Genomic DNA, 72,089 nt, shown 5'->3' with positions numbered 1-72,089 from the left:
TATAAGTGAGAACATCAGGTATTTGGTATTCCATTTCTGTGTTAAGTCATTTTGGTTAATGGCCTCCAGTTGCATTCATGTTGCTGCAAAAGACATGATTTTGTTCTTTTCATAGCTACATAGTATTCCATAGTGGCTATGTATCACATATTTTTTTTTTTGAAGGTGAAATGTAAATGGAAAATTATTTGATCAACCTGTTTGTTAGATACTTCAGGAGCAACGATTTTTTCCAAATCAAACGTACAAAGTATAGGTATCACATATTTTTTATTCGAACCACCACTGATGGGCCTCTAGGTTGATTTTACATCTTTGCTATTGTGAATCTTACTGCAGTGAGCATATGAGTGCATGAGTTTTTTTAATAGAACAATTTATATTCCATGGAGTATATACCCAATAGTGGAATTGCTGCATTGAAGAGTAGTTCTGTTTTAAGATCTTTGAGATATCTCTAAGCTGCTGTCCACAGTGGCTAAACTCATTTCCATTCCCCTAACAGTGGATAAGCGTTCCCTTTCTCCTCAACCTCACCAGCAGCTGTTATTTTTTGACTTTTTAATAATACTCATTCTGACTGGTGTGAGATGGAATCTCATTGTAGTTTTGATTTGCATTTCTCTGATAATTAGTGATGTTCAGCATTTTTTATATGCTTCTAGTTTACTTGTATGTCTTCTTTTGAGAAGTGTCTGTTCATGCCTTTTGTCTATTTTTAAATGGGATTGTTTGGTTTCTGTTTATTGATTTGTTTAAGTTCCTTATAGATTATGGATATAAGACCTTTGTCAGATGCTTAGTTTGCAAATACTTTCTCCAATCATATAGGTTGCCAGCTTACTCTGTTCATTTATTTTGCTGTACAGAAGTTCTTTAGTTTAATTGCTTCTCACTTGTCTATCTTTGTTTTTGTTGGAATTGATTTTGAGAACTTAGTCATAAATTCTTTCCTGAGGCAATGTCTAAAATTCTGTTTCCTATGTTTTCTTCCAGGATTCTTATAGCCAGAGTCTTACATTTAATTTTTTAAATGCATTTTGAGTTAATTTTTACATATGGTGAAAGTTAGAGGTCTACTTTCATTCTTCTGCATTTGGCTAGCCAGTTATCTGAGGGCCATTTATTGAATGAGTCCTTTCCTCATTTCTTTTTTTTGTTGACTTGGCCAAAGCTCAGATGGCTGTAGAAGAGCAGCTTTACTCTGGGTTCTCTATTCTATTCCATTGGTATTATGTCAGTTTTTGTAACTGTACCATGCTGTTTTGGTTATTTTAGCTTTATAGTGCAGTTTGAAATTGGGTATATATGTGGCTTTATTTCTGTGTTCTCTGTTGTGTTCCATTGGTCTATACATACCAGTACCACACTGTATTAATTATTGTAGTCTTATATTATAGTTTGAAGTCAGATAGTATGATGTCTTTAACTGTTCTTTTTCATTAGGATTGCGTTGGCTACTAGGGCTTCTTTTTGATTCCATATGAATTTTAGAATACCTTTTTCTAGTTCTGTGAAAAATGACATTGTTAGCTTTATAGAAATTGTGTTGAATCTATAGATTGCTTTTGTCAGTATGGTCATTTTAATGATATTGATTTTTCCAATCCATGAGCAGGGAATATTTTTCTATTTGTTTGTGTCATCTATGATTTCTTTCAGCAGTGTTTTGCAGTTCTATTTTTGTAAACATCTTTTACCACTTTGGATAGATGTATTTCTAGGTATTGCATTTTCTTTGTAACTCTCATAAGTGGGATTTTATTCTTGATTTGGCTCTCAGCTTGAACATTATTTGTGTATAGAAATGCCACTGCTTTTTGTGTATTTATTTTGTATCCTGAACTTTTACTAAAGTTGTTTATTAGTTCTAGGAGCCTTTTGATGGAGTCTTTAGGGTCTTCTAGGTATAAAATTTTATCATCTGTAAAGAGAGATATTTGACTACTTTTTTTTTTCTAGTTAGATGACTTTTGTTTCTTTTTCTTGACTAATTCCTCTGATTAGGTCTTCCAATAGTACGTTGAATAGTAGTGATGAGAGTGGACATTTTTGTTTTGTTCCAATTTTCAACAGGAATCTTTCCAGTTTTTGCCCATTCAGAATGATGTTCGCTGAGGACTTATCATCAATGGCTTTTATTATTTTGTTGTATGTTCTTTCAATGCCTAGTTTCTTGAGGGTTTTTTTTTTTTCATAAAATAATATTGGATCTTATTAAAAGTTTCCTCTGAGTCTACTAAGATGCTCACTTAGTTTTTGTTTTAAATTCTGTTTGGTAATTGATTGATTTGTATGTGTTGAACCAAATTTCCATCCCAGAAATGAATCCTACTTGATAATGGTGAACTAACTTTTTGATACGCTGTTGCATTCAGTTGGTACTTTGTTAATTTTTCGTGTTCATGGTCAACAAGGATATTGACCTGTAGTTTTCATTTCTTGTTGTATCTATGCCAGGCATTGGTATGAATGTGATTCTGGCTTCATGGAATGCATTAGGGAAGAGTCACTCCTACTTCATTTTTTGAAATAGTTTTAGTAGAATTGGTACCAGCTCTTGTACATGTGCTAGAATTTGTCACTGAAAGCATCTGGTCTGGTTTTTGGCTGGTTGGTTTGTTTGGTTGATTGGCTGGTTAGTAGTTGTGTTTTTTTTTTATTACTGATCCAATTTTTGAGCTTCATCTTGATCTCTTCAATATTTCTCTTTCTTTTTAATTCAATCTAGAAGGTTGTGTATTTTCAGGAATATATCAATTGCCTCTAGAAATTCAAGTTTTTGTATATCGAGGTGTTCAGAATAGTCTCTGGGGATCTTTTATATTTCCAGTTGTGCTAATTTGGATCTTCTTTCTTTCTTTCTTTGTTAAACTAGCTAGTAGTCTCTCAATCTTATTTATCATTTCAGAGAACAAATTTTGGTTTTATTAATTTTTTGTATTTTTTTTGCCCTTTAATTTAATTCAGGTCTGCTCCGATTTAAGCTACTTCTTTTCTTTTGCTAATGTTGGGGTTAGTTTGCTCTTATTTTTTAGCTCCTTTCAGTGAGATATTATATCATTAATCTGAGAAACTTCTATCTTTTTGAGGTATATGTTTACTGCTTGAAGTTTCCTCTTAATACTGTTTTTGCTGCATCCCAGAGATTTTGGTATGTTGTATCTGCTTTTATTTCTTTCAAAGAAGTTTTGGGTTTTTGCCTTAAGTTTGTTGTTTGCCCAAATTTTACTCAGGAGCAAGTTGTTTACTTTATATGTAATCGTGTGATTTTGAGAGATCTTCTTGGTATTAGTTTCTGTTTGTGTTCCACTGTGGTCCGAGTGTATTATTTCTATGATTTTGATTTTTGAAATGTACTGAGACTTACTTTAAGACTGAGCATATAGTCAACCTTGAAAAATGTTCTGTGTGAAGATGAAAATAATGTACATTTTGTGGTTGATGGGTGAGGCATTCTGAGGATAGCTTCAATTAGTCATGTAGCAAGTTGAAATCCAGAATTTCTGTTATGTTTTTGCCTTGATAATTTGCCTAATAATATCAGTGTGGTGTTGAAGACTCCCACAATTCTTGTGTAGCTGTCAAAGTCTTTTCATAGGTTTAGAAGTACCTGTTCTATAAATCTGGTTGCTCCAATGTTGGGTGCCTATATATTTAGGATAGTTATATCTTGCTAAATTGATTTCTTTATAATTACCTAATGCTCTTCTTTGTTCCTTTTTATTATTGTTGGTTTAAAGTCTATTATATTTAATGTAAGATTAGTGACCTTTGCTTTTTTTGTTGTTTTCCATTTGTGTGGCAGTTCTCTTTTCAATCCTTTATTTGAGCCTGTCAGTGTTTTTCATACATGAAATGAATCTCTTGAAGATTGCAGAAGGATGGGTTTAATTTTTTTTTATTCTACTTGCCTTCTCTGTCTTTTGAGTGGGGCACTTAGAGCATTTACATTTAAGGTTAATATTGATATATGAGATTTTAATCCTATTGTGAAGTCGTTATCTGATTGCTTTGTATTTTCTATTGTGAGATTACTTTAAAGGAGCTGTGGATTAGGCACTTAAATTTGTTCTTGTAGTACCAGATAGTATTCTTTCATTTTCATATTTAGGCTTGTCTAGTGATAAAAAATTCCCTCAGCCCTTGCTTGTCTGAAAAACTTTTTATTTCTCCTTCATTTATGAATCTTAGTTTGGCAGAATATGAAATTCTGGCTTAGATTTTTTTTTTTTTTGGTCAGAATTCTGAAAATAGGACCCCAGTGTCTCCTGGTTTGCAAGATTTTTGCCAAGAGCCTGCTGTCAGCCTAATAGAGTTATCTTTGCATGTGCTCTGACCATTTTTTTTTCAAACTGCCTTTAAGATTTTTTTCCTTGGTATTGACTTTGGACATTCTTTTTCTGGCTTGTTTATCTTTTCTCCTGTTTCAGGAATTTCAATAATTCATAGGTTTACTTACTTTACATAATCCAATATTTCTTGAAGACTTCACTAATTTTAAAAAATTTTTCTTCTTTTTTTTTTGATATGACCAGGTTAGTTCAAAAGATTTGTTTCCAAACTCTGAAATTCTTTCTTCTCTTTGGCCTAGTCTGTTGATAGAGCTTTCATTTGTATTTTGAAGTGCATTGAGTTTTTAAATTCTAAAAACTCTGATTAATTTTTTAAATCTTTTTTTTGGAAGGTTTTTATTTTTTATTTTTGTCTTTAACAAATACAATTTAATAGGTCCAGGGATGTTGAAAGATGTTTTTCTCTTCTTTTGTTTTCTGGACTTTCTTTAGAAATTTATTTATGTTGATTTTTAACCTTTTCTTGGATCCCTTTGAGCTTCCTTGAAAATAAGGATTTGAATTCCTTATGTGTCATCTCTGAGTTTTCATTTTGGTTAGGGACTACTGCCAGAGAGCCAGTGTGATTCTACGGTGGTGTCACCACTTTCAGATTTTTCATAGTGCCAAAATTCCTTTAAAATAAGTTACTATCTGTTGTTTTAACTATATTTATTCATGACATCCATATGTTTTCTTGTTGAATTAGAAAGGTAAATTGCAATTCCAAGAGCCATAGACTGAAATTTATTTACTCAAATTCTGAGCTCTTTTCTGGACTTAAAAAATACTATATTTGTCTTCATGGAGTTAGTAGTCTAGTGGAGAGAAAAATACAAAAAATATTTACATGTTGGGGGATGATCATGCTACAGAGGAAAGACACAACTAGGTCAGGAAATAAGGGAAATGGGAGAGGGGTTATCATATTCTGTTATTTGCTATGGGAAGTCGCTGATAATGCAACATTGTGGAAGAGATAAAATGAAAGTGAATGAGTAAGCCTAGTGGTGTTCCAGGGGAGAGCATTCAGGTCGAAGGAAGTAATAGATGCAAAGAACCTGAGATTGGTGTGCAAGAGAACATCCAGGAAGCTAGCATACTTGGAAAACTTTGCACATCATTAAATTAAGGATCTTACCATGAGGATATTCAAGATTATCCAGGTAGGCATTAAGTGTAATCACAGGGACACTTAGGGAAGCAAGAACAATTTTGGCATCAAAAAAGAAAGCAATATGACAATTACAATATAATGCCATGATGCTCACTTTGATTGGGTAAGGAAAGTCCACAAGCCAAGGAATGCAAAGAATGTAGCTCTAGCAAATGAGCATGGCAAGGAAAGGGATCTTTCTCTAGAGCTGCTAGAGAGGGCCCAATCCTGCTAACACCTTGATTTCAGCCCAGTGAAACTCACTTTAGATTTCTGTCCCAGAAATCCAAGAGACTAAAGCTGTGGGGTTTTTTGTTTGTTTGTTTTAAACCATCAAGTTTTTGGTAATTTGTTACATCAGCCATAGGAAGCTAATATGGATGGGACCTTCTGTAGCATTTGAGGAGAGATTGGGGATAAATAGAAAGGAGAAAAATCACCATTTGCTAAGAGGAGGTGAATCATTCACAGGAGTGGAAAAAGGTGATGAAAAAGAGAGAGGAGAAATGCCTGGAGGGATGTTCTTTTGAGGCAACAGGGGAAGTGATCCTGGGTACCAGCAGAGGAATTGGCCCCAGGAAGAAGCAAGGCCAGCTCACTGACTTCCATGGAGAGAAGGAAGAGTATCTGAATTTAGATGCAGAAGTTTCTGAAAATAAAACCCAAAAAGACCATTTTGTACACTATTAGTTTTTAAGTAGTCAGCACATATATTGCCATTACTAAATTACATACATCATCATTAAAGCCAGAAATATTTTATTCATCCTTTAATGTTATTCAAATATGTTTTCATTATTTTCTCAGTAAACAGAGATGTAATGATTAAGATTCCAGCTCTGGCTCATAAAAATGTCAATGCTGCTTTGTTTTCTCCTGATATGAAATAATTTAAAAGTTAAAATTTTATTAATCAAAGAGGTTTTATTGCTTTTATTATTAACAATTTAAGGAGATTTCAATTATGTCTAACATTAGAAAATCTAGAACAGATACTATATGTATTCAGACAAAAACAGTTTTAACAGTGTTTTTTATCTAAACATTAAAAGACATTTAAAATTTTTAATATCTATAATAAGAAGACATACAGTCTAATTGTTCCAAAGTATTCTGAAATCAGTTTGCCTAAGCTTATTCCCAACACCACCACTATTAGAATTATGAACCCAGTCAGGTTCTTTAACCTTCAGTGTTCTCATGTAGAATGCACATAGTAATAGTACCTGAGTGACATAACTGAAAGAGTAATTTAGAAAAATGCCTGCATATGGTAGAGACAATAAGTGTTAGCTGTTGTTACTTTTGTTACCATTGTCTTTTCAACATTTATTTTTGAAGTACTTATATGTGAAGCGTTGACAAAAAGAGTCAAGCTCTGCAGAATATTTTTTTATTCTGAGCCAGATATGAATGACCATGGCCCATCACACAGCCCTCAGGAGGTCCTGAGAACATGTGCCCAAGGTAGTCAGGGCACCATTTGTTTTATATATTTAAGAGAGGCATGGGACATCAGTCAAATGCATTTAAGAAATATGTTGTTTTCCTTAGAAGCAAATTTTTTGGTGCTTCAAAAGAAGTAGCATTTGAATATAAATTTTCTCAGCAAGACAATTTTTACTTCTATAGAAGGGTGCATCTTGTGGATGGAGCAATGGCGAGAGCACAACTGAACAGGGAAAGGGAAGGAGTTCTTATCCCTGATGGAAGTTGCTTCTACTGCTGTGTCATTCTCCTCTCAGCTAGGGTTAGACCACACAGTCAAAGCTAATTCTGACTGGCTATTTTAAAAGAGCAAGGGTAGGAGTCAGAATGATGGGGTGAGCAGTTTTGGTGAGAAAGAGGTTATGGAACAGGTGATTAAAAGTGAATCAGGTCAGAACAGGTGACCAGAGGTGACTCAGGACAGGACAAGTGACCAGGGGTACAGATATAAACTATTGATTAGAGCTGGCAGGAAGGTTGTTTACTGAAACTAGAGGCAAGAAGAAGAGAGTGAGGAAGTTAAACTTTAAAATGGAGAACAAAGAACACAAAAAGTGAACATACTGGCATATTGATTTTTTGAAGAGAAATTTGGAACTTACTGTATTTAACACTTTGGTCCAGAAAGGTGGGACAACTCAAAGTGGGAAGCTGGAGGACTTCCAGGCTATAGATAAATTTAAATATTTTCTGGTTGACAGTTGAGTTTGTCTAAAGACCTGGAATGGATAGAAAGGAAATGTTCAGGTTAAGATAAAAGATGGTGAAGACCAAGGTTCTTTTGAAGTCTGATAGTGGCTGCCTTAGAATAGAGAATAGAAGACAAATGTTTCCTATTCAGACCTTTAAAAGGTACTCTTAGTGATTATCTTCAGAATTGGGAGGGCCTGGAAGAAAAAGATCTAGCTATGTTAATAGAGACAATTTACAGATGCAAAATATCCCCCACAAAGGACAGCTTTGCAGGGCCATTTCAAAATATGGCAAATAAATATTTTTTATGGCAAAATATTTTGACTTTCTTCTTTGTAATGCCAGAGTCAGATTGGAAAGCAAATCATGATACATAGGGTTCCATTAAACCCATCTGATGAGAATTTATGGTTTGTAGAGTATGACTACCCAGACCACTTAGGAATTTGGTCAAGATAAAACTATCATAGCTTAGCTCTCAGAGGTTCTGCTAGTGGTATGGTGAGAGTTATATTTTAAAAATGTATTGCATATAATTAAGATACGTGACATGATACCTTGATACACATTTATGTAGTGAAGTGATGACTAATCAAGAAAATTAACATATCCATCACCTCATTGTCACTTTCTTGTGTGTGTATATGTGTATGTGTAAAGACCACCTATAACCTATTCTCCTAGCAAATTGCCAGTGTGTAATAGAGTATTATTAACTATAGTGCTCACACGCTCTATTAGATCTATTGACTTATTCACCTGACAGATTGCAACTTTGTACATTTTCCTGCATACATCTTCCTTCGTAATACTCTTTCTATATACTCATTTTTTGTATTCCATATACAAGTGAGATCAATCAGTCTTTTTTCTGTCAGGCTTATTTCTCTTAGCATAATGTCTTCTAGTTTTACCCATGTTGCTACAAACGGCAGGATTTCCTCTCTTCAGGTTGCATAATTATCTATGTATCTATCTATATCATCAAATTCCATGGACATGCAGGTTGTTTTCATGTCCTGGATATTGTGAATAATGCTACAATGAAGATGAGAGTCTTTACAAGGTGGTAATATCATTTCCCTTGGGTATGTATGCAGAAGAAGAATTGCTGGGTCATATGACAGCTCTATTTGTGTTCTCTTCGGAAACTTCCATGCCGTTTTCCACAATGACTGCAGTAACCATCATGTCCACCAACGGTGTACAAAGGAGCTGCCTTTTCTCCACACCCTCAACATTTGTTATCTCCTCCCTTTTTAATAATAGCAATCCTAAAAGGTGTGAGGTAATATCCCATTATGTTTTTTGTTTCTTTGTAGAGATGGAATTTCACTATGTTACCTGAAATATTGCTGGTCTTGTATTCCTGGGCTCAAGCAATACTCCCGCCTTGGCCTCTCAAAGAGTGTACAATAATATTGTGGTGCTGTTTTTGTTCTTGTTGTTGTTTCGTAGACATGGGGTCTCCTTATATTGCCCAGACTAGTCTTAAACTCCTGTGCTTAAGCGAGCCTCTTGCCTCTGTCTCTCAAAGTGCAGGGATTACAGGCATAAGCCACTGCGCCTGACCTCTCCTACTTTTGATTTGCATTTCCCTGATGATTAGTAAGGTTGAGCATCTTCTCATATGCCTGAGGACCATTTTTATGTCTTCTCTGGATAAATATCTTTGCAAGTCATTTGCCCATTTATAAAAGGTTATTAGTCTTTTTGCTATTGAGTTGTAGAGTTATAATTCTTTAAGATACAGTTCTTCCATTTCCTACTCTACAGAGGACTGCTGTTAATGAAAGCAAAAGATGCATGCAAATCCTTGCAGAAAAAAACTGTCAATAACCAACACCAAATAGTAACATTCATTAAGAAATTGGAACCTGTCCTTGAAGGATGGTACAAGGGTCTGAATGTATATGCCATTCCTATATTTGTATTTTGCAACCTAATTATCAATATGATGGCATTAGACTGTGAAGCCATTGGTAGATGATTAGGTTGTGAGGTGGAACCTTCATGGTGGGATTACCGCATTTATAAAAGAGGCCCCAGGGAACTGCTTTGCCCCTTCCACTATGTAAAAATAGATGGACGGAGTCAACCATGAACCAGAATATGGGTCATCACTAACAACAGAATCTGCTGGTGCTTTGATCTTGGGTTTACATATAAAATTACTTCTACTGAGAAGATATTCTTATAGTTGAAAAATAAGAATATACAAATTTAATTTTTAAAACATGAGCTAAAGAATTGAACATAGAGTTTATTAAAGGAGATGTACCAATGTCAAATAAGAAGATGAATTATGGTTAACATTTATTTACCAGCATCTGCAAATTAAAACTATAATGGGATGCCATTTAAGACACATTAGAATGACTGCAATTGTAAATACTAAGAAAAATTAATGTAAAACAATGAGATTCTCATATAATACTGGAAGGAATGTAAACTAATACAACACTCTGGAAAACTCTTTACTTTTTATTACTTACTAACATATTTGCCATGCTTTTGCTAACCTATTGGCTTTTCTTTACTGGCATAAATTGTTATATTTTTATTTCAATTTATATAGTAGTTGTGAGCATGCTTTTTTACTGAAAATTCAAGTAATTCTAAATGTATAACAAAATGAAAAAAATATTTACCTAATTGCAATCAACTTGTTTCATCCAAGCATAGATATAAGATGTATTTTAAAGTAAAATAATTCTAAAAATTTGTATGTAATCTTAATTTTACATGACAAATTATTTAGCTATTAAACTCTTTCAGACTTCAATATGATATTTCTACTATATGTAAATATTTAAGTAAAAATAACCATTTTATATTACATGTAATACCTTCTGAGTATGTGAATATCCAGGTCTACATAACCATAGTTAGCTTGCTTTTTGACTGTTTCTGCAATATTATCACATTTCCTAATAATTTTTAAATAAAGTAACACTGTAGGTAGTTACAAAATGACAAGCAAATTCCTAGCTGTTTTTCAATGTTGTTTAGAACGATTTTTTTCTTTTAGATTTTCGATGGCCAAAACAACACTGTACATGTTTTAAAGATTTTGAACAAACTTAAATATGGGAATTAGTCATTTTCACATGAGTCCAGTTCCGTAACAGAAAAATAAAAAAAATTATTAAGAATATCATTCATTTTAGGGGAGTATACATACCTTAATCCTTACATTTTAACTCTTTATGTGAATATTACTGTTTGTAGAAATATAAATAGCTATATCTACATGCATATACATGGACTTATCTATATGAATATGTAAACACATATATCATAAACAACATGCATATGTCTATATTTACACAGTTAATAGGTATGCAACTTACCTTTACAAGGTTGGTCTTGTTTACAGATATAAAATATGGAAAGACTGTTTATATTGTGCTGCCATTTATTACTTCCAGAGAAAGGAATATCCCATCGCCTTGGGAGAAATATTCTGTCTTTATGACAGACCTCAGTTAGATGACATTTCTTAGCTATGAAAACATAAGCTTACTAAGCATCTACTTTCAGACATCATCTTTTGTGTTTGGAGAAAGGCTGATCTTTCTGGAGAAATCTATATTTACAGAAGACAAAAAAGAAGATTGATATAATATTCTATAATATTCTTAGGTTTAAAAGTCCAGTATTCAACAGCGAACATGTAGCATGGAAGAAAGTGATAGCACTGAGAGTCTGCTCAGCCTCTTTTCTTCTCTGTATTTAGGAAGCTGCAATGGACTCCTGTGAGCTCCACTTCCTGAACTCTGAACTCATGTATCGAACTGCCTACAGGATGTCTAAGAAGCATGTAACTCAATATATCCTAAACCAATTTTCTAATTTTCTTCCATACATGCTTTACTCACTACTTTCCTCATCTCTGTTGTTGCTGATAGCATTTTTTAACTTGCTTAGGCCAAATTCCTGAGGGTCAACTTTTACTCTTTTATCAAGCCTAATATCTAATCTGCCATGAAATCCTATTGGTAGTTCCTACAATATATTTAGTATCAGAACACTTGGAAATACTGCACTGTCTCACCCTACCCTAAAGCACCAGTATTTCTTGCCTGGGTTACCTCTGAGCAGAACTGCAATGTAAGCTTTAGAAACAGCCACCGCTCACTCAAAATTAAAGTAAAATTAAATAACACATCCACTAGTAAATTTTCTGTGGCGCCATATTTAACTCAGAGTAATAGCCAGAATTCTTTCAAATGGGTGTGTGTTTTCCCCTGGCTTGAACCCCTTACTTCTAAGGCCTTTAATACTCAACATCCTCTTCCTCGTCATTCTCTGAGACACTGGCCTTCTTCATGTTCATTCCAAAGATTAGGTATGCTTCTCTCTTAGGGCATTTGTTCAAGCTTATTTCAGTCCCTGGACTGGCTACACCAGATATTTCCTTGCTAACTGTGTGTCCTTCCTTCAGTTTAGGAGGAGGCGGCATCTTCTCTTTAAGATTACTTGAATCACCCTACTTAATACTGCAGTTTGCTGCTTTCTCCAGAATCGTCCCACATGCATACATTTCCAATCTGGTTTGTTCTACTGTACATTTTTTTCTTTTCCTTTTTCACATGTCACATGTTATTTTCTCACACACAATTTTATTTACCTATCAATTATGTTAATTAATATTAACATATTAATGCTCCCCCTTACAAATGTAAATAATGCTCCCCCTTACTAAAATGTGAGATTCCTGAGGGCAGGAATTTGACTGCTGTTTTCACAAATGTATTTGGAATTCCCTGTGCATGCCTTATATATAATAGGCGCTCTACAAGTATTTGCTAAACACATTAACAAATTACTCAGCCACAGAGGATCTCAGACAATTTGGTAAAAAATATTAAAAGAGATGTACCAGATTATCTGACAATAAAGTATGAGAATATTACATTTAGAAACTGAATTTAAATGAAGCAATTATGATTATATCTTAAATTAGTGAAGAGGACCATTTATATACTTACATTCAAAGTACAACAGTTATGGTACATGGGAACATCTGTAGCTAAAAGACTAAGAGTTTCTTTTGTATGGTGAATTTAAATTAATTTCTACAGGCACTATTTGAACATGTAGCTGTACCTTTGGCTCTCCTGCCATGTATCCTTCATTCCTATTCTAAATTTTGTATTAGGTTCACAGAACCCAAGCAACTAAAATGTACCTTCAAAGGAAGTATTAATGCATCAATAGCAGATAGACAAATACTATTGCTTCTAAAACAGTAAGAAAGTGTCTTATAAATATTATAAACCCCAGAGTTTTATATTTTTATTTGAAATTATTCTTCCATATTTTTAAGAATATAGACAATATACGAACATTTAACATTAATTACTATCTATCTATCCATCTGTTGTCTTTTATAAGTACAGTACATGTTAATTCTACAAATAATTAGTAAACATTGACTACATGGAAGACACTGTGTTGCATGCTAATTCTAAAAGGGAAAAAAATCATGAATCTTGTCCTTAAGCATTAATATAGAGAACATATTCATAAGTAGTTAATTGTATTATAATATTATAGATGAAATTATATCAGCTTATGTGGATTATTGTATACATGTGCAAACACGGAAAAATATCTTAAATAAGGAAGGCTTGCTGCATAACTAAAATGTCAGCATAGGGTCCTCGATGATGAGCAGATGTTAGATGACAAGATGTCATAAGTCTAGGTAAAATGGTGGTGGAGATGGACAGGCCATTACACAAAGAGCAAAAAAAATCTTTTCAAGAATTTGAAGACAAGAAAAAGCATGAAAGAGAGTGGGAACATCAAACTCTGTGGAAATGAGAATAGAAACTATTTAAGGCAGAAAATTATAAGAAAACCTGGTGGCAATTTGGAAATTAAAGGGTCAATTTGAATTATTAAATGATCTAAATAGTAAAAACTTTATGGTCCATCTCTGTATGTGTGTAAAATGTTTAAAAATTTTTAAAACATTAAGTAAATGTAAAAAGCCCAGTAAGAAATAGACCATTCTTATAATAACACATTTGGAGGGTTTTAAAAAATATATAAAACTACTTATTCTTGAAAATAATTTTTTTAAATTCTTGCATTCTGATGTCTTTAACATATGAGCAGCTTGGTATAATTCAAAACTGAAAATATGCCATCAAGAAAATTGTATGCCATGTTGACAGTTGGATGTAGCTCTGTGGTCTGTGGTTGACGGCAAACCACTGGCAGATTTTTTTTTTTTTTTTTGAGATGGAGTTTTGCTCTTGTAACCCAGGCTGGAGTGCAATGGCGCAACCTTGGCTTACTGAAACCTCCATCTCCTGGGTTTAAGTGATTCTCCTGCCTCATCCTCCCCAGTAACTGGGATTACAGGCGTCCACCATCAAACCTGGCTAATTTTTGTATTTTTAGTACAGACGGAATTTCACCATGTTGGCCAGGCTGGTGTCAAATTCTGACCTCAGGTAACCGCCAGCTTGGGCCTCCCAAAGTGTTGGGATTACAGGCATGAACTGCCAGTCATGGCCAACCATTGACAGATTTGAAAAACTGAATAGCAAAATCTTTCTTGTATTTTACAAAAATGACTCTCCTATCTGTGCAGAAGATTGAGATACCTGGAAACAGATAGGCTGGTTAATTTTCTGTTCTGGCTGGCTGCCAAAGTAAAATGGAGAAAATGTCTGAAAAATACTTTTCTAGTTAACATATCTAGGTCATCATGTCTAATTGGATTTAAAAGGGAAGAAGACACAGCAGTCTGTTTTCTAGTTTGAATGACTTAATTATTGTTGGGGTCAGTAGCTAATATTGTGTTGGAATGAATGTGATGAAGGTGATAAGAGCCATATTATGCATGCAGCAATTGAAGTGCTTGTAGGTATATGTTATTGCTATTAATTAGGGATTTATAAGCATATAAATTATTAGGGAAAGCTGGCAGTAAATGAAAGTACCCAAAGAGACTAGAGACATTCCAAAGCTATAAGAACAGTGGAAAAATAAAGAAGCTTCTGTATTATCAATATTGGGTAGGTGGATTCATGAGTTAATGACGCTTTGAAAAGCCATCTGTATTTAATATTTATAACCATAATGTGAATTATATAAAACTTTATTATTATTATTTAGAAGCCTAGTAAAATTATTTGCTAAAATTGAAAGATAGATGCCTAGGCTTTATTTCTAGTCATTTAAAAAAACATATAGTGTCTACTTCCTCCTAGAACTTTTGAAAGGCAGTATCTAATAATTCCAACTTTCTTTTATAATTCTTACCAATTTCTTTTTAATTTAGTGTTATAATGACACATTTTAGGAATATTATCTACATAAAATTTTATTTTCTGTGAGATACTTAATAAATATATCTGATTAAGTTACTCTAAGAATTTAGAGAAATATAGTCTGAGTAATAATATGGATTTGTAAGTGGGTAAATATGTGATCAAGAGTGGCCATTCAGCTATAAGGATGTGACTACAACATTCTGTACTACTTGATATATCTGTCAACTTTTTGAAAGAGAACAAATTAATTTACACTCCCACCAACAGTGTAAAAGTGTTCCTATTTCTCCACATCCTCTCCAGCATCTGTTGTCTCTAGATTTTTTAATGATCGCCATTTCACATGTACCCCAAAACCTAAAATGCAATAAAATAAATAAATGGAGAAAAAAAAAAAAAGAAAACAAATTACCCTTACCAAAATTTGGCACACAAAGTTGAAAAGAATAGAAAGTAATTCGTATTTTAAAACAAGATTTTGTAAAATTATATCAAATTGTTGAAATTATAGTCCAAATAGGGTAAAAAATAAATAAATAAAAGCTCCTGTACTCAGGTACATAAAGCCATTCATAAAATTAAGAATAGGCAAATTATGAATTAAAAGCAATTGTAGCAAGGAGCCAGGGCTGGAGGATTGTTTGAGTCAAGGAGTTTAAGAGTAGCCTGGGCAACATAGAGAGATCCCATCTCTACAAAAAATAAAAGTAAAATAGCTGGATGTGGTGGTGCACACGTGTGGTCCCAGTGACTTGAGAGGCTGAGGTGAAAGATTCTCTTGAGCCTAGGAGGTTGAGTCTGCAGTGAACCGTGATTGTGCCACTGCACTCCAGTCTGGGTGACAAAGTGAGACCCTCATCTCAACCCCTCCCCCGCCCCCGGGCACGTGCGCGCGCACGCGCGCGCGCGCGCGCACGCACACACACACACACACACACACACACACTCAACAAAGGAAAGGAAGTAAAGAAGAAAGAGAAAATAAAAGAAAATCCATAAGACCAGCCAAGTGAGGTGGCTCACCCTTGTAATCCCAGCACTTTGGGAGGCCAAAGTGGGTGGATCACAAAGTCAGGAGATCAAGACCACCCTGGTTAACAGGGTGAAACTTTACCTCTATTAAAAAAAAAAAAGAAAATTCATAAGACCAAATGGTTTTAGATTGTCTCTAAAATCAAGTTGAATCAATAGAATAATAGTTTATAAGACAAAGAAATATGTCAGATCTTATATTAAAAATAACATTTAAGAAGCTAGAAAAATAATAAAAGACTATCTAGAAGTAAGTAGAGAAGAAAATATAATAAAAGTAAAAAAATGTGAAAAATAAAGCAAAACATTGTAATGGAAAGCTGTATCACATAAAATAATTTATTTTGAAAATAATAACTGTGGTCAATGGTGTAAAGAAAATAGATAAATAACATGGATAAACTATTATATTAATAAATCTGGGTACATTGGTAAAGATTCGCTGGACTGTAGAAATATGAAAGTTATATGTATATATATATAACTACTTAATGTCAACATTGAAAACTTAGTTGGAAGGGACAAATAACTAGACAAATACACATATTACTCTCAAAATATAGGAATCACATATTTAAATCTTTTCAAGAAATTAAATCCATGTTGAAAAATATTCACCAAATGCAAATGCAAGATCCAGATAGTGCCATAGCTGTGTTCTCCTCTTCAACTAACAAGTTACTTACATAATAGAAACCTTCTTCTAGAGTGGGAAAATGGGAATATGAATCTCAACTCATTCTGTGAGACTAGATGAATCTTGGTATCAATACCAGACATCACTAGAAAAGTTACAGGACAATACTGTTTATAAATATAGAATAAAATCTTGGAGAATATTTGAGCAAATCAAACCCATCTGTGAATTTAAAATAAAGACAATATGTTGTGACCAAATAAGGTTTATACCAGAAGTGCAAAGATGGTTACATAGTCTAAACTCTATAAAAGTCATTCTATACTAAGATATTAATATATTTTATTTCAATGAACAGAGTTAAAGCCTTTTGTGAAAGTCTGCTGCCAATTATAAATTTAAAATAAAATCTTAAGTAATAGGAATAAGAGAATAACCTGATAAAGGATATCTATTCAAAACACAGTCAACATTATTTCTACTGGTAATCATTAAGCATTATCTCTATGAACAAGAAAAGGACAAGAAACTTAATATAGCCTATTCTATTTAACATTATCATGGATATTCCAGTCAGCACAATAACACACACACAAAAAATATCATGTAAGGATAAAAAAGATGGACTAAAATTATTACTATTTAAGAAGCTACAACTTCTACAATAAAAACTGCAAAACCTTATTTGATTATTAGAATTAAGAGAATTTGCATTTCTCTACTCCAAAAATAAGGTGAAAATATATATTTAAAGTAATAATATACTAACACAGTAAATAAGTTGAAGGTATCTAGGAATAATCTAGCAGTAAGCCTTATTCGTGTACAAGACGCTTGCAAAGAAAATTTCAAAAAATTACTGGAAGATATTATCAGAATCATTATTATAAACGCATTATTTTTCTAAAAATTAGCTCAGAGATTTAATAGAGTTTTAATCAACATGCCAGCAGGATTTTTGAGGAAATTGACAATATAATTTTAAATTTCATATGTAGATAAAGGAACTAAGAATGGTAAAGTCACCCTTAAAAGAAGAAATTTCCTCCAATTTATGAAGACATTTATAAAACTATAGTAATTAAGTCAGTGTGACATTAAACCAGAGATAAACTACATTAACCCAATGGGACACAAAGATAGTTGACAAAAAGCCCACATATTGTGGCCACATATGGCCATATCCTGTGTGGCCAAAGAAGCATCAATTCACTGCGGAAAAAGTGGTCTATGCAAGAAATGGTGTTGGATAACTTCCCATCTGAGGAGTCATTTTGAAATTACATCTTCACTAATGAATACACAAAATATCAATTCCAGAAGGATGAAGGATTTAAATGTTAAAGTATAATTAAGGCCAGGATAAAATACTCACATGCATTTGTTTTCCCAGGAGACACAAAATACATTATACCCCGGAGAAGACCGATTGCTTGAACAAACAAAAATTCAAAAAACTGTTTATTGAATAAATTGTCTAGAAAATGAAAAGACAATTCCCTAACTGGAACAAAGTATTTGAAAAAGCAATTGCTTTTCAAAACATACTCACAAGACTCAATAGGCAAAATATGAAAACTTACTATATACATGGACAAAAAACATTTATAGGCATTTTGAAGAAAAGAAACTTTTAAATTTGATTTTTATCTTTACATAAATTAAATATTTTCATGAAGCAAAACCCACACACCCTTGTTAATATAGTGGAAATGCATATTTGTACCACAATATAACATAATTTAACATTTACTATGTAGACAAAAATAAAATACCTGCCTATACCAAATTGTGGTAAAAATATGGATTGACAGGGCTTTGTACATTTTAGTGAGATGGAGAATTGCTAAAAATAATTTTGCAAAACAATTGGCTTTATCTTTTAAAATATGAACACTAAAACTTAGACATTCCACTTCCAAACCTACACACGTATGTCAGGAAACTTATGCTTAAATTTATTCATAGCAACAATCATTCATAATATCAAAAACTAGACACAACAAAAGTGTCTATAAACCCAAGGACACACAACTAAATTTGGCTACTTGATGTCATGTGGAAATTGGTGTACTATGGCCCATGAACCAAAGTTGTGCATCTTTCTATTTAGTAAAAAATTTTTATTGGAACACAATCATATCCTTAATTTTCTGTATCATCTATGGATGATTTTCCTGTATGACAGTAGAGTTAGTTAATTACCACAGATTATATGCACCACAGAGTCAAACATGCTAACTATCACTTCATTAACAGAAAAAGTTTGCTGATATCTGGCCTAAAGAAATATTATCTAGAAACAAAAATAAAATAATCAGGAAATAGCATGAATGAATCTCAGTGATGCAATGATAACAAGAGAATGATACAACACTTACATAAAGCTCTAACTTATGTGGCAAAAATAGGCTACATATATATTTTAGGAATACCTAAGTATATAATAAATTTATTTTTAAAATGCAATAAAATAATTAATGGATAAAAGTTTTGATAATTGGTTACTTTTGTTATGGTAAGAGACAGATGGACAGATAAGAGAACTTTCAATATTATAATTCCTCTTGGATAGCAAGTTCAAAACCATTTGTTTTATGTTTTACATTTATATCTTACACAGTCATTATATTGATGGTTTTATGTGTCCCGTTATCATATTTTTTATACCAATATAAAAATAGTCCTAGTAAAAGTGAGATGGGCATGTGCGTATCTGTGGGTCTATGAGCACATTCTTGTAGAAAATCATCAAGTGGAAACAGAAAGTTACAAATATCTAAGAAAAGAGACAGATGTATTCAAAAGAGTAAGCTATGTATGTGTATGTGTTTACATGTGATTACTGCCATTATTATTTACAGCTCAAATATATTTTAATAGCAATATGTAGTATTGGTTTGAATAGGGGTTTTGGAACAAGAATATGTGGATTTGAATTATGGATCACAACTTCCTAGCTCTTTAATCTTGGGCAAATTAGTCTTTCTATAAAATGAAGCTAATGAAGTACTTTATGGATTTATTGAGAGAATCACTGGAGGTAAGGCTTTCTAAAAACCTAAAACAGCTTTAATAAGAGCTTATTTATTCATTTTTAATACATATTATCCAGAAACTTTATGTTTGCATTTAAGACAACCTGAAATTATCATAATTTAAATAAACATATAGTAAGTTGGAAGCACTCTCTAAAGTGCATAAACTCTAAAATGGCCTACCGATTTAAACATTTTTGAGAAAAGCATGAAAATGATAAAATGGACTTGGCCATATGTATGACTCTAGTTGGATTTTTCTTAGTTATACATGAATTTACTTATTTTTTAAAAGACTGAACATTTTGCAATTAGGAAGAACATGACAATATTCTGAATTCTTTTGTTTTTCAGTTATTACAAATGATTTATACACAACAGTGAGAGTGATCTTGCTACATTCAAAATCTGAATGTCCCTTTCATGTTTAACACGTCTAGCTTCTCACAATTTAGCTGCATCACCTGGAATGCTAGGTACACCCTTTCAACACTGGTTCTGTTTGGCATACAAATGTTAATCAAAGGTCCCCAATTCAAACAGATGTAGTCCAGACTACCCAAAGTAAATAGTTAATAAAAGATATATTACATAAATGAGGAAGGAAACTAAGTTTCTGTACTTTAAACATTTTTAAGAGGTTGATTTTTCTCCTACGTTAACATATACATTCTACTTAATGTCCTAAATAACTTTTATAGAAATTTAAAAAAATATTTCAGATTTTGTTTTACTTTTTAATCTAGAAATTCTAAAATATTTTAATGTTATATATTTTATTATTTCATATTTTAATAGCATACAATTATAATTTGTTTTATCTTTTTAAATTTTTTTTCTAGTTTGCTAATAAAATGTGTCCCTTCTTGGCTGTATTTTTTTTTTCAAATGAGTTATTCCTGAGCCTTCTTTTTATATCTATATTTATTGGCTATTTAAATTTGTTTGTATGTGTATGTTCCTTAGGTTTCAATTAAGTATGATTTTATTTTTAAGACACTTCTCGAATTTATTAATGAGTAAGTAGAAAAGCCTTTATGTATTGTATTATCTGGCCATGTGTTACCAAGAAATATGAATTATAGTCATATTTTTATGGCTTATTTGTTTCTGGTATTTGAAAAGAATATACAATCAAATCTATTGCTGTTCCTATTTATGGTTTCTTCCTGTTTCATCAACCCTCAGAAATGCCTTCTCAATCCAAAATTGAAAAAAATATTATCATGTATTTTGTTCCTAGTCATTTATGACCGAAATTTTTTCATCTTGATGTTAAATTGATCTGCTGTAACATTAAGAACTCTCTGTAGGCTGTAAGAATTTTTGTTAATCTGCTTGTACTGGTGACTTCTGGTATAAAACAAATATTTTATATACATATATAAATCATTGTATTTATAATATATAACATTATATATATTTTATATGTATGTAAGTGTATGTGTATGTGAAACTATGACAATATTTCTAAATACATTTTTATTATTTTCTTGCTTTTTTCTATTTTTCTCTGTGTGATATTTAGAAAAAAAATTTAAATAGTGGTATTTGTGACTTCTCAAATAAAGAAAAACCCATATTTATACTTCATATTTATTATATAGGTTAAGTTGTCTAGCACAATATTAAAACAATTCTGGCCTTATTCTTAACTTCAGGCAAAACAAGTCTAATGTTTCCCTATTAATTGTGGTATAGGCTGATGGTTTAAATACACACACACACACACACACACACACACACACGTATGTGTATGTATAATTTTATATATATTATACTATAATACATAAAATTATACTAAAATGAATAATTATGTATTATTGTATGTATTATTATGTATTATAGTTTATATTTTTCTATTATGCTGTTTTGTCATTGGTTACTCCTGAATTGTTTAACTTAATTGAATATAAATTTTTATTTCACTAATTGTAATTTCATAAGCTTCTACACTGAGATGAAATAATTTCAAAGATGAAAACCTTTTTTACAGCTAAGTTAGGCTTGTTGCCACCTTTTAGGAACTCTATAAGTTCTAATGACCTTGCTCGGAACAAACCTCCCGTAAACCTCTCTCATTTTATAGATAAAGAAACGAAGCCCTAATAAAGTTAAGCAATTTGTCTACAGTTGACACAGCAGAATTGAAAAAGATATGTATCTCATTTAATTCTCCCATCCTTTTCATGTGTGATATATATATGACTGTAATTATTTACCCTCGTTTTGTGCTTTACTAAGGGGAATCTTACAGGAGTTAGCTGATGTGTCAAGGAGTTTGAATTGAGACATGGCTGAAACCCATGTTTCTAGAATGATACTCTGATGATGTTTTCACTTTTTGTAGCACAGAGTAGGCAGATTGACTGAGGGAGGTGTTCTTTCTTATTCCAGTGTTTAAATCTAAGCATATGACATTTGCCACTTTCTTCTAATCAAGTGTCTAAGAAGAATGAAACACCTGTAAGCATCTTTTCTTTCAACTTGACTACCACCTTTGCAGTGTGCAGTATGAGCTCCCTTTGCCCTGTAGGGAAATGTCAAGAATTCATAGCTGTTTTCAGATTCCTGTCACCTGTGTTAACCAGTAACTGAGGCATTGTCATCTCTTAAGCAATGTGGATCCCGCTTTTTCTAACAATATTACAATTGTCATTTTCCTGACAGACATCTTAGGAAATTCACATACTTGCCAAATTTTAGACAGAACTACTTTAAAACATGAGTATTGGAAAGAAGACTCATTCAAAAATACAGAAGTGGACAAAATGCCCTTCACATGTCTTAATAACAGCGATTTGGAATAGTTGTGTGTCTTGAGAAAATCATGGAGCCTGTCAGAAGGAGTAGCCAAAAATGCTAAAAACAGACTAATTCTTTTGGATCAGGAGAGCTTTCCTGTTCCTGCTTCAACAGCCTGGCAGGCATTTTAAATTGAGACTCAGGCATGTGACCTAGATTACTTCAACTCATGTTTATTTGACATTATTTGAGCATGCCTTACTCATGTTCACACATACAATGATAAATCCATTCAACAACCATATATTGCTAGTATTGTATGTATTGCTTATATGAGTTTGGGTCCAACAGATAATAACATTCTCAAGGAAGAAAATTAACAATTATTTAATAAAAGGAACAATTATATAAGTAGGGCTAGATTTAAGTATACCCACATGAGTTAGCAAAGGAATCCAGGTCATTTACATTAATAGCCCTGAAAATTACTAGCACCTAGCAAAACCTAGAACTACAAGAGGGTGGATCCTAAGAAAATAGCAGCGATAGTCTTCAGCTTGGCACAGAGAGAAACAATTACTCTCTTGCTGGTGCCTCCTATTTGCTGACTTCAACCGAAAGTCAGAAGGCAAAGTTTACTTATTGATTGATTCTATAAATCAATATCCAGAGGCACAGGTTAGCGTGAAGGAATATGGGGACTAGAATGCACAGGTAAGTGAAGAACCTCAGCATGTCTTCATCTCAGAAAGGAGATGCATTAATCCATTTTCACATTGTTATAAAGAAAGACCTGAGATTGGGTAGTTTATGAAGAAAAGAGGGTTATTGATTCACAGTTTCACAGGCTGTACAAGAAGCATGGCAGCATCTGCTTCTGGGAAGGCCTCAGGAAACTTAACAATATGGTGGAAGGTGAAGGAGAAGAAGCAGGCACATCTTACATGGCAGGAGCAGGAGGGAGAAAGAGAAGGTAGAGATGTTACATACTTTTAAACAACCAGATCTCATAAGTAACTCACTCACTATCGGGAGAAAAGCACCAAGGGGGTGGTGCTAACCCATTCATGAGAACTCCGTCCCATGATAAAATTACCTCTCACTGGCCTCACCTCCAACATGGAGATTTGGTAGGAACACAGATCAGAACCATATTAGGAGGTGAATGAATTCTTAGAGTGTAGACAAGTTGTCTAGCATGAAAGAATATGCAGTTGTTGAGCTAGGATTGAATCCATGATCTTCCAACATCAAGCTTTGTGTTCTTGCTCTTAGCCACTTCCTGTTGAAAGAAATTTATTCACTACACTTTTCCTTCTCAATAACACAAAATTTAATTTTAGCTGAACTCAGAAGAGTGCCAAAGCCCATCTCAGAGTGGCAACTTCTTATTGTAGCACTACAACATAGCATTGCTCTCTTTGCCCTTCAAACAACCAGTTCTCTTTCAAAGAACCTCAAATACACACACACATTTATATACTCATACTGAAGTACCCATGAAAAAACGTTTATAATGCTGAATCCTTAATGTATTCTTGAAATGCATAACTGACTTCAAACTGTACTACAAGGCTACAGTAACAAAAACAGCATAGTACTGGTACCAAAACAGAAATATAAATCAATGGAAAAAAACAGAGCCCTCAGAAGTAACACCACATATCTACAACCATCTGATCTTTGACAAACCTGAAAAAAACAAGCAATGGGGAAAGGATTCCCTATCTAATAAATGGTGTTGGGAAAACAGACTAGCCATATACAGAAAGCTGAAACTGGATGGCTTCCTTACATCTTATACAAAAATTAACTCAAGATGAATTATAGACTTAAACGTAAGACCAAATACTATATGTGGTATTTATGTGACTGGAATACAAAATGCTCAAGATGAAGATTGTCCTTGCACATAGGAATTATTTAGCTTTCTGCCCCCTTTTTATCCAAACATGGCCATAAGAAGGCAACAGAGATAGGTAATATGAAGTTGTTTAACTTACAAATTTATCTCATTAATATTAATCACGGTTTCTTAGAATTAGAATTTCTTATTGACTGTCAGGGGTAGTAGTGAAGCTTCTGGAACGGTCTCAGTCTAAAGTAGTGATCAAGCATTAGCTAGAAGACAATCTGCTTCATTAGTTTAAAGGAGCCAATGAATATTATTGCATGACTGGGAAGTAGAAGACCTTAAGTCTTAAAAGGTAGATGCCACTTCCCATCTTATGAATAGAGGAAACTCATATGTCCAGTTATCCCCATTCTATTCACCTAATTAGACCACCTGTTGGAATTCTTAGGCATCTAGAGAAATAAAAAATTTCATTATTTGAGAAAATAATTTAGACATCAAGAGGCCATAAGTAGCAAGCCCATATGAATACTTGTTCTCATAGTGCCCGCTTGCGAGTATTCTCTTACACCAAGTTTGGCCCATCACCACTCTAGCAGTGTTATATACACTTACAGCACTAAGCTACTGAATGAAATAATTAATAACTGTTCATAAAATCACAAGAAGCTTGTGGGAAAAAGTCACAATTATGGGCATAGTTTGCCTGGAACAGTCCCAGGTTAGACCTCTTTTTTCAGAGTAATGATTAATAATGTCCTCTTTTGCTCTTGAGAGTTCTGTTTGGATGCTATATTACAAGATCATCCTAAATATAAGATGACTTAGAGATGTCCTTTTTTTGTATATATATATTTGAGACAGAGCCTCTCTCTGTCACCCAGGCTGGAGTGCAGTGGCAGGAGCTCGGCTCCCTGCAACCTCCACCTCCCGGGTTCAAGTGATTTTTCTGCCTCAGCCTCCTGAGTATCTGGGACAACAGGCACGTGCCATCATGCTTGGTTAATTTTTGTATTTTTAGTAAAGTTGATGTTTCACCATATTGGCCAGGCTTGTCTCAAACTCCTGACCTTGTGATCCACCTATTTTGACCTCCCAAAGTGCTACAATTACAGGAGTGAGCCACCACACCCAGCCTGTTATTATATTTTTAAAAAGGAACTGAATTTTAGAAAGTTGGGTTTGTTGCAGTTTTATATTTTATTATGTGGAATAGTATTCCATATGCCCATTATATGTAGATGCTATGCATAACTTTTGAAAATCAGAATGAGAATTTTAGATGTGCTCTTAATATTTTCATGATATAATACATGTGACATTTCATAAACGTTTTTGAAATCAATATGCCCAGCATCTAAACAATAGTAATAAAATGGAAAGAAAACATAAGACATAAAGTACTAAACTATCTGCATTTTTCCCACTATTTACAGGACCCATATTCTTGATGTTGGCAGGTTTTTAAAGTATATTCTCTGAGCCAACAACATAATGTAGTTTCTGAAGTATATATCATCTATTTTAACATTAATTTTAGAATTACAAACCAACTCTTTAATGCTGCTGGCTAAAAATCTAATTGCCTAAAAGGATTTAATTTAAAACATGAGCTAGGTTTTTTTTTCTTTAAGAATCGTTCTACTATAAGGACACGTGTACACGAATGTTCAATGCAGCACTGTTTACAATAGCAAAGACCTGGAACCAACCCAAATGCCCATCGACGATAGACTGGATAGGGAAAATGTGGCACATATACACCATGGAATATTATGCAGCCATCAGAAACGATGAGTTTGGGTCCTTTGTAGGGACATGGATGAACCTGGAAACCATCATTCTCAGCAAACTGACAGAAGACCAGAAGATCAAACACCGCATGTTCTCACTCATAGGCGGGTGTTAAACAATGAGAACACATGGACACAGGGAGGGGAGCACTACACACTGGGGTCAGTTGGGGGGAAATAGGGGAGGGACGGTGGGGGGTGGGAAGCTGGGGAGAGATAGCAAGGGGAGAAATGCCAGATGTAGGTGATGGGGAGGAAGGCAGCAAATCACACTGCCACGTGTGTTCCTATGCAACAATTTTGCATGTTCTTCACATGTACCCCAAAACCTAAAATGCAATAAAATAAATAAATGGGAAAAAAAAAAAAAAGAATCTCATGTAAGCACACTTTTAGTCCTCCACAGCCAACAAGTACATATATGTTTTTGTGTGTATATATGTTTATGTGCGTAATATGACATTTAAAAAGTGATTTCTGATTATTGTAAAAGCCAAGAAATAGATTTCCAAATACAGTAATTTTATCGTAAATGCTAGCTGAATCTTCTTTTATTGGATGTAGAGCAAACTCATTTTAATAAACATGGCTTTTTAAAAATTCAAATGATAGGATCAAGACTTTTATGAATGTTGTGTTAAACACTGAGTTTATTTCATTCAAAATTATTTTCAAGAATTTGAATTTTCCACCTTTAATCATAACCTTAAATCTCTTTTTTACAAATACTGTAAAGTGACTTTGGAATGTTAAACTTTATAGAAGGTTGATGAAATCAAAGACCATAAAAGAAACTAGTAAGTAGCCAGCAGAAGAATATGTTAGAAGCACAAAAGAAAAATACATATTGAACATGTGAAGTAAAATCAGAACTGGAGAATTTGAAAAAGCAATTAGTAAGCCTAGATTATTCATAATATGCACAGAACATATTATTTAAAGACAAGATAACTTGTGTTCTCTTTTAAAGGTTTTTGCTAAAATTGTGTAAAAGAAAAGTACTTGACATCTTCCTGCATCTTGGTTATTTAATTGATGGGGTTATACACCCACACATAGATACAAACACACACTGACATGAATATTTACTCACATATATAGGAACTTTCCCCATTACAACAGAGTTCTATGCAGAAAGACTGCAGTAAATTACAATTTCCAAAAACTTAAATTAATTATGTGTTATTTCAAGTAAATAATCTTTGTTACATATTTATTAAAGCTAAAATGGGTTTGTCTAATAAAGTTCCATGCATTAAACTTTGCTATCCATATCTTTAACTTGTAAGAGACTGTACTCAGCATTATGTCATGTTAATTCTTGCACTCCAGTACACTCTTCATGCTGACTCAGATTTTACCAGAAATTTATTGAACACATTTGCAGTTCATCAGTTACAGTGCACTTTGGCTCATTGGTCAAATAGAGTATTTGGCAAAACAGAAGGAAGCCAAAGAATGCATTCAACTCATAGTGCATGATAAGCGTAAAAATCATTGCTCAATGTTAATATAAAATAATTTAGTAAACACACCATGTAATGTCTACATTTATAGAGTCTGGTGGAGCTTGGATGATACAGAAAAATAATACCTTAAATCTTTTTGATGTTTGATTTTTCTTTTAAATGGAGAACATATGAATCGAGAATGTAAATTGAAAAGGTGATAGTAGAAACTTCTATAGGCAATTGAATTTACCATCAATAATATAGTAAATACCTTATCATAAAGCATCTGCATTGTGTTTTTGGCTCCCCTAAGTCATGCAGGGATGGCTTTGTGACTTATTTTTAAATGACTTGATAAACTGTCCATGTAAATACAACTGCTGGATATCAGACAATACTAAGATAATGCTGTAAAATATTTAGACTTAATAATTAAAATTATAATTATATATGAGTCATATTAAAACATACATAAGTAATAATGAATAAAACATAACATTTTTTTCTCCCTTGACTGTGTCTCAAACTAATCCAGGAGGAGGGAGAACAAGTAGATGGGAGTTTAGATAAAATGAGATTGGTCCTGAGTTAAACCAGTTAAAGTTGTGTAATGGATTTATTAGTTTTGTTCTATTCTACTTTCATATGTTTTTGAAACTTTTTATAATAAAGAGGTTTGCATAATAAAGACATAAATTATATCATATATATCCGTGAAAAAACAAGTCAGATCAAGGGAAGGAAGGAAAGCTTGTACAAGGAGCACATACCACACTTCATGTGTTTTGGTTTTCAGGACATAATAAACACTTTCAATATAGAATAAGTGTGTGAGCAACATTAAGGTTGTTGTCACCAGCAGTCTTCAATAACCTGCAAAATAAGCTCCATATTCCTTTAAAACCTTCGACCTCCTTTTTATGTCTTCTCTTGCCTTTTCATCCATATGTTTTCATAAGGGCTTTGGACTGCCCTAGCATTAACTAAAACACATACATACATGAGGTCTTTTTCATTTTCTCCCTTCCGGTTTGTTCCTCTATTTCTCCCTCCATTTTCTGAATCCAAATTTTTTTCTTATAAATTAAAATTGATTAAAGTGCAATCAGATATATTCAGTTTATCGCAGGTGACAAGAGTTTGATATAAAAAGCAATAAAGAAAAATATATGTAAAATTCTTATTTCTGTAATTAACTATGGTGGAAAAACAAAACGTAATTGATTGCTACTGACGATGCCATTGTAGCATCATTTGGTAGCTTCATTTTGTTTATTTGTATTAATTCCCCCAAAGCAGGTGAAATAGGATAAAACAGACAGCCATGAAAAGTGGCAAAATGCCTGTTTAGTAGATTTAAAGTCTTTAAATGAACAAGACTTGAAAATTGTATATGGTAACACACATAGGAAACCTTCAAATAGTCTTACATTTTTATACGGAAAAGAACGCACAAAAGCACATCCCATTGTTTCATATCATCTAAGCACATCCTTTCATTCTTTTATTGAACAGCAAAATTCATAAATAAGTGCAAATGGTCAAACATTTCTGGGTCAGACAAAAATTGGGAAGGCAACTTCTCAAAGAACTAATATTGTCATGACTTTTCCACAATCTATAACCACCATCTAAAGAAACACCACCTCCAACAGACTGGAATTCTAAAAATGGTAGCATGAATAAGTAAAGCAATTCCCTTTTGAATAGAACAATTATAAAATTGCATATGATTGCCAAAAATCAGTCAGTTTAGTGTCCTTGAATTGGATCAAAGTCAGATAAATTGAAAGCATTTACTGTTTAAGGGGAAAAAAAAAAGCTACAGCTTTAGGAAAAATATTGAGAATTTGCCTTCCTCTCATGGACTTCCTTGGCATGGTCAGCCAAAATTACAGCTCTAATAGACTGGGGTCAAAAGTAGGGAGATGTGAGTATGGCCAAGTAAAAGTGGTGATCTTGGCTCAGAATGAACAGAGAAAATCAGAAGTTGTGTTAGCTCAAGATTGTACTTCAGTTCATGAGGGAAAGCATATCAACCAAAATTTAACAGGTAGACTGCAAAGATAGAAAGTTGTAAAGGTCTGAAGTTAACTCTCCTCCTATGCTAAGATCACTATGGAAATTTGCATGCATGAAGAAACTATGAGAATGTATTGTGAAAAATTTTTTTAAAAACTTAATACTGGCTACAATTACAATTTTTTTTTCCAGTGAGCCCACAGTATTGATCAATACTGATTAAAAACCTCATGGACTTGAAGTGTATAACAACCATTGTCAAAATCATTACATGATTATAAGGTTAGTCCATTTACATAAACTTCATATAAAATAAAAAAACTATAGAGACCAGATAATTCTTTCATGGGGTCACGGTGGGAAAAGGACCGACTGCAAAGGAGCACGAAGACACTTTCTAGAATGCTAGAGATGTTATAACATGAAATGACCATGGTTGCATGATTGTAAAATCTTAAGAGTTATCAGACTACATACACTTAAAATAGGTGAATATTATGGTATGTAAAATATACCTTAATACAGCCTTTTTAAAAGAATAACTAATTACTGAGGGGTCAGAAACTAGCAACAAAACACGTGGTTAGTCACGATATTTTGATATGTGATATGTAGGTAACAAAATAAAAGGCACAATATACTTATGGTCACGTCAATATTTCTCAATGGGAAAGTATTTGTTTTACACAATGAAAGTTATGAAAATATCAGAGGTGTTCAATATCATATTTTTAGCCACTGATTTCATATTTATTGAGTAAAATCCATTAGTTAGACACTGTATTAAGCATTTTGCATGTTTTATTAATCTGTTTTGCAGTGATCACTATTATTTCCTTCATTTTTATAGATGAAGAGCCGGGATAAGACAGTTTAAGTAAACTATTGTAGGTTAACCAACTGGTAAGTGGAAAAGAGGGATGTATACCCTGATCCATCCAGCTCCATATTCTTTACCACTAACCATGCTACCACACTGCTCTTTAAAACCTGAGAGTTTTACTGGCTTAACAAAAATAAAAAAAACTTAATTAGTAGAAGTCCAATTGCTAGATATAGTCACATCTCTAAAGCAACAAATGATATAATTAGAAAGAAAGAAAGTCTATTTTCATTTAAAGTGCTAATAAACTTGGAACAGAACAGAATTTTTCTCTGTCCTCAGAAGACTGCGAATGACCTCAGTCTTTTACTTTTCTCAAACTGGAGAATTTCAGACTCTCAGTTAAAATACCGTATTTACTTGCAGGTCGTTCACTCTGTCTAAAGTAAGGATGTGATAATAATGCAAGTTTGAACTTAGTCTAAAACTACTTACAAATTTAAAGGTATTTTTTTTTCTATTGCCTCTATCAAGTGTTATTTTTTTTTTTTTTTTTTTTCTCTGACAAATTCTTTGCTGAGGCAATGGAAAAAAAAAGACCTACAATTTGCAATAAGTCAGAGTTCAAATTAGTGACTTACAGCAAGACTTTCTGTTTTCAGAGCTATCCAGTAAATGGTCACAGAACGTTTCTAAACTAGTCTGTCATGTTTCCAACTATGGTCAAGATCTTATGGCCGGTGCCATTGGTTCCACAAACAGGCTGGGCAGCGTAGCATGAGAGCAGTAAATGCTAGTCCAAAAATTGGGGGCTTTGTTTGTTTATTTTTAAGCACAAACTCACTTAAGAGAAACTCAAAGACTTCAGTAACTGCTGTTTGGTTCAGGAAAGACCAACATTAATTTTCCACTCCCTTCTGGGTATTTCCTAGTCTCTTTTATCTACAGTACATTTTGTTTCAAGAGACTGTGCTAGACATTTTGCCTTTGCCCCTTCTGGACCCCTCTCACTATTTTAATCCTGGTTCACTATGCACTGTGGCAATGGGCCTCATTTCAATTTAGCTTCTGCTCTGCTTAGCAGATGGAAATTACCTGCAGGAGATCATGGGGTGGGAGGACAGTGTAACTTTGCTAAGGATTGAATGTGCTCCTTGGAGGCCACAGCTTATTCCTCATGCAACTGCCCTATTTAGGTTTGGGTCCTACTTTGCTCTGTCCCTTGATATCTAGACATAGAAAGCACCACTCCCTGCACTGTGACTGGCTGCTAGGGGTAGCACTATTAGTTATTGGTTTCTTTGGGATCATTTCCAAACATTTGTACCTAGTCCTCTTATTATTCTTCTTAAGTTGTGTTAAATATGTCATAGATTTACTGTGGAAATCTTGAATAATGTTCATAGTTATATTATATCTATTTGTTTTGTTTTTTGAGAAGTTTTGCTCTTGTAGCCCAGGCTGGAATGCAGTGACATAATCTTGGCTCAGTGCAAGCTACGTCTCCTGAGTTCAAGAGATTCCTGCCTCAGCTTCCCAAGTAGCTGATATTACAGCGATGTACCACCACATCTGGCTAATTTTTGTATTTTTAGTAGGGATGGGGTTTCACCTTGTTGGCCAGGCTGTTCTCTAACACCAGACTTCAGGTGATCTGCCCGCTTCAGCATCCCAAAGTCCCAGGATTACAGACATGAGCCACCACCTCCGGCCAATAGTTATATTATATCTAAACAGCTATTATAACTTCCGACTTAGTGTCCCTGCAATCAATCTCTCAACTTCCTCAATAATTATGATTATTATTGCCAGACTAATGTCTGTGCCACTTTCCTGTTATTTGTGTTTGTTTTTAAACTTAGGTATTACAACTTTCAAAAAGTTTACTGAGTTTTTTTGTCTCTATGATAATATAACAAAATACTTTCCAATTCTCCTTTTCATTCCTATTCAATATCAGTCCTCAACTGCTAGCCCAACTGGTATAGCAACTGTTCAAAAAGTTTCAATTCAATTATTCAACTCTGTTTAACTAATTAAGTCATGCCACATTTTCTGAGCACTACTAAGTTCCAAAAGTAAGATATATCTCTCCTGCTCTAGGTGAAGAGGAGATAGGGGTTTAAGAGGTTAAACATATTCAATACAATAGAAGACTAAGTTTCAAAAGGTACCATAGGTCGTTCAATAAACTTTGGGAGAATACATAAATATATATTTTAAAGCTTGATTTTTTTTTTTTTTTTGATAAAGATAATATGAGGGCAAAGGGAATAGACTCTGAAAGCTTCTTGGGGAACCTAACAAAAAACATGTAAAAATGTGTAAGTGTATTTCGTATCAGTGTACTGGCTTCATGCCCCTAGTATACTTTGTAATCAAATTTGTCTTTTCTTCAAATTGTTGTGTGGTTAAAAAACAAACAAACAAAAAAAGAAACAGCCACACTAGTTCACTGGGATCATTTGCCCACCCATCCATCCATCCATCCATCGGGGATAAGACTCTTTCCCCAACACTAACACTAAGTTTGTTAAGCTTTTCAGGTTGAAAAGGCCAAAAATATGCTTGGATGAACTTAAGCCGGGAATCCTTACAATGACGTCTGTAAAGAGCTACACCTCCCTCTTGCTGTTGCAGGACTTTTCTTTAGTTCAGCCAAAGATGTGGTTCTTGTTCCATGGCCATGAAAATTCAGGCTCGTAGACAATTTGAACGATGAGTAAGACAAGGTTTTATTGAGTGAAAAGGAAGATAAAGGGGAAACAGGGACTCTCCCCAACACGAGAATCCCTGCTAGAGTGTTTCTCGCCTCCCAGGCTCCACGCAGGAAGAGGAGGGGCCGGGCTTCTCCCTGCTGCAAACAACTCAAACTTCTGTGGCTCCACCCCAGTGCTTATTCCCAGGGAGCAGGCCAGTTTCAGTTCCTCCAGGGAGCCTCTCCCACCTGACCGTCTCATCACTATCAAGAATCTCTATACTTATGGTAGAGAATGATCTCTACACTTTCATAATTTTTCAGTTCAAACTTAAAGACAAGCAACAAAAATTAGTATAAGTATTTTCTGCGTTGCCTGACTACTATATTAGTAGGCAATTAGTAACAGACAATAATACTGTAATAACTCAATGGCATTCAAAACTAACCATATAATTTTTTTTTTTTTTTTTTTGAGACAGCTTCTCACTGTCGCCCAGGCTGGAATGCAATGGTGCAATCTTTGTTCACTGCAACCTCCGCCTCCCAGGTTCAAGCGACTTTCCTGCCTCAGCCTCCTGAGTACCTGGGACTACAGGAGTGTGGCCCCATGCCTGGCTAATTTTTGAATTTTTTGTAGAGACAGGGTTTTCACCATGTTGGTCAGGCTGGTCTCGAACTCCTGACCTCATGACTTGGCCACTTTGGCCTCCCAAAGTGCTGGGATTACAGGCATAAGCCAAGGCACCAGGCAAAACTTAGCATATAATTCTTACATGTCTGTGGGTAGGCTAAAGCAAATTTGTTCCACCTGTGTTAACACTGGGTTCAAAAGTGAAGGAGCAGCTGCTGATCAATGCAATGCAGAATCGTAAGAGAGAAAATACAATCTAAAAAGCAGCTTTTAAGATACTGCTTATTGTTGTCTGTGCTAACATCCCTTTGTCCAAAGCTACATGGTCAAGTTAAAAATCAAGGGTCATGGTTGTGCCTTAAAACTCAATGAAAGTGACTAACCACACATTGGGCATAGCGAGGGAATAATTATTACTGCCAATTAGTCTTTCAAAGTATGATGATGGTGATGGAAACATTTTAGTTTTTTTTGTTAAATGAATGTGTTCCAGCAAATTGACAATCCAATGATAACAAGGTTTCAGTATGAAAGGTTTTGTAAATTGAGTGGACAAGAGTGTTATGACTCATGAGTCATCAGGTGGCACACTACTGAAAGTTGTCAGACACAGAAGGATCTGTTCCAAAGAGAGAAGCTCAATATTATCAGTCTAAAATGATTCTACTCTGTAATTACATGCTCACAACAATTAGTACTATGCAATTGATCAGAAATAAATGCATAATGAAAAATAATAATTCTTTCAGAATCTAACAATAAATACAATGGATAGCCATTTCATAAAGATATGAACAACACTGGAATGGTAAATTGTTGTCAAATACGACATGACACCATTACAGGATGATTCAAGGAAGCCTCATTAAAATTGCCATTTAAGCATTCTACACTTTCATTTTACTAAAGATGGGGGTCTGATTTTTCTACTAATGTATTGTTAAAATTATTTATTTATCCTGTACATATTTGCTTGAAGTACTGTTCTTTGCATTTGTGTTGTTGGAATCAAATTCATAAACAGAATAATATGGAGCCGAATGTCAGTCTAAATCTTTCTCTTTAACCTAACATTGGTGGCTTAGCTCCAATATCAGATCATCACAAGTAATATTCATCAGATAAACTTTATGTCTTCCCAGTTACTGCCAGTATAAGTTATCAATCCATAAGCTACTTTGCCAGTTTTTCATCCTCTCTAATTTCTTTATTATTTTTTTCAGCCTCTGCTCACTCGTAGTCTAGTACCTGACCTCACATATTTTATGTTCTATTTACATGAAAACACACCAAGTATAGGCATCAATTTCCGAATTAATTACACAGTGCCATGGCCGTGCTATGAAATTACCCATCCCAGAATATGGAGGCATAAAACAATACACATTTATTTAGCTTCTGATTCTACAAGACTGTGTTTTAGCTAAGGATAACTCTGGATTTGATTTTAGCTTTCATTTGGGAGTTGGCTACTGGATGCTGGGAGCTCAAAGAGTTGCATATCAACTGTCTTTGGGCCAAAGCAATTTAGTTCAGCTAGAGTCATCTTGAGGTTTACATCCCGATCATCGTGCCATTTTTGCCATATTCCACTGCCAGAAAAAGTCACATGGACGGGTTTCTTTGATTAAGAGATGCAAAAATGTCGCATGGGAAAGAGTGTGAATGGAGGTTGGCTTAAAAACTCAGAACCGTTAATACCAACAGTCTTTCCCAGTTTGTATTTAATCAATTTTGTTTTCAAAACCTGACATCCTATAAGCATAAGAAATCATAAAGTGTTTGTTCTCAGCAGTCACATTATTTTGAAAGAATACACATTATTCAATTAAGTACTTGTTAATCTTGGGAGATTTCTTTGTCATTTTACTTATTTTTATCCTATATGGGTTCATATGAACTAGTAGTTCATACACTACTCATGTTTGAGATTCTCTGCCTTTTTATTGCAGGTTGTTTTCAATACACATCAGGAATTAGGACAAATGTAAGCTCTGGCTATTCAGTTTAGAACACTGTTAAAAATGTCACAAAAGAATTACTAGACAAGGCGGGTGATCATGAGGTCAAGAAATAGATACCATCCTAGTCAACAAGGTGAAACTCCATCTCTACTAAAAATATAAAAATTAGCTGGGCATGGTGGCGCAGGCCTGAAGTCCCAGCTACTCGGGAGGCTGAGGCAGGAGAATTGCTTGAACCTAGGAGGCGGAGGTTTCAGTGAGCCAAGATCGTGCCATTGCACTCCAGCCTGGGTAACAAGAGCAAAACTCCGTCTCAAAAAAAAAAAAAAAAGAATTACTAGATGAATGGCAAATCAAGTGTGGGTGTGTGATAACAGAGTTGTTGACAGCATGGCTGCCAGATTTAGTAACCCTGACTCCACTATCCCCTATCTCTGTGATCTTGAACAAAATTTTAGACTTTGTTTTCTTATTAAATGAGAGTATAGAGACAAAAACAGTATTTACCTTATCTGGTTATGGTAAGAATTCAGTGAAAACACACACACACACACACACACACACACACACACACACCCAGGTGTGACATGGTAAATGCTTCATAAACTGCACACCTTGACCATACCTTGGCTTTCTGTTGAAACTGCTCTCTGTAATCTGATGTGACAGGCAAGCAGTCCAAACCAAAGCCATTTTGCCCCCTGCGACATTTTAAGACTTGTAATAAGTAACTAAGTTCTGGAATTTCCACCCTACCCAGACAATGTGTAAGCTAATGCTTATCTTGACTTCTGTGAACCACTTAAGTAACAATAAGCCCCTCCTCCTCACCCCCGCCCAGGAGGTGGTTTACAGAATGACCACAGTCTGCTGGCCCTCGGAATGTCCAAAGCCCCTTGCCCCAACCCCCACCCAGGAGGTGGTTTACGGACATAAAAGGTCTTGACACCCTCCTTTTGGGGGCCGCAGGTTAGAGAGATGTGAGTCCGTGGCTGCCGGCAATAAAATCCCTGTAATTTGGCCTAGTCATTGTCTCAGTGGTGATTTCAGGCCCACTCAGTTACGTTACAACACAGGCACGCACAGAGTTAAGAACAACACCTACACGTATAAGCACTCTGTAAGTGTAAGCTCCATCTATTATTAAGATAAATAGCTCTTGTGATTTTTTTTGTTGTTTTCTATCTTGCTTCTACTTGGTGACTAGTAGCATATCTCTCTGGGCATCTAATTTTCAGAAGTACTCTGAAGAGAGGAACTAGGAATAAATAATTCTGATAGCAGTGGGACATTTTACAAAGCATGAGGATACTTACGAAATGCTTAGGTCTATTTATTCTACAATGAAGGAAATTATTCTCTTTATTTGACATTGCATTTTTTCAAATTACTCATTATTAATAAAAATAGATGCAAGAAATGAGTATGCATGTTTTCTTGTGCATACATATAGTTTTGGGACCTAAATATGTGAAATAAAATTATGTTAGGTTGATAGGTTTAAAGCATATACAAATATAACTCTTTATATAACTTATTCAGCAAAAAAGTAAATAAATGTTACCAAACTAATGGATAAAATGTAACATAATTTACCTGATTACTACCAAGATTCATCATGTAATATTTATTGTACCTTTATATTTCCCTTTTTTATATTTTATATCGGAAAACTTCTATTTTTCCATTTGTTGTCATCTCCCTGTCTCTCACTAGCTCATGCTATTTAAGTGGGGTGTGGTCAGTTGCTAAGATACATTTTCAAAGGAGAAACCTTGCTTATTGCAGGAAGATTTTTCAATTTCTCTTTATCTTGAAACCTCCGAAGCCTGTAACAGTAAAAAAAGCAAGAATATATGTTGTGTAAGTTACAACTACAGCCTGTAGTATTATGCCAGTTTGCATAATGTTTTAATAAGGTTTTGTTCTAGTCACTTATGCATAATTACATCTTAATTCCAATGTACATGATTAAAGCAGTGTCCTAAACGCTCTTTAGTGTATTGCAAAACTTTTGTGATGCTGTTGTGAGCTGTTTTATAAACTTTATTACTTCAGTATTTTTTTAGATTATTACTCGTCATTTTTTTTCTTTTACATTTTTTTTTCTTTAAAATGTTTCATATTGGGTTGGGTATGGTGGCTCATGCCTATAATCCTAGCATTTTGGGAGGCTGAGGCAGGAGGATTGTTTGACCTGCTGGAGTTCAAGACTAGCCTGGACAATATAGCAAGACCCCAGCTTTATCAAAAAAAAAAAAAAAAAAAAAGAAATAGAAAAAGAAAAGAAAGAAAGAAAAGCAAAGAAGAAGAAAATAAAATGTTTATATCAACAGAGATTTTTACTTTTCTCTTTATTATCATAATATTATCAACTTAAAATGAGAGGAAAATTCATGGGAACAATTTTTGTAGCATGTATAGATTATGTTTTCTAATTTATAAATATCAACAAAGCCATTAATGTATGCTTTGGGTTGCCTATATAATTGTATATTATTACTAGAAAGGTAAATTATGACCACAATAATCTACCAATACATAATGTACCAGTATGACTAAAATTAAAAGGAGTACAAATATCAAGCATTGGCAAGTTTGGGAAAAAATTGAATGTCTGCTTCCTTGCTTGAGTTGCTGTCAGTCGGTACATCCTCTTCAGAATAATATGGGAGTGTAGCTATTAAATGTAAATATTCCCTGTGATCTGGAATTTCCATTTGAAGATATTTACCCAACAAAATAGCTGCATATGTCCACTAAAAACAATAAATAAAATATATTTATTGTAGTTTATTCACATTATCACCAAACTGAAAACAAGCTGTATTTGTTTTGTATTGATGTGTAACAAATTACCACAGATTTAGTGGCTTAAAAAAATACTTGTTTGTTATGTGTCAGTCAAAAGGGTGACACTACTTAACTGGGTCCTCTGCTTATGTTATGATAAAGCAGCAATTAGGGTGTTGACCAGGCTAAATTTTCACCTAAGCCTCAGCATCCTATTCAGCACTCATTTGGTTGCTGATAACATTCAATTTCTTGAAATTATTGACATGAGAGCCTAGTTTTTCCTGCTCTGCTCCTATGGCCACCCAAAGTTTCTGGTGATTGCATGCAGTACTTTGTCATATGGTCTTCCCAGTATGGTGGTGTTGTAGGTTGTTTACTCTGGAAAAACAGTCCGTAGCCTGTTTTCTTTCAGAGTGTACCTGTTGAAACAATAATGATCAATGTGATGGTGTTTGGAGTTGGCACCCTCAGAGGTAATTGGGTCATAAAAGTGGATCCTTTATGATGAGATTATTCCTTCATTCAAAAAAAGTGACAGGTAGAAGCTTGTTCTGTTCTCTCTACTTTCCTCTATGTGAGAATACGAGAAGGTGTCCATTTACAAACCAGGAAGAGAGTCTTCACCAGACAATGTTGCTGCTGACATATTGATCTTGGACTTCCCAATCTCCAGAACTCAGAGAAATAAATGTTTCTTGTGTAAGCCACCCAGTCTATAATAATTTGTTATAGAGCCTGACATGGTTTGACTCTGTCCCCCCCAAATCCTCATCTTAAATTGTAATTCCCATAATTTCCATGTGTTAAGGGAGGCAATGGGTGGGGGTGATTGGATCATGATGACAGTAGCCCACATGTTGTTCTTTTGATAGTGTGTGAGTTCTTATGATATCTGATGATTTTTTAAGTGTTCGACATTTTCTTCTTCACACATTCTCTCTCTCTTCTGCAGCCATTTAAGATGTAGCTGCTTCCCTTTCTGCCATGATTGTAAGTTTCCGGAGGTCCTCCCCCCAGCCATAGAGAACTGGAAGTCAATTAAGCCCCTTTTCTTTATAAATAATCTACTCTTTGATATTTTTAAAGCAGTGTGAAAATGCACAGTACTCAGCCTGAACTGGCTAGGATGGGTGACTTATTTTATAAAGCCAGAAAACAGAATTTGCCAGCAAGATGGAGTAATATAGCATAATCAAGAAAGCTATATTTGAGTATCTTTACCATATTCTGTTGGTTAAAAGTAAATATGGGATAACTGATCTCATTATCATTATGTAATTCCCCTCTGTATTCCTGATAATCTTCATTACTCTGAATATTTCTTTGTCTAGAACTAACATATCTACTCCAGCTTTCTTTTCATTAATATTAGTGTGTTACATCTTTTTTCACCCCTTCATTTACAAAAATTTGTGGGCACATAATAGGTATATATTTATGGGGATATGTGAGGTATTTTTATACAGGCATACAATAAATGGTAATCATATCAGGTTAAATGAGTATCTTATCACTTCAAACATTTATCTTTTCATTGTGTTACAAACAATCCAATTATATTCTTTTAATTATTTTAAAATTTACAATAAATTATTGTTTACTATAGTCACCTTGTTGTGTTATCAAATAATAAATCTCATTTATTCTATCTACCTTTGTTTTGTGTACCCATTAGCTATTCTTACCACCCCCCAACTGCCCTTGCCAGCTTCTGGTAACCATCATTCTACTTTCTATCTCCATGAGATTAAATTGTTTTAATTTTTAGCTCCACAAAATAATTGAGAACATGTGAAGGTTTTCTTTCTGTTCCTGGTTTATTTCACTTAACATAATGTCTTCAGTTTCCACTGATGTTGTTGCAAAATAACATGATCTCATTCTTTTTTATGGCTAAATAGGTCTCCATTATGTAGGTGTACCACATTTTCTTTATCTATTTCTTGACTGACAGAGGTTACCTCCAAATCTTGGCTATTGTGAAAAGTGCTGCAATGACCATGAAAGGGTAGATCTATCATTAATAGACTGATACATAGCAGTGGCATTACTGGAGCATATGATGCATCTATTTTTAGAGTTTTGAAGAAAGTCCAAACTGTTCCCCATAGTGGTTGTATTCATTTACACTCTCTAACAGTGTATGAAGGTTCCCATTTTTCCACGTTCCTGGTGGAATTTGTTTTTGCTTGTCTTTTGGGTAAAAGCTCTTTAAACTGGGTGAAATAATGTCGTTGATATTTTGATTTGCATTTCTCTGATCAATGATGTTGTGAAAGTTTTCATACACTTGTTTGCCATTTGAGTGTCTTCTTTTGAAAAATATCTAGTCAGATCTTTTTCTCACTTTAACTAGATTATTAGATTTTATTCCTATAGAGTTATTTGAGCTCTTTACATATTCAAATTATTAACCCCTTGTCAGATAGCTTGCAAAGATCTCCCATTCTGTGTGTTGTTTCTTCCCTTTTTGATTGTTTCCTTTGCTGTGCAAAAGCTTTTTAACATGATGTAATCCCATTTGTCCATTTTTTCCTTGTTGCTTGTGTTTATAAGATATACTTAAGAAATCATTTCCCAGAAAAATGCCCTCAAGAGTTTTCCCAATATTTTCTTGTAGTAGTTTCATAATTTGAGTTCTTCGATTTGTCTTTAATCCATTTTGATTTTGTTTTTGTATATGGTGAGAAATATTACATTATGTATAAGAGACATATATTACAACAGGTTTATTCAGCCATAAAAAAGAATGACATCATGTCATTTTGCAACAACATCAATGGAAATTGAAGACATTATGTTAAATGAAATAAGCCAGGCACAGACAGAAAACCTTCACATGTTCTCAATTACTTTGGGAGCTAAAAATTAAAACAAAATCTCCTGGACATAGAAAGTTCTAGTTTCATTATTCTGCATATGGATATGCATGAGATCTGGGAGGCATCAGGGGCAAAATAATATGGTTTGGCTTTGTGTCCCCAGCCAAATCTCACCTTGAATTGCCTAATCCCCACACGTCATGTGGGAAAAGAACAGGTGTAGGTAATTAGATCATGGGCAGCTTCCCCTATGCTGTTCTCAGGATAATGAATGAGTCTCAGGAGATCTGATGGTTTTGTAAGCATCTAGCATTTCCCCTGCTTACACTCATTCTCTTTCCTGCCGCCCCAGGAAAAGGTGTCTTCCACCATGGTTTAAGTTTCCTGAGGCCTTCCTAGCCATGCAGAACTGTGAGTCAATTAAACCTCTTTTCTTTATAAGTCACCCTGTCTCAGGTATTTCTTCATAGCAGCCTGAGAACAGACTAATGTAGAAATTTAAATAGTCATATATAGGTTATTATCAATTCAGCAAAAATAATTATAATCCCAACCTTAATGAAGATCTTTCTCAAATATGTTTCTTAATATTTTCCCTGATGAAAATTTAATTTTTATTTTTAAAATAATGCATCAAGATACAGAATACAGAGCACCCAATGAGAAATATCACTTTACCTCAGTCTTACCCAATAGCATAGTTCATGCACAGAAATGAATATTTCCCTATATTTAACTCCAGTTAAGGATGTTAATATGTTTCATTCAGTATTTTATGTCAATGTCATCTTAGTTAAGCTAATTCTCCAGAGAGGTATGTAAACTAAGAAGCAAGAGATAATGAAAATTTCTATAGTATTTGTAATGGTTTATTAACAAATGAACATTTTCTGCTTGACAGTATTGAGTTACCATGTTACTTAACTTCTTCGAGGTCATTCAAATCCATTTACTTTTCCAAATGTCAGCACTAATCTAAACTGTTCCACATCACAGGCTGCTGACAGTTGGTATGTAAGATAATAAACAGAATTGTATTCACTTGGGGCAGTAAAATTCATAGATTTTTCTTTCTGTGGACCCAGTTATCACATAATTTAGAAATTAGTTTGTCACTGTGATTTTCAATTCATAGAGCTAAAGTAACTGAACTGAACTCACAGGTGTCAAGAGAAATGCTAACTATATACAAATTGGTATGTAGGCCAGTGAATTTTAATATTTCATGGTAGAATATATGGATAATTTAAAAAAAATATATGGTTTCCCTGACAAGACAGAAAGTTTTCAAATACTATTCCAATAATGTGATTTTTTTTAAGATAGTTAAGAGAGTGAAGTTTGCTCTTTCAAGGGGATTTTCATATTATGAGACATAAGCTATCAATTCTTGCAATGCTGGCTTTATGAATTCAGATACCAAAAAAGAAGAAAACCTAAAACGTTTTACTATCATTTGCAGAAAACATTGGCATGCAAATAGAGAGGAAGCATGCAAGTAAAGACTGAATTAGTCACTGATTTTGAATCATATCCTGTAGCCATTTGTTCAGGAAACAGATGACAGAAAAGTACAATTGTTCTGACCTCTCCAGCAATCTCTTTTAGGTACCTTTTCTCCCTCAATTAATAACACGACAAGGCCTGTTGCTTTCAGAGAATTTCAGTCAGATAAACTAAATCATACTAGGATATTCTTAACTCCCTAAGTTTCCTTCAGTAATTTAATTTACATATTCTAAAGGACCTCAAGGTGAGAGCAGTGAAAACCCGAAAAGCATGAATCTTAATTTTATTCTTGTGATTTGTTCTTCAATGTCTAGATCAGCTGTCAACTCATTTTTTATTGAAGTCTTCATTTTTTCTCATTTGAACAGTACAAATCATATCCTTTCTAAGATACCACAACACCACTTGTATAATTCCATTACTGTGTTTATGACACAATGTTATAGTTTCTTCAGGAATCTTCTCAGAAGCTAAACTTTTCTGATCTCAGTCTCAGTTTCTGGGGAAAAGATAATTGAGTATCTTTTATATTAACTGCCAAATTAAACTCTTTCCCTGTGAATGTTCATATGTTTTGTTGCTTATTTCTCTGTTAGTAACTTTTAGGTTTTAATCTAGAATTTTAGGGGAATGAACTCCAACCCTTTTACTTTTTCACAATCCATACCTTTCAATTTCACTCTATAGTTTTTGTGTAAGCAGCATAGTAGAGGTTCAAGTGTTCTTATATAAACAGGTCTAATTTTACAGATAACACAACTAAGACACTCAAAGGCTAAACATCTGCAATGAGTTCCAGTTTCCTAATCGGTGGAAATGGGGATAATTCTTACCTAAAGAGATTAATCTAAGAATAGTTTTATGTTTGGTATAGCACAGGGGATGTAATTAAATAGAGAGTAGATGGTTAAATTATTTTTTGTGACAATTTCTTAATAGCTTCAGAAAATCTCAAATTTACTTCTTTATTGAAGAAACTCAGAATGTCTTCCAAAGGAAATCTTGCCGTTCTCATTGCCATTTATATTTATTTATCAATTCAGAAATATATTACTGACCTTTTTTTTTATAGAAATGAACCTCCTTAGGCTGTGGATCCTGCTGTGTTTTCCAGAATTCTCGAGGATGATCACGCCACATCCATATCTACCTTGCCACAGGTGCAGTGTCTATGCAGTCTTAGGTTTGAGTCCACTATGAAGTTCGTGGATGGAATAGCAGACACAATAGTAACATGGACTTTTCATAACTTACTTTTACATTTTAATTATCTTAAAGATTTTTCCCCACAGGCTTTTCTTATACTGTAAACCGAATTGTCATTATTTTAGAATTGAGACCTGATAACACAGATTAACATAATTAGATTGCTTGGTATATGCTTTGATTTTTTACTTTTATATTATTATATACTGTTACAATGAAAAAAAAATTATAACTATTTTATGCAAATCTATTTATCCCATTAGGTTGTAATTTGTGGAAGAGCAGATCCTGAGTATATTCAGTTTATAATTAGATCTGTAACCCATGGCCTGTGCTTGAACCTAGAAAACCTACAACTGTTTCATGAATGATTTTATTCTCCCACATCATTTGCATCCCTTATATCAGACTACCATATGTAAATTATTAATGAAATTATGAGTGCATCTTTTATTTCAAACCGTCCCATTACTTCATTTAGACTGTTAAAGCAAAATAAGCAGAAGGCCATTATTCTGGGGTTGCTTCTGTACCCGGAAGCCTCGCCAGTAAATCAAAACATAGTGTAGAATTATTCTTGTTACAGATTAATGTGGAATTAAGTTTCAACAAATCACAGATGGCCTACCAACCGTTTGGTTTTATAATTAGTGACTTCCCTTCAGATCATACCCGAATAAGGCAAATGTCTAGGCATAGCTCATCAAGTAATTTATTTACCTTACTTCCATACTTATTCTATACAAGCTAATTTCCTAGGATACTGGGGCAGTGCTGTCCAAACCTCTTTCAGTTTTGAGTGCTACCTGATTCGTGAATTATTCTTTGTTCAAATAATTTCTGTTTTTTTTTTAGGTTTTAAGTAATTAATCCTTATCTTATTTTTGTTTTTATTTACTGATTGTTCTCTTTAACTATTTTACATTATGTTTGTTCAAATATGTGTGAAACTAGTATCTACATGCAACCTAAAAATGGATCTGTAATTTACACAAAGAAAAATGATCATATCAGTTCTCTTTATCAAGGTTAGAGAAAGTTTTAAAACAGATTTATTTATTACCTATTTATATGTGGATAGGTATACATAATTGCCCCTTTTTAAAAAACTTTTTATTCAGTGCACAACAGGATTCCTAATTTATAAAGCTATTCTCTCTGAAATATTCATCTAAATATGTGCCTGCATGGCTGACAAACCAGTCATGACTATATTTTCTTATGATCTGAGAACTAACATATGACCTCAGCCAATGAGAGCCAGCAAACATTGTCTAACGGACACAGCTGAACAATGTCAATGCATCATATTGTGAATGCTCTCATTCAGTGAGTGGTACTTTCTTCTTCTTTGAGACAAGTGTTGCTTTTCATTGGTGGTCTCACTTTCTTCTGACCTGGGAAGAGTATTGCCTGATATTGGGAGACAAAATGAGTGTGAGTAGCAGCGCTATAGAGAAAAAAATGTTTAAAAAATGGATGAGTGTCAATGTTAAAATGCAAAACTTGGAATCCTTTCATCTCTTTTAAAAATCTGTATAAAAACAGAGTAGAGATGAGTAATTTGACAATCCAGTCTTCATAAACATTAGTGTAGCCCTAGGTGACCAGGAATTACATAAAATCTTTATTACATCATTACTAAACTAAAGCATATCATAACACAGGAATTTGGAAATGAAAAAGAATGGGTTACAAAGAGGCTTGCAATCCACTCTCTCCCTTTCATGACCAAGAAGGAAAAGAAACGACCAATTCAAATCCCCTTATAAACATTTAATGAGCCCTTACAGCAAACACATAAATTTTATATCCTGGCAGAAGGAGTCTTTATCTATCGAATTCCTTTAATGATATTTAACTTGTCTGACTACATTGCTTATTGAAAATAAATCCTCATTGTATGGATTTATAGGGGCATTTCTAGTTGTAGAATATCTTAAGAGCTATGGAACTAATTGTCATATGGAGACATTTTATAAATAAAATGTTTACCTTTAAGCTAGTAATTTCACTTAGAAATGTAAAATGTAAACAAGAAATTCAACCCAATAGTAATGTAAAGCACTCAGAACTGCACTGACAATCTTAAATTTCTCTATTTCAAACATGTTTTGATATTGCATCTATCTTTTGAATTAACAGTATAATCAGAGGAGCTATAATTTCCATAAATGTGATTTGACAATTCCACTCTTTGTGTTTGATGTAAGACACCTGGAAGACATCTACTTGGGCTTGTGCTACAGGAAACTCAGATGGAATTGGTTATGGGTGAATTATGTGCCCTCCCCCAAATTCATATGTCGAATTCTCTATCCCCAAGTATCTCAACAGGTAACTGTATTTTGGGATAAGGTCTTTAAGGATACAATTAAATTAAAATGAGGCTTTTAGGGCACAGAATTTATCCAATATACTTGGTGTCCTTACAAGAAGAATCAGAGACAATAGGGATGGTAGACACAGAATAACTGAAAGGTCATTAGACTGAGACAGTCCCAGGTCTTAGGTTCCTACTAAGCAGAATGAAGCCCAAAGTAACAGTAAAGTGAAGCTACAGACTTTACCAATCAAAAGCTCCACCTAAACTCTATCTAGGCTGTTTCTACTCAAAATGGTTAAATACATTTTCTTTGTCTCCCTTTGATGTAAAAGCTTGCTGTTTATGCTGCAATAGTGGAGCACTATGACTCTCTTCTGATTCTGAGTGCTTCCTGATACATGAATTCTTCTTTGCTCAACTAAATTCTGTTAAATTTATGTCGTCTATTTTTTCTTTTAACAAAAGACACAGCAAGAATGAGGTCATCTTCAAACTAATGAGCGAGGCTTCAGTAAAAAGAAAACCTGTTTATACCATGATATTGGGCTTCTCACCTTCAGACCTATGATAAAATAGGTTTTTGTTTGTTTATTTAAGCCCATCCAGTCTGTATCATTTTGTTAGGACGATCTTAGCATACTCATACAAACTGGTTTCGTTTGCTGTGCCATTCCCAGGAATACATACTCTTTCTTAAAAGCATATGCCTTTAATATGGTATGTCATCATCAATGATTCAGCTCAAGGTTAAAGTTTTATGGAACTTTGGAAATTTAGAGATATTCACTGTTTTACAGACGAGAAGTAAAATCCACAAAAGCAAAGTGATCTTTTATATGTGTTTCTAAATATCAGGGATTTGAGACTGACCAATAATTAACACATGTCTTTCTAACCTATGTTCTAAATATTGAAATAAAAATAAGGTTAAAAAAAGTAATGGCACATGGATTCAAAAATATCATCTCTTACAATTAAAAGCTAACTAAAGAATGTAGTTTAGTGGAAAGAAATGGACTTGCTCAATGAATCCCAGAATTCATAATGATGCCTATTTTTCTCTTGAAGGAGAATAGAATGGTTGCAGCTTGTGTGAATATAGTATTGAAGAGATGGAAAATAAAAATGTGTGGAGTTGAGCCACCCTTGACAATTTTTTATACCATAATAAATAATTTCAATGCTTACTGGATTAAAACAACACTCACTTATTTGCTTAGGAGTCTTCTTTTTGGGATAGAGTTCACTGGAGAAAAATTACTGGGAATCCCAACAGCATCAGCTAGAACTGAAACATCCAAAATGGCTTCTTCCCTAAAATGAATGAAGCCTAGCAGTAATGATGACCGGACAGACATTTGACTCTATCTACATAGCCTCTTCATGTGTCTGGTTCTAGTTTCTTGCCAGTGTGGAAGTCTCAGTTTATTCAGACTTCTTAGATGGTGGATTACTTCCTTCAGAGCACAAAATGTACAAGTTGCTAGGTTTGCTTAGTGCCTGGACTCTGAACTTTCAGAATGGTATTTCTACTGTTTTTGTTTGTTTGTTTAATTACAATAAGCATGGAGTCAAACTAAATGCAAGGGAGGCAAAATAGACCCTGCCTCTTGTTGGGGGTGTGGTATGAACAAATTGCAAATTGGTTTGTGGTAAGTGAGATAAGATTGTGGCAGTTTTTAGAAGTCTCATCTACTAAGTGATCTCCACATACCAAGTTTATTTGTAACAAATTTTAATCACGTAAGTCACACTACCTTACCCCATATGGTATAAGTACTGTCAAAGAAAAGCCACGTATCCTAAAGTAAATGGGCTTAAACTAATATGACCGTAATCTAAATGTAGCAGGAAAATGCAATAGCAGAAAAGAAGAGTTTTTTAACAATGATGAATTCTATAAAATTTTTATTTTGTACACTGTTTAATTGTTCATTAACAATTAACATGAAAGGAAATAAAATATTTTTATTTAAAGCACTGCTGCACAGGCCTCATATTTGTTGGACATCTTTTACATGCTACACTTTTTCCTGTCCTCTGCTGATAGCCTGCCTAAACGCCATCATCTCAAAGATTACAATTTACTGCCGGGAAGTGAAAAAATAAGTGGAAAAAAAGGTCAAAAGATCTTAAGAAAAACGATTGTATTTTATATTCTGAATTTAATTAAATTTAGCACAGAGCCTGTCTCAATAGGTCTGTGAAACTTCATACTTCATCAATTCCCATTTTCCTGTGGGAAAGAATCGTATGTCTATGTTTCTCTGTAACACCACTGAGCCCCAATAGGCATGATTTCTCTATTTAAATCCTGATTTAAATGTTATTTTCTAAAACCAGAACATCAAACTTCTGCATATGATGGCACATGGTTGTTTGACAAAGATAAACATTGTATGCTGCTTACCAGGAAATACAAACCTACTGCCCCACAAGATGTGTTTACCTATGTAGGGAATCACCTATCTGGGTCATACAGACTTACCAATTAGTACCTATTACTGTTGACTTCAGTTTTCAACAAGCCACCTTAAATGATGTTTATTATTTTTCTTCTATTTTTTTATTCCGTCTATCTTGTAATAATTTGTATCCAGCATATAGAATCCAGCAGGTCTTAATAGCTACTATTTTTAGCACGCTTGGTATGCCAAACGCATTACCTAATATGATCTGACCCTCTTAGTTTTTTTTATTTCATTTAATACTGACAATTTCTATAAAAGCAATAATAATAATAATAATAATAATAATAATAATAAAAACCCTGAGACTTAGAATTCAGGGCTATGACCATACTGACAGAGCTCTAAATGACTGAGCCAATATTGGAAACCAGGACTGGCCCATCCATAACTTTTGGCAATTAATCAGTGTGCTCTAATGCTTAATGACTTCATCTAAATTGGATATTTGATATCTTTTTAAAAGTCTGACTGGTTGCTGTCTATTACAAAATTCTCCTTGTTCCGGATCCACTAAAAAAAAGACATTGAAATATTTTTCTCACAAAAGTATTGCTAGAGCCCCCTCCAACTTGGCAAAAATTAAATAAACATAGATAAATAAATTATGCTTTGGCATTTGAATATTTATGTAAGGTAGTACTTAATCTTTGTTGAGCTACAATCTCCATGGAATATATAAATTTAAAAAAAAAACTGTAGGTAATCTTGACATATATTGCATTGAACTCCAGAAAGGCCATAGACATTCTGAAGCCTTTTTATAGCATCCATTCAAGTAATGTTTTCTGAAGTGCTATTCACACATTCCAAATTAAATAATGTGTAAACTCTTGCACTATTATCTAAAGATATTTTCAATTTTATAGCCATTAATTCTGATTAGATAAAAAAAAGAGCCAGTTTGATGTTACTATGTCTTTATCATCTTGAAAATTCAGTTTTAAGTAAGTGAGACTAGACCTCAGGATCAAAACCTTCAGTAGGAAAGATTATCTATCTATAATTTAATAAAATTACTTGTTTCATAGTATTGGTTTTGGTCATGCTTATTTGCATTTTTTGTTATTACGCACAAGAAGATTTTTTTTTTTCAGACAGAGTTTTGCTCTTGTTACCCAGGCAGGAGTGCAATGGTGAGATCTCCACTCACTGCAATCTCTGCCTCTCGGGTTCAAGTGATTCTCCTGCCTCAGTCTCCCTAGTAGCTGGGATTACAAGCATACTTTGCCACGGCCAGCTAATTTTTGTAGTTTTTTTTTTTTTTTTTTTTTTTTTTGAGACGGAGTTTCGCTCTTGTTACCCAGGCTGGAGTGCAATGGCGCAATCTCGGCTCACCGCAACCTCCGCCTCCTGGGTTCAGGCAATTCTCCTGCCTCAGCCTCCTGAGTAGCTGGGACTACAGGCACGCACCACCATACCCAGCTAATTTATTGTAGTTTTAGTAGAGATGGGGTTTCACCATGTTGGCCAGGTTGGTCTTGAACTCCCGACCTCAGATGACCTGCCCACCTAGGCCTCCAAAAGTGCTGGAATTATAGGCATAAACCACCGTGCCTGGCCAAGCAACAGAAGATTTTTTAAGGCATTGTTTTAAGAACTTTACATATATTATTTCACTTATCATCAATGACCTATGGCAGTGACATGAAGTTTCCTTTTAAATGTTTAAATATGAGAAAAGTTAAACCTAGAAGTTGATATAAAGTTTTGTCAAACGGTTATCTATGTGGTATGTAGATAACTAAAGCTTGGGAAATATTTTCCTAATGACTGTTCAATTATTTTGTATAAAATATATGACCAACCTTAGATGATTTGTTCTTTTTAATTAGAATATTACTTTTCACCATTCTCGGGAGGATTGTGTCTAAATGATGGAAGATGATAATTAGCTACATGTGAAGAGCACAGTGAATGTGCTCCATTTTACAACTGTAGATTTTATCAATGATTGTTCAGTTTTATTTATGTTATCCTCATGAAAGTAAAGTTGACTGGAAGTGATGTTGTTGGAATATTTGTGACTGATCCTCTAACAGAGACTGAGGGAAAATAAATTATATTCTATCTTACCATTCTTGACACACATGCCACTGTTTGCTAATATTTAGTGATCTTATTTTCACTTTCTTGACTGTATTACAATAAATAGGTATTTAGATAGAAATAGGGAAATCACTGGTTGTCAGTTGATTCTCATAAATCTGAACTAAGTCATTTGCTTATAAAGGATGTTTGTTTTCTGAAGTAGTGTAATTTATACAAATGCACTACCAAGGCTACCATCATAACATGAAGTCCAGAATAAATACCTGGAATTAGATTGTAATAATATGGAATTGAAATTGCTATTACCTTCTTTGGAAACATGTACCATGACAGGAAAAAAAAAAAAAAAAAAAAAAAAAAAAAAACAAAAGAAACATATTCGAGAGAAATAAGTATATAAAAAAGAATGAATGTTTTTATAATGATCGCCTAATATTTGAAAATCTTAGCAAGTTACAGTTGTCCTACTAGTTTATCAGATGTAATACAGGGATATATTAGAAATAAGTAAGTTAAAATAACTTCTCAATCAATTTTCATGATGTTAGTAAATGTATGTTCTCTTTCCTTCTTCCATTTTCTCCCTAAGATATGCCCCCCCCTTCCCTCCCCTCCCTTCTCCTTCCCTCTTCCATCTGGACTTCTCATCTTCTCTATCCTTTTTTTCTTTCATTTCCTCTACCTGACATTATCTTTCGTTTCTTTTCTCTTTCATAAATATGTTTTAGTCATTGTTATTTTTCAAGAAAACATTCTACAATGTGGTAAATAAATATAAACCCTCAAGAAGCTTGAAATGTACCTGTAGAATTTAAAATAACAACATATTTAGAAATTGAAAAAATAACTACAAAATTTCTATTTTAAGATTGGAATAAAGTTCTAAAAGAGTTCCTGCTATGTATAGATCAGTTATAGCTGGAGGGTACATTTCATGAGAGTTTGCATTAGGCTAGAGCATGAAACTGCAAACAAAATTTCTACAAAGGAAAAGTATGTCAGAGGAATTGGTATCTCAGACAAGAAAGCAAGTTTATAACTGATAGTGGTAGAGGAAAAGTAGATAATATTCTTAGAACTCCAGCATAAAGTTTTATAATAGTAGGATTTTAAATAATGGGATTATTTCTACTGAAAACTAGAATAGACATCCAGGATTTTAAAATTCTGATTTTTTTCAGTAGAAAGAATCTTGTGAACTGATAATTTTAGAAGTGTATTCTTGACTCATCACCTTTAAGCAAATGCTAAAAGAGGTAAATTTCTAGTTCTTTTCAAACAGGTAGTATAGGGAGTATATAAAGACCTCACATATTCCTGAATATTTCTTATTTTTGAAAAATCTTACATAAATAAAAACATTCTAAAATAAAATTTTGGAATAATTTTATTCAGATGAAACCATTTGACTATCTCAGTTAAAACCGCGTTTCTCCACAATATATTTATTACTGTTATTTTAATTAATATGCAAAAGCATTTAAAATGTATCTAAAGGTTAACTAGATGAACATTTGTTTTAGGAAATGATAAAATATAGATATGTCAATTCATTTTTTATATGGAGCAACCATTTTATAATAGATAAATATACAGAATTAAAATAGAAGTTTATTAGATACAGAATATGTATTAATCAGCATAGGCCAAATTATGCCATGGAAACCAATTCCCAGTGTCAAAAGACTACAGAAAAATAAATTCTTCTTCATCTGATTAGGCACGAGACAAAGTGTAATCTGCTCATCTTTTTACTCAAAGTCCTCGGATGACAGAAGTTCTACTTCTTATCTCACTGCCATGTAACATAAGAGTATTTGGGTTTCTTTTGACAGTGGGAGGGTACACAACACATCAGGTGTTAGTTCTTTATGTTTTTGCCTGAGAATGACACATGACACTTCTGCTCACATTGCGTTGGCTAAAATATGTCATGTGATCATCACTAACTTTAAGTGGATGTATACCTGGAGAGAGAAAACATACAAAGTCTTGGGTGCTGTGATCCTGTCTATTATAGAAAGTTAGGTATTTTCAGTAAGAATTGTTCTAATGCTATACATTTTTACCTTTAAATATAGAAACTTCAGTGAATGCCACATTGATACTTTTGCTAGGTAAAAAGCTCCCCTCCCTTCTCTAGAAGAAAGGCATGTAGTTCAGAGGAGAGACGCCTCAAGAAAAAGAAGTAAGATACAATTAAGTTGTTTCAAGAAAATGTATTAAGTGAAGCTGCAGATCACTTGAAAGAAATACCCCATACTCTGCCATCATTCCCTCTGCAAACTCTTCATAGAAAAAGAACAAATGCAAATAAACCTAATTGCAAGAAGAGTAATAACCTTAATTCATTATGCATAGAATTCAAACACATACTCTTTTTTAAAAAAAAAGAAAAAATACATAGTGCGCACACACACACACACACACACACACACACATATATTTTACTTTTTAATTGTTTATTTTATGCAACATTATGTTTGTAATATTTATCCACCCCATTGCATGTACATGTATTTGTTTACTTTTTGGAAAGGATGCATTTATTAATCTATCATGAATTGTTTTCCAAGTTTGAAGTTGGAGGTTTTTTTAACTTTTATTTTAGGTTCAGGAGTACCGGTGAAGGTTTGTTTTAGAGACAAATTGCATGTCATGGGTTGTTTGTGGTACAGATTATTTTGTCACTCTAATAGCATAATAGTCAACATGTAGGTTTTCAATTCCTCTTTTTCCTCTTATCCTCCACTCTCAAGTTGGTCCTGGTGTCTGTTGTTCTCTTCTTTGTGTCCATGTGCAGTCAATGTTTAGTTCCCACTTATAAGTGAGAACATGTGATATTTGGTTTTCCATTCCTATGTTAGTTCACTTAGGATTATGGCCTTCAGTTCTATCCACATCGTTGCAAATGACTTGATCTTGTTCTTTTTTTATAGCTGTATAGTATTCTATACTGTATATATACATTTTCTTTATCCAGTCTATATTCGTGGGCATGTAGGTTGATTTCATGACTTTGCTATTGTGAATGGTGTTGTGATGAACATCTGTATGTGTCTTTCTAACGGAACAATTTATCTTCCTTTTAGTATATACCCAGTAGTGAGATTTCTGGGTTGAATGGGACTTCTGTTATAAGTTGTTTGAGAAATTGCCACACTGATTTTCACAATTGCTGAAGTAATTTACATTCTCACCATGAATGTATAAATGTACCCTTTTCTCTGAAACCTCACCAGCAACTCGGTAACCATGTCTTTTTTTTTTTTTTTTTTTTTTTGACTTTTTCGTAATAGCCATTCTAACTGGCCTGAGATGATACCTCAGTATAATTTTGATTTGCATTTCTCTAATAATTAGTGATGTTGAGCACTTTTTCATATGATTGTTGGCTGTGTGTGTGTCTTCTTTTAAAAAGTGTTCATGTCCTTTGTCTGCTTTTTAATAAGATTGTCTTAGCTGATTAATTTGTTTAAGTTCCTTATTGGTTCTGAACATTAAATCTTTGTTGTATGCACAGTTTACAAACAGTTTCTCTCCTTCCATAGGTTGCCTGTTTATTCTATTGATAGCTTGCTTTGCTGCGCCACTCTGAGGAATGTAATAAAATGATACAGGAGATAAAAGAGAAAATGGCTGTGTCGTAAAAGAACCAAACTGAACTGACAGAGCTGAAAAATTCATGTTAAGAATGTGAAAATACAATTGAAAATATTATCAGCAGAGTTGACCAAGCTGAAGAAACAATCTCAGAGCATGAAGATCATTTCTCCAAAATAATTCAGAGAGACAAATAATAAAGAAGAATGAACCAAACCTATGAGGAATATGGGATTAGCTAAATAGACCAAATCTACAACTTACTGATGTCTCAGAAAGAGAGGAAGGGAAATAAAGCAACTTTGAAAGCCTATTTGAGGATATAATTCATGAAAATTTTCCTAACCTTGCTAGAGAAGTCAACATTCAAATCCAGGAAATGCAGAGAACCCCTGCAAGATACAATGCAAGATGAGCATCCTCAAGACGTGTGGTCATCAGAATATCCAAGGTTGAAATGAAAGAAAAAATGTTAAAGACAGCTAGAGAGAAAGGGAAGGTCACCTACAATGAGAACTCCATAAAACTAACAGCAGAAACTTTACAAGCCAGGAGATATCGGGGTCCTATATTTAGAATTTTTAAAGCAAAGAAATCCAACCAAGAACTTCATATCCAGCCAAACTAAGCTTCATAAGTGAAAAGGAAATAAGATCATTTTCAAACAAGCAAATGCAAAGGGAATTTGTTATCACCAGGCCTGACTCACAAGAGGTTCTTTTGGGAGTGCTAAATATGAGAAGGAAAAACCGCTACTGGCCACCACAAAAACATATTTAGGTATGCAGACCATTGATACTATAGTATATATTCAGCCACTAAAAAATAAAATACATTGCACAAAATAATTCCAGAATAATAAAATTGAATAGATTTATTTCTTCTGTTCACACATATTGAAGAGGATAGTTGTTCTGAGTAATTAAAAATGCACTTCAAACATTAGAATATAAATAACTGTAAGAGAATAAGACGTATACTTTGGATATGGTCAGGATTAGGGGAGCTAAAGAAAGTAAGCAAAAATCACATGGTAATAAAAGTCCATGTGACTAAAAAACAAATAAGCAAGAGAGTGCTATAAAAAAAACATCATACGGGGCCGGGCACAGTGGCTCACACCTGTAATCCCTGAACTTTGGGAGGCCAAGGTGGGCAGATCACCTGAGGTCAGGCGTTTGAGATCAGCCTGGCCAACGTGGTGAAAACCCACCTCTCTTTGGGCCTACCTATTCCATGAGACACAAAAATATTGAAATCAGATCAATTAATATTTCTACAGAGACCTGCAGGTGTTCAAGTGGAAGGAAGTGTTGTACGTATCTCCCTGGAGATCAAAAGTGAGTAATAATTAAGCTTAATGAGGCAGGAAAGTAAAAAGCTGAGATAGCCCAAAAACTAGGCCTCTTGTTCCAAACAGAAGTCAAGTAGTAAAGGCAAAGAAAACATTTTTTGAAGAAAATTAAAAGTGCTACTCAAGTGAACATATGAATGATAAGAAAGTGAAACTGCTTTATTGGTGATATGGAGAAAGCCAAATCTAGAGCAAAGTCCTCACTCTGTCCAAGTCTCTAAAGGCTGAGAGAGGAGAGGAAGATTTGAGGAAGAAAAGTGGGAATGCAGCAAAAGTTGTTTCGTAAGGCTTAGGAAAAGTAGCCATGTCCACAATATGAAAGTGCAAAGTGAAGCAGCAAGTGTGGAGACAGAAACTGCAGTTACCCAGGAAAACTTGCCAAAATAATGATGAAGGATGATACACCAAACAATAGATTTTTCAAGGTAGCTGAAGTGGCCATATTTGAGGGAAGATTCCCATCCTGGACTTTCTCAGCTAGAGAGGATAATTCAATGCCTGATTTCAGAGCTTCGAAGGACAGGCTGACTCTCTTTTGTTTGTTTGTTTGTTTTTGTTTTTGTTTTTGTTTTTGAGATGGAGTCTCATTCTGTCACCCAGCCGGAGTGCAGTCGTGTGATCTCGGCTCACCACAACCTCTGCCACCTGGATTCAAGCCTTTCTCCTGCCTCAGCTTCCTGAGTAGCTGGGATTACAGGCACCTGCCACCATGCCAGGCTAATTTTTGTAGTTTTAGTAGAGATGAGGTTTCACCAATCTTGACCAGGCTGGTCTTGAGCTCCTGACCTTGTGATCCACCCGCCTTGGCCTTCCAAAGTGCTAGGATGACACGTGTGAGCCACTGCACCCGGCCGACTCTTTTTTTTTTTTTTTAAATAACACAGTTGGAGATCATAAACTGAAGCCCGTGCTCACTTGCCATTCAGAAAATTATAGGGAATTAAGTTGCTAAATCTACTATGTGGTCTATAAATGAAGCCACAAACCTGGAATGGCAGCACATCTGCTTGCAGCATCGCTTAATGAGTATTTTTAGCCCATTGTTGAGACTTGCTACTCAGAATAAAAAGATTCCTTTCAGAATATCACTTCTCATTGACAATGCATGCTTTTGCCCAAGAGCACTAATGAAGATAAACAAGCAGATTAATGATATTTTCATGCCTAACAGCATCCATTCCATAGCTGGACCAAGTAGTTATTTTGAATTTCAAGTCTTATTACTTAAGAAATCCTAATACATTTCAAAAGGCTATTGCTGCCATATTTAGTGATGCCTCTGATGGATCCGAGCCAAGTAAATTGAAAATCTTTTGAAAAGTATTCACTATTCTAGATGCCATTAAAAACACCAGCAATGCTATATAAGCAGGTCAAACAAAATATCAGCATTAACAGGAATTTAGAAAATGTTGATTCCAACTCTCATAGATGACGTTAAGGGGTTCAATATTTCAGTGAAGGAAGTAACTGCAGATGTAGTAGAAATAGCAAGAGACCTAGAATTAGAAGCAGATCGTGAAGATGTGACTGAAGCTGCAATCTCATGATCAGACTTGAACGGATGAAGAGTTACTTCTTATGGATGTGCAAAAAAAAAGTGATTGCTTAGGATGAAATTTACTCTTGGTGAAGATACTGTGAACATTGTGGAAGTGACAGCAAAGAATTTACAGTATTACCTAAACGTAGTTGATAAAGCAGCTGCAGGATTTGAGAGGATTGACTCTAATTTTGAAAGTTCTAGTGTGGGTAAATGAATGGCATCACGTGTTACAGAGAAATATTTCAGGAAGGAAGACTCAATGAGGCAAATTTTGTTATTATCTTATTTTAAGAAATTGTTACAGTTCATCCAACCTTCAGCTATTACCACCCTATCTCAGTTAGCAGCCATCAACATCCAGGCAAAACCCAGGCAGCAAGAGAATTAAGACACACTGAAGTCTCAGATGATTGTTAGCATTTTTTAGCAATAACACATTTTCAAATGGAGGTTGCACAATTTTTTAGACATAATGCTATTACATGCTTAAAAATAACTTACATACATGAAGAAACAAACAGTTTTTGGGCCTTACTTTATTGTGATGTTGACTTTATGATGGTGGTCTGGAAAAAAATCCATAATATCCCCAAGGCATGCCTATAATTTAAGTGCGTTTTTTTTATTATACAAATCAAATGTGATCATTAATAAGTTTGGAGAGGCACTAATGTGGAATTTATAATTCTGAGGTGACATATTGTTAACCTTGTATCATATTTTGTTGTAGTTATGTAATAGGAGTGAAATTACACTGTACTGGGTGTCTTGAAGATTGATTTATTATTTAATCTTATATCGTAAATACTCTATTAGGGTTCTGCAGAGAAACAGAACCAGTAAGATAAAGATAGATACATGGATGATAGATAAGATAGATAGATAGATGATAGATAGATAGATATAGATAGATAGGTAGATAGATAGATGATAGATAGATACATAGATACATAGATAGATAGATAGATTTATTATGAGTAGTTGACTTTTGTCATTATAAGAAATCCAAGGAGATGGGGTGTGGTGGCTCACACCTGTAGTTCCAGAACTTTGGGAGGTCGAGGCAGGTGGATCGCCTGAGGTCAGGAATTCATGACCAGCGTGGCCAACATGGCGAAACCCCGTCTTTACTAAAAATACAAAAAATAGCTGGGCATGGTGGCATGCACTTGTAATCCCAGCTTCTTGGGAGGCTTAGGCAGGAGAATCACTTGTACCCAGCAGACGGAGGTTGCAGCAAGCCAAGATCACGCCATTGCACTCCAGCTTGGTCAACAAAAGCAGAAACTCCTCTAAAAAAAAAAATAAAAGAAAGAAAAAGAAATCTAAGGAACTCCCATTTATAAGCTGTCAGAAAAACTTGTGGGCTAATTGAGAGTCTGAAAGCCTGAGTACCAAGGGAGTCCAGGTATAAATTCTATTCTGAAGGCCAGAGAAGATGAGATGAGCAGTCCCTGATAAAGCAGGCAGGCACAAAACAAAAAGGGACATATTTTTTCCTCCTGGGTATTTTGTTCTGTTCAGGCCCTCAAGGGATTAGATATTGCCTACCCACATAGGAGTGGTCAGTAAATCTACTTTACACTCACTTGAATGCTAATTTCATCCCAAAATAGTCTCATAGATACACTGAGAGATGATGTTTAATCTGGGAACCTCGTGTCCACCCAGTTGACATAAAAGGAAGCATCACAAATAAATCCTTTTTCTAATTGCACGTTATTTTATGACCTAATTTTAATGACTTCTAATTTAAACTGGAATACAATTATAGACACCCAAACTCACAATTTACTTAATTCCATATACATATTCTTGGATATTTAGATTGTTTTTAATATTGATTAAATCTGCTTTGTAAAAATAAATACCTTCAATCTATTGATTTTATCCAGTTTGCAGTCTTTCGGCTCTTTGCTTATATTCATGACTAAGTCCCAGCACCTTTTTTCTTAAACTTTCTGTATCAGCTGACTCATGAATTTTCTTTGAAAAATATTTCCTCCCTGCTCTTGGTCTAATCATCTTGTTTCCATTTCTTTTCAGTTTCCTTTGTTTTGGACCCGTGTTTAAGTGATGTAGTGCTCAAAATATTTAGCCCTCCATGCTTTTCTATTTTAATTTTACACTGGCTTTCTAGAAAAATTCTGTCATTAACTGTAAAATCTCTGGATTATACCTATTGCCAAAAAGTACATGCTCATGAGTCTCACATCTTACTATCTGGGTCTGATCTACCCCAGGCACTTCACTGAACAAATTGCAGAGCATACTTGTTTTCTTTCGCTAGGACTTCCATTTCAGTCTTCTTTCCTTGATAACTGGTGAACCGAATGGTGATATGACCTAGAAATGTGTTACGCTTCCTGAATTTCTCATTCTCCCATACTCTTAATACCCACACCTAATCAATTATTCAGTAAATTTTGCAAATTGAAAATACACATTTTCTGCATTTTATTGTCAGTGACCTAGTTTAAGAACTCATCACCTCCCTAGGAAAACCTAAATAGTATCCTACCAGATTGCCTTACTTTTTGCGTTATCTGCCTCAAATTTACCAACTAAGTGCCTCTAATTTGCAAGTCTCATGGTCATATATTTCTAAGGGGTGTCTAATTTTTATACAAAAGAAACACTGGGGAAGCTTATTAAAATAATTGATGCTGGGCATCACCTTCAAAGATTTTGATTGATCAAATTTGTTATTATTAAATATTACACTCATAAAAATAATAAATGTAATCAAAGTTTGTAAATGTCATATATTGTTCCAATATCTATACTAGTATATATTATATATTGTTCTAATATATAGACTAGTATAAAGTGATATGTATATTATATATGATTTAGCATATTTTTCAGAAAGATATATAACTAATAATAAATATTTGAATATTTTGGGAACTTCTTCTGTTTTATAGGAAAAACAAACATCGCTTCTCACCAGTCATATCTATTTTCCTTTCTTCAATTTTTAATGTATTTTTGTATAACTGGACTTACACTCTATTTTCTTCGACTTGCAATCAAATCTGTTTTTAATATTGTATTACATTGATAAATGCCATTATAGTGATTCATTTCAGACTAATTGGCATTTCTTTGTACAATACTAAAACTTTTTTGCCTTTTCTGTAGTTGGAGAACTGTGTTCTTCAGCTTGCTATTACAAACTTTCTGCTATAAATGTTGCCAAACATTTTTTGATGTCCACATGAAAGAGTTTATCTAAAGATACAATCCCACAGTGGAATTATTGTGTTATGAGGTATACAGTTTTCACCTTCACAGCTTTACAACATGTCAGAATGTTTTTCTAAACAGCTATAATAGAAGCCTTGGGTCAACCTACTAGTTATTTACAACTCATGTTATAGGTTTTAGCTCCCTTGCTATCTCAATCCTGAAAAGTAGTATAGTCCTCTAGCATACATACTAAAGAGTAATGAAATGAGATATTTTAACTCTACTGAGATAATTGAAAATAAAAATGTTTCAATTTTTACAGATTTCTTGCTTTCCGTAATATCTGAATTCTATGAATACTGTTTTAAATTATTAGCAATAATATGATCATCAACAATAAACAAATTGTATTAGCTTTTGTCATGCATGATATAGGGGATATTCTACAATTTAGATGAATGTCCTCCTGGTCCACTGAGAAATGTGCATTTAAAATAGATAAAATTACTGCACATAAATGTGTTTCAAAAACATTAAAATTATAAGGGAATAATTAAGTATACCAGAAATAAGTACTATTATAATTGAATAAATACAAAGACTTTTAGAGTTAGATGCATTATTGAAGGTGAACTTCTACTCAAGTGTAAAACTGTTTCTGCAATATACTTAAATTTGATCATCCACAGCAATTCCTAAAAATTAGACGCCCATTATTTTAAATTCTCCCTCAATAGAATGTAAACTCCACATGGGAAGTATTTTCTATTTGATTGGTTCCTGGTTTTGTTTGCTTTTTTGTGTGTTTGTTGCTATATCTTTAGTGCCCAGAACAGTGTTTGGTATACAGCAGCTGCTCAATAAATATTTAGTGAATAAATGAATCATAAAATAACCAACTCTTTCTTTTTAATATTAATGTTGGGCTAAGTTCTGTTCTTTAAAGCAAAACAGGATAGATTTCTAATTTGCCCCTTACTTGAGCTTTTATTATTTGAAACTGACCAAAATGCATTCCTCTTTAGTGCAAATAAAAATATTTCAAAATTATTTCCAGATTTTTTTAAATGGCATGCATTTAAGATCTCTCACCACACTGGTTGTCTTTTTATATACTGTCTGGTTTGCCAATGTATTTTAATGTATGACATGCATAATTGTCTGACACATGCCAAGTACAGCATATGAGGAAAAGCTTCCCCTGACTTTCACTTATGTCCATAGATGAACCCTAGTATAGTTCCAGCTATTTAATTTTTTTAGCCACTTGGCACACTTTGATATTGGTACTAATGTAAACTACAAACTTTATTGCCACGTATGGACCAAAACATTTAGAGCATAAATATGCAAAGCTTTAATTGAGATGTAAACACTGAAGAATTATTTAGGCATTTCCTTATGGACTAAGGACATAGGGAAACAGTGAATAGTTTTGAACATTTAACGATTTTGCCAAATATATGGAAATGTAGCAATTTTCTCAATGATGAACGACAAATGACAAAACATGGAGATGATTTCACTTCATTTTTTAAATTATCTTTGCAGAGATTTATTGTAAGCCCTTTTAAAGCAGAAAATCTTAATTTTATGCCTTCTTTAAAGTGTATTTTTCTCCTAATCTGTATGTATATAATATTATTTCATCTTTCTCTGTCCCTCTGAAGTCCCCATTTTTAAATTGGCTTTCTTCATGCTTTATCATACATTTCTTGGATGTGCCCTTGCCCTTACCCCTCTCTCAGTTTCTTATACTTTATCATAAAAACACCAACTCCTTGTCTAGTTCAACCCTCCTGCAATTTTTACCTTCCATAAGCTGATCGGAAGAAGGTGGCTAGAGAAAACTCATGAACATCCCATGGGAACTCTCTTTAAACATAAGACCACTAACTTTAAGAACTTTAAGTAGGGTCCTACACCTACGGCAATTACGAGGTTTTTTTTTTTTTTTTTTTTTTTTTTTCATTTTTCCTCATGTCTTCAGCATCTCCAGCCCTAAAGTCAAGCTCACCGGACAGTCTTTCATTTAGAAAATAAGGGAGATCAAAGGTAAATTCCAGCCATATTTACAAATCTGCATGCTCTGGTTCCCATACTTCCTGCATTATTCCTGTTGTGTATGAACCGTCTGTTCCACCCAGATCCCATCCCTGCCTGCCTGCTCCAGGACACTGATTCATAAGTTTTATTTTCTTTCTCATACATCATCGTTTTCCTTTCATTAATGTATTTTTTCTATTGGATCACTCCCATTGTAATTTCACATGTAAATATATGTAAATAATCTATTTTAATTGTATGTACATACATATGTGTGTGTATATGTGTGTCTATATATGTATATAATCAATGTATAATTTGCCCATGTTCACCCATATCTCTCATTTTTTGGTCCTCCTTTTACATGGTTGCTAGAGTGTTTTCTATATGCATCCTTTCCAGTTCCACACCTACTCTCCTTAGAATCCTATTCATCCAACAATGAGAACTTTTGAGCGCAGGGAAGGGAACAACACTCACTGGGCTAGGTGGGGGTGTGGAGGGAAGGAAAGGTGAGGGACAGTGGGGGGGGCAGGAGAATGGGGATGGATAACACTGGGAGAAATGACTGATGTAGGCGACCTGCGGGTCGGGGAGCCGGTGATGGAGACAGCAAATCACCATGACATATATATACCTATGCAACAATCCTGCAAGATGCACATGTACCCCAGAGCCCAAAGTACAAAAAAAAAAAATTCCATTCATCCATTCATTCATGTTATCAAAACCATTTTATTAAATATATTTTCTGAAGGTCACAATAACCTTTTTATTGCTAAATTTCGTAACAAATTCTCAGTTCTGCTATTATTTTGGCTATCAGCAACATTTGCGCAAGTTGACTATTCTTTTCTTCTTTATTTAGCTTCAGGAAAACATCCTCCCCTGGCTTTGGTTCTGCATGATTGAATACTCTTCCTGTCTTCTTTGCAATTTCCTTTATGTTATGATTTTACTTCCATTTCACTTGCAATTGATATACCTGAAATATTCTTCTCTCAGATATATACATGATTGACTTACTCACTTCCTTCATTCTTTGCCAAATGTCATTTTTAAAATGAGAATCGATGACCACTTCATTGACCTCTGTAATCTCCCTTTCAGGTGCTGGTGTTCTCTGGCTTATTGTTTTCAAAAGCACTACCTAAAACACTGTACACTGTACTAACTAGTTTGCTTCTTGCCTTTCTTTACCATACTAAAATTTGAATCTCAAGAAGGCCATCATTTTGTCTGTTTTGTGAATTGCTGTGTCTGTAATGTCTATAAAAGATTCAGGCAAAGTGTAGACTTAATAAATATCTGAATATGAATAAATAATAGCTTTTAAAGAGGACAGTTATTATTAAAAGGCAAGATTACTTTCAGTAGAAAAGCAGAGTATTATTGTTCAAAAGTAAGCTATCACTGAGGTAAAACCATGATGTGATCATGAGGTAAGGTTGATGAAGTGACATGAGAATCAAAGGTGTTTATTTTGCCAGTAGAAAAACATCCACTATGCTCATATTTTGTGGTTAAATAAGTATGTTTCAGATTTTTATCTTAAAACATTCTATTTTTTTGTCAATAGGATTTTACAATATCTGATAAATCAAACACAATTTCACTTTATTGCTTTAGGATTTTAAACAAGTATATTTAACATAACTTTTATTGTCCTTGAGGACACATAAAGCTCTCTTTTCTCCTTGAATGGTACAGTTTAAACTCACCCAAACCCTGCTTCTCAGAATTACTGATAGAGTTCTCAGCATTTTCTGTAACTATCATTTAGTGATTTGATATTCGATGGTAACAATACACTTTAATGACATGATATGAGCACAACTTAAAATTCTTTCTGAAGAGTGGACACTCTATATTTTAATTTTTCCTCATTATTCTCAGAATTATACGCTCATTTCCATTTATGTATTTTTACCACCCTGATAGCTTAAGTATTCCCTTTTACATATGTGTTCTATATATCATTATAGGCTTATAATTTCTGCATCAATAAATTATTTTTATAGATTACAAAATTACATTTATTTTAATAGCATGATTGACATAAATATTTGTGATAGTAATAGAGGTGTTCCACTCAGATTCTGTATCAAAGGAGAACCTGCTGTAAAGAATGTTTTAATAGTTACATTACACACCTGTAACTTTGGAATCTGCAGGTTCGTAGCAAGGCCAGGCTCTCTCTCCTTGGGTCACTCCAAATCCGTGACTGAACGCAGCAGGAACAGCTGAGCCAGTCTATATCCTATCTAATATAGAATTTCCCTAAAAGTCAGTCAAACTCCCATGGGCCTGGCCAAGACTTTGTCAAAGTTGCTATGTCCCCTGACGCTCTTCAATCTAATTCTTTGCCCTATTCTTTCCACAAGTTTCAGATAGATATCTGGGGATGAAATTTTTCCCTGATTATTTCTTCTCTCTTCTACTTTTCTCTTTCATATATGTTTATTTCCCCTAATAAATATCTAGACTGGACAAGGAAAATGTGGCACATATACACCATGGACAACTATATAGCCATAAAAAACGATGAGTTTGTGTCCTTTGTAGGAACATGGATGAATCTGGAAACCATCATTCTCGGCAAACTGACACAAGAACAGAAAACCAAACACCACATGTTCTCGCTCATAGGCGGGTATTGAACAATGAGAATACATTGACACAGGGAGGGGAGCATCACATACTAGGTCTGTTGAAGGGGAATAGGGGAGGGATAGCAGGGGGTAGGGAGGCTGGGGAGGGATAACACGGGGAGAAATGCCAGATACAGGTGATGGAGGGATGGAGGCAGCAAACCACATTGCCATGTGTGTGCCTATGCAACAATCCTGCATGTTCTGCACATGTACCCTAGAACCTAAAGTGAAATAATATGTGTGTGTGTGTGTGTGTGTGTGTGTGTGTATATACACATAAATTAAAATAGAAAATATAAAAATAAATAAGTAAATATATAATTTTGGGTGGGCATCTGTTACTTGAAGAACCCAACTGATACTTTTTTTTCAGTATTAAAGTATTGCATGTGAAAAGAGCCATTAAGATAACTCAGGGGCTGGTGTTGGGCAAGATGGCCAATGAAACGCAGAACAGCTGCCACAGAATGACCAAGGTGTTGGCGTGCTCCTAACAGATCTTCGAGGGAAGGCACTGAGAGTGGATAGAGGGAAAACAGAAGCTGGGCTGAAGGCAGAGAAAGGTGGGAACCCTGTACGGGACAACCACACACCAGGACTTGTTCCAAAGACTCCTGGAGAAGGGTTGAGTTGAACTGGCAAGGAGCAACGTGCTCTTGCCACAGGCCTCAGGAATCCCAGCAGCAGAATACCCCCTAGACATGGACACTGAAGTTATCGGGGAGAGCTGCTTAGAGAAGTGGTAGGGGACAGCACAGCAGCTAGTGTGAAGCACAGAGAGGTTGGTGCAGGAGCATTTGCAGCAGAATGTGGCCAGGGACACACATCCACCAAGGCTTGTGTTGTTCCTCGTGGAGACTTTAGCCTTAGATAAACTGTTATACTCTGTCAGGCAGTCTTGCCCATCAGCCAGACATGGTCCAACCTAAGTACCGCTTGGTCTGCTGGGCTCTCCCAGGGTCTAAGACTGGCCATGTCTGCTTTTAGGGCAGTGTCAGATGCCCTGGGTGCCAATATTATAGCTACTCCCTGGTAGACTGTGCCTGACTGGCAGAGAGCTACAGCAGGGCAGCCCCCATGGCCATGCAACATCTCACCTACCGGTCCCCCACTGCAGCTTCCTCTAGGCCTATAGTGGGCCTAGTCCAGCCTCTATATCACTTTGCCAGGGCATATGTGTGTGAGCAGGTTTTGCCTTTCTTTCCCTGCTGAGTGTGGACATGCATTCTGCCCTGCTACTGCTGTGGCAGGAGTGCACTCTGCTCCCCTGCCAAATCTACTGCCATTTCAGTCAGAACCTAGGAAGACAGAGTCAGCCAGACCTGCTGCAAACAGTGCCCCACCCCTGCTCTAACACTGCCATCAGAATGAAACTAGGCATAGAGACAGTGGATCCTTTGTCACAATTAGCAACCACCCCTGCCTGCAGCACACAGAAAGCACAGAGGGACCTGTGCCTGCCAGCAACTTGACCCCATACCAACACCGTCACCAGTGTGACCACACACATAGTCACCAGCAGGGGCCCCCCACCCCTCGGAGCCATGCTGCCTCCCCCACAGTTGTGAATGGTTGTATGGAGACAGGCACCCTGGCATCTGATAGCAACCTGGCACAGCCAATGGCCATGTATCTTGCCATGTTGCCACTGCTGCTTCTGCTAGCATGTGTGAATAAGGATCGATCCCACTGCCACTGCATTAAGAAATGCTTTGGCTGGGATCACTCATTGGAGTGTGGTGACCAGCAGTCTGAGAGCTCCTCAGGGACTCCCCTACCCTCAAGCCCAGTGGATTGCTAACCTCCAGGAGCCAGAGAACAAAGTCAAGGTCCAATGCAAGTCCCTCAGAATTACAGCCTGCAGTCCAGGAGTTGGGAGCTGAGTGCTGGCCACATAAAAACTTCCAGAAACAAATCCAGTTAGCTGAACCCACCTTATAAAACAATAAAATCCTCAAGATCATGAAAAAGGATAAAAGGACAAAAAATATTCAAAGGTCAATAGTTTCAAAGATTGAAGGAGCATTATCCCATAAAGATGAGAAAGAACCAGCTCAAATAGCCAGAGTGCCTTCCATCTTCCTGAAAACCACATCACCTCTCCAGCAAGAGTTCTGAACTGGGTTGAGATGGTTGAAATGACAGAAATAGAAATCAGAATATGGATAGGAATGAGGACCATTGAGATTCAGGAGTACTATGAAACCCAATACAAGGAAGTTAAGAATCACACTACATGCAAGAGTTGTCAGACAAAATAGCCAGTATGGAAAAGAATGTAATTGATGGGATAGAGCTGGAAAAGCACACTGCAAGATTTTCATAATGCAATCATAAGTACTAACAGCAGAATAGAGCAAGCAGAGGAAAGAATCTCAGAACCTGAAGACTGTCTTTCTGAAACGTCATTCATAGAAGAATAGAGAAAAAAACAATGAAAAAGAATGAATGAAACCTCTGAGTAATATGTGATTATGTGAAGAGATCAAATATATGACACATTGGTGTCCCTGAAAAAGGTTAAGAGACTGTAAGCAACTTAGAAAACATATTTCAGGATATCAGCCATGAAAATGTACCCAACCTAGCTAGAGAGGCCAACATTCAAATTCAGGAAATGCAAAGACCCCCAGAAAGATGCTTCACAAGAAGATCATCCTTAAGACACATAATCTTCAGATTCTCTGAAGACAGAATGAAAGAAAAAATGGTAAAGGCACCTAGAGAGAAAGGTCAGATCATGTGCAAAGGGACACCCATCAGGCTAACAGAGGACCTCTCAGCAGAAACCCTGCAAGTCAGAAGAAATTGGAGTCAATATTCAACAGTTTTAAAGAAAAGAAATTTTAACTCAGAATGTCATATTTGACCAAACTAAGCTTAATAGGTGGAGAAATAAGATCCTCTTCAGACAAGCAAATGCTGAGGAAATTTATTGCCAACAGATCTGTCTTACAAGAACTCCTGAAGGAAGCACTAAATGTGGAAATGAAAAAAATATTACCAGCTACTACAAAAACATACTTAAGTACACAGACCCATGACATTATAAACCAACCACATAAACAAGTCTGTGTAATAACCATCTAATATCATGATGACACGCTCAAATACACATATATTAATTTGTGTAAGTGGGCTAAATGCCTGAATTAAAAAAACACAGAGTGTTTAGCTGGATAAAGAACAGAGATCCATTGGCATGCTGTCTTAAAGCAACCTATCTCATATGCAATGACTCTGATAGGCACAAAATAAATGGATGCAGAAAAATCTACCAACTATTTGGAAAACAAAAAAGTTGAGGTTGCCATCCTAACTTCAGACAAAAGAATTAATAAAACAAAGAAAGTTATTACACAATGGTAAAGGGTTTAATTCAACAAGAAGACCTAATTATCCTAAATATATAAGCACTCAACACAGGAACACTCAGATTTATAAAGCACATTCTTAGAGACCTTCAAAGATATTTAGACTCCCATACAATAATAGAAAGAGACTTCATCATTCCATTGATAGTATTAGACAGATTATCATGGCAGAAATTAACAAAGATATTCGGGACCTGAACTCAGCACTAGATCACAAGGAACTGATAGACATTTACAGAACTCTTTGCCCAAATATATCAGAATATACATTCTTCTCATCACTACATGTCACATACTCTAAAATCAATCACATAGTCAGACACAAAACACTCCTCAGCAATGCAGAAGTACTGAAATCATACAAATCTCTTTGTCAGGCCACAGTGCGGTACAATTAGTGATCAAGATTAAGAAAATTGCTCAAAGCCATATGATCACTGAAAATTAAATAACGAACTACTGAATGACTTTTGAGTAAATAATGAAATTAAGGCAGATATCAAGAAGTTCTTTGAAGCTAATGAAAATAATGATACAACAAGTCAGAATCCCCAGGGCACAATTAAGGCAGTGTTAAGAGGGAAATTTGTAGCAATAAATGCCCACATCCAAAAGTTTGAAAGATCTCAACTAAAGACATAATATCAGAACTAAAAGAACTAAGGAACCAAGTGCAAACCAACCCCAAATCTAGCAAAAGACATGAAATATCCAAAATCAGAGCTGAACTGAAGAAAATTGAGACACACACAAAAGAATCATTCAAAAGATCAACAGATCCAGGGGTTGGTTTTGGAAAAAAAGAATACCATGGATAGACCACTAGATAGATAAAGAAAGAATAAAATAGAAAAGCTCCAAATAAACACAATTAGAAATTAAAAAGTGGATATTGCCACTGACTCTACAAAAATACAAATGAACATCAGAGAATATCATGAACATCTCCATGCACACAAACTAGAAAATCTAGAATAAATGGACAAATTCTTGGACACATACACGCTCCCAAGACTGAACCAGAAGAAATTTAGTCTCTGAAAAGACCAATAATGAGCTCCGAAATTGAGGCAGTAATAAATATCCTATCAACCAAAAAAAGCCCAGGACAGGACACATTCACAGCCATTCTACCAGATGTCCAAAAATACTGAAATTATTCCATAAAACTGAGGAGGAGGGATTCCTCCTTAACTTACCCCATGAGACCAGTATCATGCTGATACCCAAACATGACAGGGATACAACCAAAAAGAAAACTTCAAGTCCATATCTTTGGTGAACATTGAAGCAAAAATCCTAAAAAAAAAAAAAAAAAAATGCTTGCAAACCAAATCCAGCAGCACATCAAAAACTTATTCACCAGGATCCAAAGTAAGCTTTATCCCTGGGATGAAAGTTTGATTCAACATAGACAAATCAATAAATGCGATTCATCACATAAACAGAACTAAAGACAAAAGCCACATGACTATCTCAATTATTGGAGAAAAATCTTTCAATAAAATTCAGTACCCTTTCATGTTAAAAATTCTCAATAAACTAGTTATTGAAAAAACATACCTCAAAATAATGGGAACCATCTGTGACAAACCCACAACTAATTTTATACTGAATGGGCAAAAGCTAGACGCATTCCCCTGGAAAACCGGCACAATAATGCCCTCTAACACCACTCCTATTCAGCTTGGTATTGGAATTTCTGACCCGAGTAATCAGGCAAGATAGGGAAATAAAAGGCATTCAAATAGTAAAAGAGAAAGTCAAGCTATCCCTATTTGCAGACATGATCCTATATCTAGAAAATCCCATAGTCTTTGCCCTAAAGCTTCTTAGGATAATAAATAACTTCAGAAAAGTCTCAAGATACAAAGTCAATACAAAAAAACACTAACATTCCTATACACCAACAACAGGCAAGCTGAGAGCTGTATCAAGAACACAATCCCATTGCCACAGAAGAATAAAATACCTAAGAATACAGATAGCCAGGAAGGTAAAGGTTTCTATGGGGAAAATTACAAAATACTGCTCAAAGAAACCTGAGATGACACAAAGAAGTGGGAAAATATTCCATTCTCATGGATAAGAAGGCTCAGTATCATTAAAATGGCAATACTGCCCAAAGCAATTTACAGATTCAATGCTATTTCTGTCAAACTACCAATAACATTGTTTAAACTATAAAAACCTATTTTAAAATTCATATGAAACCCAAAAAAGCCCAAATAGTCAAGGCAATTCTAAGCAAAAAGAACAATGCTAGAGGCATCACACTACCAACTTCAAACTATACTACAGGGCTGCAGTAACCAAGACAGCATAGTACTAGGACAAGCATAGGCACATAACCAAATGGAACAGAATAGAGAACCCAGAAATAAGACTGCTAACCTACAACTATCTGATCTTGGATAATCCTGATTAAAAAAAAAAAAAAAAAAAGCAATGGGGAAAGGATTCCGTATTTAATAAATGGTGTCTGGATAACTGGCTAGCCGTATGCAGAAGATTGAAACTGGACCCCTTCCTTACACAATATACAAAAATTTACTCAAGATGGATTAAAGACTTAAATAAGTAAGCCAAAACTATAAAATCCCTGGAACACAACCTTGCCAATACTTCTAGACTTAGGAACGAGCAAAGATTTCATGATGAAAATGCCAAAAGCAATTGTAACAAAAGCAAAAATTGACAAGTAGAATCTAATTAAACTAAAGAGCTTCTGTGCAGCAAAATAAGCTATCAACAGAGTAAACAGACAACTTGGAGAATAAGATAAAAGTTTTGAAAATTGTGCATCTGGCAAAGGTCTAATGTTCAGTATCTATAAGAAACTTAAACAAATTTACAGGCAAAAAAAAACAAACAACACCTTTAAAAAGTAGGCAAAGAACATGAATATACATTTCTCAAAAGAAGACATACATTCAGCCAACAAACATCTGAAAAAAAGTTCAACATCACTTAGAGAAATGCAAATCAAAACCACAATGAGATACCGATCTACTCCAGTCAGAATGGTTATTATTAAAAAGCCAAAAAACAAATGCTGACAAGGTTGCAGAGAAAAAAAAAAGCTTACACATTGAAGGTGGGAGTATAATTAGTTCAACCATTGTGAATTAATTTACAGTTCCACTGTAAATTGTGAACTAATTTGCAATTCCATACACTTCCACTGTGAAAAACAGTATGGTGATTCCTGAAAGTCCAAAAGGCAGAAATATCATTCAACCCAGCAATCCCAATACTGGGTATATACCCAAAGGAATATAAATAATTCTGTCATAAAAACACATGCAAGCCTATGCTTATTGTAGCTCTATTCACAATATTAAAGACATGGAATCAACCTAAATGCCCATCAATGATAGGTTGGATAAAGAAAGCATGGTGCATATACACCATGGAATACTATGCAGTCATGAAAAAGAACAAAATTATGTCCTTTGCAGGAACATGGATGGAGCTGGAGGC

This window comes from Sapajus apella, unplaced genomic scaffold (assembly GCF_009761245.1).
Source record: "Sapajus apella isolate SASKATOON/1434 unplaced genomic scaffold, GSC_monkey_1.0 scaffold5, whole genome shotgun sequence".
In the NCBI taxonomy this organism is placed as follows: Eukaryota; Metazoa; Chordata; class Mammalia; order Primates; family Cebidae; genus Sapajus; species Sapajus apella.
This window is presented reverse-complemented; position numbering follows the sequence as displayed.